The 67,797-nt window shown below is 34.8% G+C and overlaps 11 protein-coding genes and 1 long non-coding RNA gene across 23 annotated transcripts in view; 7 read left to right on the top strand and 5 right to left on the bottom strand.

Moving 5' to 3' along the window:
• The first annotated feature begins 454 nt into the window (after positions 1–454).
• LOC140863987 (uncharacterized protein At3g27210-like) lies at positions 455–2,788 on the top strand. The gene is made up of 3 exons (XM_073267835.1): positions 455–831; positions 1,779–1,859; positions 2,020–2,788. The coding sequence occupies exons 1-3, from the start codon at positions 672–674 to the stop codon at positions 2,478–2,480; spliced, it is 702 nt and encodes a 233-aa protein (XP_073123936.1). The 5' UTR covers positions 455–671; the 3' UTR covers positions 2,481–2,788.
• Positions 2,789–5,093: 2,305 nt separating this feature from the next.
• LOC140867250 (uncharacterized) lies at positions 5,094–7,519 on the top strand. Its single transcript, XR_012145086.1, has 4 exons — positions 5,094–5,252; positions 6,347–6,421; positions 6,508–6,672; positions 7,171–7,519. It is a non-coding gene; the product is annotated as an uncharacterized lncRNA (long non-coding RNA).
• A 1,850-nt stretch (positions 7,520–9,369) lies between these two features.
• LOC140865759 (F-box/kelch-repeat protein At3g27150) lies at positions 9,370–11,898 on the top strand. Of its 3 annotated transcripts, none has more exons than XM_073270516.1 (3): positions 9,370–9,796; positions 9,872–9,934; positions 10,564–11,898. In XM_073270516.1, the coding sequence occupies exons 1-3, from the start codon at positions 9,763–9,765 to the stop codon at positions 11,763–11,765; spliced, it is 1,299 nt and encodes a 432-aa protein (XP_073126617.1). In that variant the 5' UTR covers positions 9,370–9,762; the 3' UTR covers positions 11,766–11,898. The 3 variants fall into 3 exon arrangements, with proteins under 3 accessions (XP_073126617.1, XP_073126616.1, XP_073126618.1); XM_073270517.1 differs by having other exon boundaries at positions 9,770–9,796; positions 10,491–11,898; XM_073270515.1 differs by having other exon boundaries at positions 9,371–9,934.
• A 6,142-nt stretch (positions 11,899–18,040) lies between these two features.
• Positions 18,041–24,281, top strand: LOC140866277 (ATPase family AAA domain-containing protein FIGL1). Its single transcript, XM_073271238.1, has 13 exons — positions 18,041–18,361; positions 18,938–19,076; positions 19,971–20,336; positions 20,867–21,105; positions 21,280–21,407; positions 21,497–21,615; positions 21,685–21,777; positions 22,150–22,251; positions 22,965–23,067; positions 23,280–23,363; positions 23,431–23,526; positions 23,619–23,746; positions 23,843–24,281. Exons 1-13 carry the CDS (start codon positions 18,054–18,056, stop codon positions 23,942–23,944), a joined length of 2,007 nt encoding a protein of 668 aa, XP_073127339.1. The 5' UTR covers positions 18,041–18,053; the 3' UTR covers positions 23,945–24,281.
• A 5,777-nt stretch (positions 24,282–30,058) lies between these two features.
• Positions 30,059–38,231, top strand: LOC140863005 (transcriptional elongation regulator MINIYO). Its single transcript, XM_073266083.1, has 10 exons — positions 30,059–30,707; positions 30,932–31,826; positions 32,505–32,632; positions 32,734–32,918; positions 33,479–33,584; positions 33,671–33,928; positions 34,029–34,217; positions 34,337–36,553; positions 37,309–37,518; positions 37,869–38,231. Exons 1-10 carry the CDS (start codon positions 30,513–30,515, stop codon positions 38,043–38,045), a joined length of 4,560 nt encoding a protein of 1,519 aa, XP_073122184.1. The 5' UTR covers positions 30,059–30,512; the 3' UTR covers positions 38,046–38,231.
• Positions 38,232–39,705: 1,474 nt separating this feature from the next.
• Positions 39,706–42,557, bottom strand: LOC140894642 (sulfite oxidase). The gene is made up of 12 exons (XM_073303206.1): positions 42,338–42,557; positions 42,113–42,228; positions 41,974–42,036; positions 41,874–41,910; positions 41,605–41,686; positions 41,321–41,439; positions 41,110–41,205; positions 40,804–40,914; positions 40,621–40,722; positions 40,380–40,427; positions 40,059–40,274; positions 39,706–39,955 (listed from the first exon to the last, which is right to left on the bottom strand). Exons 1-12 carry the CDS (start codon positions 42,410–42,412, stop codon positions 39,839–39,841), a joined length of 1,182 nt encoding a protein of 393 aa, XP_073159307.1. The 5' UTR covers positions 42,413–42,557; the 3' UTR covers positions 39,706–39,838.
• Positions 42,558–42,905: 348 nt separating this feature from the next.
• On the top strand, positions 42,906–47,185 carry LOC140894641 (pentatricopeptide repeat-containing protein At5g56310). 4 transcript variants are annotated; one of them, XM_073303205.1, is made up of 4 exons: positions 44,375–44,658; positions 45,101–45,258; positions 45,356–45,874; positions 46,411–47,185. In XM_073303205.1, the coding sequence occupies exons 2-4, from the start codon at positions 45,174–45,176 to the stop codon at positions 46,998–47,000; spliced, it is 1,194 nt and encodes a 397-aa protein (XP_073159306.1). In that variant the 5' UTR covers positions 44,375–44,658; positions 45,101–45,173; the 3' UTR covers positions 47,001–47,185. The 4 variants fall into 4 exon arrangements, with proteins under 4 accessions (XP_073159304.1, XP_073159303.1, XP_073159306.1 ...); XM_073303203.1 differs by lacking the exon at positions 46,411–47,185 and having other exon boundaries at positions 42,906–44,658; positions 45,356–45,492; XM_073303204.1 differs by having other exon boundaries at positions 44,375–45,258.
• Positions 47,186–47,239: 54 nt separating this feature from the next.
• LOC140894643 (plastoglobule-localized metallopeptidase 48, chloroplastic) lies at positions 47,240–49,799 on the bottom strand. 2 transcript variants are annotated; one of them, XM_073303207.1, is made up of 9 exons: positions 49,473–49,799; positions 49,309–49,366; positions 49,136–49,203; positions 48,793–48,972; positions 48,544–48,640; positions 48,192–48,301; positions 47,964–48,097; positions 47,696–47,873; positions 47,240–47,583 (listed from the first exon to the last, which is right to left on the bottom strand). In XM_073303207.1, exons 1-8 carry the CDS (start codon positions 49,686–49,688, stop codon positions 47,744–47,746), a joined length of 993 nt encoding a protein of 330 aa, XP_073159308.1. In that variant the 5' UTR covers positions 49,689–49,799; the 3' UTR covers positions 47,240–47,583; positions 47,696–47,743. The 2 variants fall into 2 exon arrangements, with proteins under 2 accessions (XP_073159308.1, XP_073159309.1); XM_073303208.1 differs by lacking the exons at positions 47,240–47,583; positions 47,696–47,873 and having other exon boundaries at positions 47,963–48,099.
• A 54-nt stretch (positions 49,800–49,853) lies between these two features.
• Positions 49,854–51,539, bottom strand: LOC140866243 (ribonucleoside-diphosphate reductase small chain). Its single transcript, XM_073271190.1, has 3 exons — positions 50,292–51,539; positions 49,997–50,060; positions 49,854–49,916 (listed from the first exon to the last, which is right to left on the bottom strand). Exon 1 carries the CDS (start codon positions 51,282–51,284, stop codon positions 50,295–50,297), a length of 990 nt encoding a protein of 329 aa, XP_073127291.1. The 5' UTR covers positions 51,285–51,539; the 3' UTR covers positions 49,854–49,916; positions 49,997–50,060; positions 50,292–50,294.
• A 166-nt stretch (positions 51,540–51,705) lies between these two features.
• LOC140866435 (large ribosomal subunit protein bL27c-like) lies at positions 51,706–52,953 on the top strand. Its single transcript, XM_073271421.1, has 3 exons — positions 51,706–52,079; positions 52,442–52,543; positions 52,634–52,953. The coding sequence occupies exons 1-3, from the start codon at positions 51,783–51,785 to the stop codon at positions 52,811–52,813; spliced, it is 579 nt and encodes a 192-aa protein (XP_073127522.1). The 5' UTR covers positions 51,706–51,782; the 3' UTR covers positions 52,814–52,953.
• A 278-nt stretch (positions 52,954–53,231) lies between these two features.
• LOC140861996 (uncharacterized) lies at positions 53,232–56,006 on the bottom strand. Of its 2 annotated transcripts, XM_073265001.1 has the most exons (5): positions 55,610–56,006; positions 54,652–54,716; positions 54,002–54,086; positions 53,888–53,914; positions 53,232–53,762 (listed from the first exon to the last, which is right to left on the bottom strand). In XM_073265001.1, the coding sequence occupies exons 1-5, from the start codon at positions 55,739–55,741 to the stop codon at positions 53,394–53,396; spliced, it is 678 nt and encodes a 225-aa protein (XP_073121102.1). In that variant the 5' UTR covers positions 55,742–56,006; the 3' UTR covers positions 53,232–53,393. The 2 variants fall into 2 exon arrangements, with proteins under 2 accessions (XP_073121102.1, XP_073121101.1); XM_073265000.1 differs by having other exon boundaries at positions 53,888–54,086; positions 55,610–55,987.
• A 554-nt stretch (positions 56,007–56,560) lies between these two features.
• The window catches only part of LOC140861995 (protein NUCLEAR FUSION DEFECTIVE 4-like), a 12,897-nt gene continuing 1,660 nt past the window's right edge, over positions 56,561–67,797 (bottom strand). Inside the window, exons 2-7 of one of the 5 annotated variants that reach the window (XM_073264996.1) lie at positions 67,516–67,552; positions 66,943–66,979; positions 66,793–66,836; positions 59,164–59,558; positions 57,528–58,456; positions 56,561–57,436 (exon numbers count right to left, since the gene is read on the bottom strand). In XM_073264996.1, coding sequence (XP_073121097.1) covers positions 56,929–57,436; positions 57,528–58,456; positions 59,164–59,502 — 1,776 coding nt within the window. In that variant the 5' untranslated portion in view covers positions 59,503–59,558; positions 66,793–66,836; positions 66,943–66,979; positions 67,516–67,552 and the 3' untranslated portion in view covers positions 56,561–56,928. The remainder of the gene's footprint in view (positions 57,437–57,527; positions 58,457–59,163; positions 59,559–66,792; positions 66,837–66,942; positions 66,980–67,515; positions 67,553–67,797) is intronic. The other 4 variants (XM_073264997.1, XM_073264995.1, XM_073264999.1 and 1 more) reach the window with 4 other exon arrangements.

Genomic DNA, 67,797 nt, shown 5'->3' on the forward strand with positions numbered 1-67,797 from the left:
ATGGGTGGATGTTATGTTTTCACTTATCTATTGTGTTTCGCCAAATTCATATTTATATTTTTATATAGAGAAAAAATAGATTTGAGTGAAGATAGAATGGGATGGTATATTTAATGAGATGAGAAATAGTGAAAAGTCATTGACGGGTCACATATATATATTAATGGTTCATGATCGACCACGATGAGCCAAACAGAGAGGGTGCGCTGTACTGGGTTTATTACTTTCAATTATTTCAAAAAACAATAATAATAATAATAATAATAATAATAATAATAATAATAATAATAATTTCAAAATAATACAGGAACGTTCTGTATTCTGAAATCAATAATAATTAATAATAATCAATCAATTAATTTTGTGGAACCTTTCAACGACCTTTGTTGATATTCTTGATTGGCTGCGGCTGGCTGAGTTTTCAAAATGCACATCCTTTAGTGCATTAAGCGTAACGCTATAGGAATAGGAATAGGAATAGGAAATAGCAGCGATCGGCCCTACTATTCTATTCTTCTGCTCACTTCTACTTCAAGTACTCCATTTCTCTCTCTCTCTCTCTCCCCTCCGTCTAAATATGGCAAACTGAGCAGCACCAGAAACTTTCGAGCTTTAGCAGCTACTTCTCAACAAAATGGCAACCCTATGTTTGATTCTGTAGACTTGTGCTCATGGGTTCGTGTGTTTCGGTGCACAGGGAGCCGGAATCCGCCGTCAGGCTCCGCTTCTCCTTCGCCTCCAAGAATGACAAGGTATTCATCCCCGACACGGTCAACGCCGCCGATCGCACCGTCGCTGAGGTGCCTAGAAAGTCTCAGTGGTCTCGCTCCGGTACTGTGATCATTTTTCCCTCAATTATTTCCATCACACGCGTTTTTGTAGTTATTTGAATAAAGCTTTTTGTGATGGCCTACCTTGTCTACTGTTAATTTGTTTCTTCTTTTATTTTTAACATTTCTATATATTCGACCAAGATTTGATTTTGAGCACGGAAGGCTAGGCCGTTGCGTTTATGTATGTTTTATGAAACAATTTTATTATGTCTTATAAAAAGAATGACCACTCTTGATGGAATTTTTTTACCCTTGTAGAATGAAAGTTGTAGTTTTCCCCCCTTGAAAATCACACCTCCGATTTGTATGTCCTGGTTAGTTTTTCTTTCTTTTTTGTGTGAAGAGTTGGTGGGTGAACCTATCGAGGTCATTCAAATTCTATTTGATCTTGTGGCTTAGGCCGAGAGTTGTATGATGGATGACCTTTCAATCTTGTGTTAAATTTTGCATACCGTCACTATGCTTGGAAGGCCTGTGTCTCCTGTTCTTTGTATGGCTTCTATTTTGGCCAAGTTACTTGTTTCTTTTCATTTCCGATTGCCACCCTATGAGAAGAAGGGGCAGGATATTATGGTAATAGACAATAGTGAGCTAGTTGTTGTTCCTCTTCTGACATGTTTTAAACATTTCCTATTGATATTGTTTGTACATCCATGGAAAAAGACTCTTGTTAAACATTTCTTCCATTTGATTCCCAGGGCACTCTGTGTGTTCTTGTAATTTTGATGAAAAGTTCATAAAGGTATTTGAGAAGGTGCCGAGTTTGTTTTCTTATATTCTGGACAATGAAGCCATCTGGATGCCAATTTTACACAGTTTGAGTTCTGGCTTTAAAAAGGCCTACATTTAGAACTCATTGGCTTCTGGTTTCCGCTGCATTCTGATGTATTACTTTGCACGAATTGATTTATGATACGATGTGAAATGGTTCTGATTTTTATTCAGGTAGTAAAGAGGAAGCCTTCTTTGATTCTCAACCTTGGTTAGATTCAGATTGTGAAGATGACTTTCTCAGTGTTAATGGTGGTAAGAAAAAAAAAAAAAAAAAACCAACAGCATTGTATTATGTCAACAAAATTTGACCTTCGGTTTCCACCATCCTCCCCCAAGGCCCCAACTAGAATTAAGATCCTAAATTTTCTGTCTTCATGAAACAAACCCTGCATAATGTTACCTCGTTTTGCAGATTTCACCCCTTCTCGGGGGAATACTCCAGTTCATCCCAGCTTCTCAGCTGGTAACCCACGAGTAAATGATTCCCTCGTCGTGGTAGGAACTCTTGACCCCGTACCTTCGACATCTAGTCCGGATAAGAAAAAGAGACTTTCTGATCTGTTTAAAGAGAGCATACGTGCTGACCAGTACGTTGATCAAGAAAATAAGGCAGGGGGCGAAAATGCGGTTCCTGCAAACATCGAAACCAGGGAGACAAATGTAGTCCTCCAATATCCAAAATCTACGAATGGGACCCCTTATCTCTCTGGAGCAAACTCTAGGGGCAGTAGTGAAAGAACTCCCAATGGATTGTTCGAAGCAGACGAAAACTCAGTGAAGTCTGCACAATGTTGCCTTCCTCGGTTGCTTTCAAGTCGTAGCTTCAATGAAAGGAGAAAGAGGATGAGCCCTGCCCGGAATCTTGGCTCATAGACATTGGCTTCCATCTATAATTTGGCACCGTGTTTATTATGGTGAGACAGATTCCGTTCACTTTTGAGAATGCATGTAAATGTAGAAATGAGGATATAAAAATGAGGAATACATTCAACGATGCTAGAACCTGGCAAAACTAAAGTCTTGTGTAACCTGGGGAATTCAATATAGGCACAAGAGAAGCTTGTCAAAGTTCCCGAATATATCTCGTTGTCTGCCTATTTTGTTTGGCTGGCCAAAGGACATCAAGTGTGTATGCACATTATTAATTTGTTGTCAAGTCTTTATCATCCGGGCCAGTTAAATTTGGTGGGTATTTTGAGTGTGCACATTCTTGGTTACAATATGAACCAAGTCCAACAGTTTGTTTTTGTCCCATTTTTCAATAAGAAATACAGAAAGGTCACTTGGGTCATGGAGCCCAAATGAAAAATAAATGTGTATAAAGAGCCAGCGCCATGCAAGTTGTGATATTTTTGAGTTCCAACAATGAAACAGGTATCACTGAAGTTAAAATGGTTCAGACAGAAAAAAATTGTATGAAATTGGTTTCGAAATGGATTTGTATACTCGGTGAAATATATGTTGCAATCAGATAATCATATCATTTTTAGTTTTTTTCAATCCACATATGAAATATGAGGTGAATGTGAGATGCAATTTACGTAAGATAACGGTTAAATTGATTAACATTAAAGAACTTGCTGAATTTCATTATACTGATGGTCATCTCCATGTCGTTGAATCTCGTCAAAGCGGGGCAGGAGAAGCTTGTTTAATTTCTTGTAGTTGTCTGAAATGGTCTGTAAACTGTATTTGAAAAGTTATTGGTATTGCCAGCTCGTGTGGCGCATAAATGTGCATGTCGTTGTTTCGGGGATATGCTTCCAGTTCCAACTAAAAGTTGGTATTTTGTTTGTATGATTTGAGTATTATCGCAGGCCTTTTTTCATGGGTTTTAGATTCGGGAGTGTCTAATGATGCTTTCCATCATTTTATGTGTGTTGGTTTACTAAATTAAAGCTCCTTTTTTTTTTTTAACCTGACTCACTCATTACATCTAATTGATTCCATAAGTGTTGATATGAAACATTCCTTTGCAGGTGACCTTTCATCTTTAGAACCAATATTTTCCAATTCCACCATCCATTTAGTAATATTTCTTTCTTATTTCGGGGGGAAAAAACCCATCTTATTCCATCTTTTTTTCTGTTTTTCAATGCTGTTTTCCACCATCCAATGGCTTGTGAACTTGTTTGGCCATCATGTGCTATGTTGCTCGAAGATTGTGAGAGAGACGTCTTCATTTGTTGGGGTAACCTGCATTAAAAACATTGTCATAGCCGTGTGTAAAATCAGGAGCAATGAAGGTTTTAATATTTTACTTCTGTGTTTAGATTTTTCGACATGTCAAATTGTCAATCCTAGTTTGGAAATTATGAGAGTTGGCTTTTGAGGACTTTGAATAAAACTTGAGCTGGTTTGAGAGGAAACATTAATTCTTCCTCTAAAATGATATGTCATGATATTTAAACTCGTTTTTATTCTTAAGCAGCAATATTCTTTGTGTATAAGACTATATTCAATTGCACAAAAAATCAATTTTGTGAAATGAATATCTTATTCCGCGTGCAGTCAAGATGGTGGGGCCCCGCAGACACCTCCCCGCGATCTAGTCCCACCAATCTTGTTTTTCTTTTTTTTTTTTTAATTTTTTTTCCATGCGGGCCCACGAATCATTTGTTTTTCTTTTTTTTTTAAATAAAAAAACGGGATCTCAACTATTATTTTAATTTATAAAAATGATTTTAAATAAATTAAATAAATTGTTAAAAAAATCAAAAAATTTAAGAATAATTAATAAAAATATTTAAAAAGGTCAATGACTATATTTTTCAAAATCAATGAAATTTTATTTTTATTTATTTGTGTCAAATTTAATTTATGTGTCTTTTTTTTCATGTTTGTTTTTATTTTGGAATATTATGTATGCTTTTAAAATTATTTTTTTTATGTTTTAAAAAAATATTATTTTTTATTTCTTATATTTATGTGCATTTTTTAATTTAGTTTTTAATTTAATTATGTTTATTTTTAATTTGTTATATTTATGTGTATTTTTACTATATTTTAAAAGCATTATTTAATTGATTAAAAATTTATTATTACAACATCACCACTACAACATCAACACACCATTGTAGGAACACACAATGAAGTTATCAACGTTGACATTATCACGCGATCAAGTTATCAACTTGACCACACCAACTTTCTCACATCTTTTTACATGCTCTTAGAGATGGATAGCAATCGCACAAAAATCCTATCCCCTAGTGTCCCTTCAAAGACAAATTGAGAATAAAATTATCTTTAAGACTTTAATTGCAAAATAAATTCATCTCTTCGAATCCCCAGTGTCCTAATTATTTACAATTCTATATTCTAAAAAATTTGAAAACTTCAGAAATAAAATTTAAAAAGTCAGTTTTATAAAAAAAAAAAAAAAGGTTGCACACCCCCTATAAAATTAGTGCAAAGGAGAAATAAAAAAATAAAAAAAATAAAATGGAAACTGGGTCTTTGCTTAAAATCATATTGAGGCCCCCACCCAATTTGAGCAGAAACCCAAATAGTATCTACCTAAAGCGGCTCCAATCGATGTTGTTCGGCTTTGGAGAAGGTTCATTTCGGCTCGGCGCAAGTGCTTAGACGACGCCTTCATTCGCCGCGAAGCCCCTTCTAAATTTGGATCCCTGATTCTAAATGGTACAAAATATGCATGCCAATTTAGCATAATGTTAGAAACTATAAGCTTGTTTGAAGAATTTTTGAGTCCTTTCTGTTGTTGTGGATGTAAATTTGATTTGAATCAATCTTGATATCTATTGAGCTGTAAATGGAGATATATTTTGATTGTTCAATTTCTTTGCAGTTGCTTTTATCGATTTTTGTTCCTTTGCATTTGGAAATTTGGGAAGAAACAACCATGAAAATGTTTGGTTCTGAAGGAAAAAAAAAACCAAGTAAATGCTTGGAAATATTTTGTAGTTTTTACTTTTCCACTTGCTAAAATTCGATGCAATTTAGTCTGAAGCAATGGATATCATCCAACAGAATATGAATGTACAAACTTAGCACAATTAAAATTTGTCGATTCAATTCATTTTGCTGCTACACACAATATACCAAATGGTCCAAAATCAAATTCAAGTAGTATACTCGTAATTTCTATTGGGGATGGTACAAAGGACTTGTCCTCATACCCCGGAACTGTAAGTTTTGCCGCTATACCAAAAGGTCCAAAATCAAGTTCATCAACCGAAATAATCTACCACAAACAGATGGCATTATAACAAATATTTGAGATATGCAAACTAAATATATGATATCAACTCAAACAAAACAAAGTCAAACCGATGTATAGTAGTGTAAAGCATGAAGAGCTAGGTGGTTCGATTGCCAAATTTTGCTAGAAAAGAATAAAGATTCCTCCTTTCCAAAAGTGGTGTGCATGATAAGGGAGAAAAACTTTAAAAAAAATTTATTTTTATTTTGAGTTTTAGTTGATTTAATTAAGGTTTTATGATTATAAGTAGTTTATGCTTTCAACTTGATTTAGAATTCTTTCCTGGATAGATAACTGAATATACTCCCAAAACATATTTAATACCAATCAAAGGCCAGAAAAGTGAATTTAAATTATTTCATGACTACTGCAATGAGCTCGTTATTACGGTGTTCATATAATTAATTCAAGAGAAACATGGTCGGGCTCACCCACACTGCTAGGTTAAGTTTCGTACTCGTTGGTTAGGACTTAGGACATAGCTAAACCTTGTATGGTGCCTAATCTTCTGTAGAATTGTTGGAGGAAGAAAAATAAATATAAAAAGAAAGAAGAGAGGAAGGCAAATTATCGTCATTTTCAGTTTAAGGTAAGGTTTGTGTTCCGGATATTGCTTGTTGCAGAGAGCTTTTTTCTGCATCTCATTCGCAGCAAATTTATTGTTCTTTATTTCAGGACGGTTCAAAATAGATGGCACTTCCATACATTAACTGTTTTCAACTTCCAAAAATTTCTACGAAATGCCATCTTTCTGTTTCTCCTATTGGAGCACAAAGGCCGGCCTCCTGCTTATACGCTTGCCTTAAAACTTCGGATCCGGTCTTTCACGGAGAAGCAAAGGTGAAGTGATGTTGATATTTGGTTTAGATTGTTATCTGTGAAAGTACATTGAGCTTATGCTTGTGATTTGTTGGCTTGATCTTGACTTGAGGTAGTTTTTGTGCTTGCATTTAGCTTAAGAAAGATGAAAGATTGAGCATATCTCCAGAGTTTGCTTACTTTGATTTTAAACAGATCATCATTTTGCAAACATTATATGTGGTTTGGATACGAACCAGAAGTAGTTTTAGTTATCTTGAAGCTGGTGATCACTTGACATTTTCTGAGTTATAACGTTCTCAACAATTTCCACATGATCATCATTTTTCTGGTTAATAATATTGCAATTACTTCCATCACCAGTAAGAAGATCTATATGCCTGTGGGACAGGAATTCTGCAATTGTTCCAGTGTGGTATTTTGCTATGAAAGCTAGCATAATGCAACATCTAAATCATATCATATATATCTATATATATGACGCTCTTCAAGTAATCAGATTGCGATTTGCACAATCAGGCATTGAAGAGAAGAGCAGTCGCAAGTCATAGTGCTTAATGATAGTAGAGATTTTGCCACTCCTGATTAACTCAAGATGCTGAACATCGAAGGAAGAGAAATACATTGCTGTTGCTTCTTGGTTGAAGATGGCTGAGTTGAAGTGAAGGTATGTTGATACTGTGAATTTTGTGCTCATGTGTAACTTGGTAAGTTGCGTCCTTATGAATGAATTATCCACTTGGGAGTAACTAGTAAGCATGCGAACTTTTGGGATATCAGTATAATTTTCCTGGTTTGATGCCCACGAATTTTATTGCATTATCAAGATATTCCAATTTAACATAAAATATTTCCTATCCTGCTAAATAGAGTCAAATTACCACTCTTTTTCGATTTACATACATGCATGATATTTTTTTAAAAAATCTCGCTTAAATTCGAAAGTACTTATTTATTAGTCATAACTCAAAATGTATAACTACAATTAAATAAATCTCAAAAGGCGCCACTGGTTTCTCGAGGCTGATGGAGTAGACGAGAGCGACTAGCGAGGTCAAATGATCGCGATCGCGAGTTTGATTTCTCCTAGACTCTTACCAAGATTTTGTCGGTCGAGTTTGTCACAAGATACTTGCCTAATGATAATTACCATATTGGCATAGTTTACGCACCCGAAAAATAGCCGAGGTAGAGATTCTCTGGTAAAAAATTAAAAAAGTAAATAAAAAATCTTAAAACATAAGACAAAACAAGTTGCTAATACAAAACAATATTCCAACAACTATAATAAACCATCACACTTCATGATTTCCCACGAAAGAAAAAGCACCAAAGGAAATGAACGACCCCGTCAGAATAAGTAAAGCATTAACTCTCTTCCTCTCCAATTAGGATTAGTGCTACAAAACGTAATCCAATCAGCTTTCGAATTAGTGGAATGCCCCTCAGCTTGTCTAACATTAATAACAATAATATGTATATAATAATACTAATTATTGAGCCTTTTTCATTACTATAATCTTTCCAAATCTGTGGGTTTAAAGCTGCCAAATTTGGCCCAATCCCAGGTTCCTTTTCTTTATGTATTTTAACATCTCGATTTAGGATTACCAAATGCTATGCCAACACCTTCATGACAATGAAACTTCCAAATAATTACTCACTTTCAAGCCTTAACTAATATTTCAAATTAATCTTTATATATATTGACCACATTCTTAAATGAGTTTTGAAAAACGACAAAAAAAACACCCTTCTCAAATTTGAAATCAAATGTTTACTCACATGTTTTTTTTTTATAAAAAAATATGGATATAAATATTTATTTATAAACCAATTAATTAGTTATTAGTTTTAAAAAATTCGAAAAGGAGAGACAAAAAATCCACCAACTAATCAGTGGACAGACAGCACATAACATTTGGAATAAAGAATTGTTGAATGCGGTGATGCAACGAATGACACGTCTAATTTCATTCCACTATATAGGGTTTGTGCTAAACAATTTTATCTTCACTTGGTCCACATTACATTAAACTAAATAGGTTTCGTTATAATAATCATAATACAACGCTCCCTCGGAAAATTAAAGTTTTCGATTGTATTATATGCAAATGTTGTTTCATGCTAATAATACGATTCAATATCTTTGTCTTTCAATTTATTATTTTAATTTTTTATCACCTCATTAACGAGTCAAACGATGTCTTGATCTATTCGAGAACAAAAATATAACATTTTAAATTTTTTATTGAACTTCAAGTAAAAGTTAATTGATTAAATAACCAATAATTCGGTTGATGATCATTTGCGAAAAGAAAAAAATCAGTGTTCAAAGTTGGTAGAGTGTTCAAAGCTTGCTCCCAAACCAATGCTTAAAAATCCTAAATTCACTGCCAAGAAGACAATAATCCCAAACAAAACCCATCTTTAATCGCCCATCTTGGCCTTGAAATTTTGTCTTAGCCCAAATAAAAAATCATATGGCCTGTCGATGCTGGCCGTTGGCGCGTGGAAGTTTATATAGTTGCGAGATTATTGTATTTTCAAGGGGGGGAAAAAAAGGAGCTTTTGATGTATTCTGCCCACTGATATACATGTATATACTGCCACTGTCCAATTGAAAATTCCATGATTAATGCTTGAAAATATATATATATATATATATATATATATATATATATATATATATATTCAATCATACAGCATCAAACACCAGCAAGTCAGCTGCTGCACAGCCCGCTTTTTTTTTTTCCATATCACAGAAATGGCCTTTTTAAACATAAGAAAATATAAAATAGAGAAAAACCCCACCTGCTTTCCGAAATCGACGATGCAATTGTTGGTTTTGCCATTTTTTAATAATTTTCTCAAGTTTTTTAATCCTCTCAGCAAATGGAAGGGTCCCATTCTCTCAAGAATCCAGTCCCGGTTCTTGGAGTACTTGAACCTCTCCTCGCCTCAATGCCCCCTTTTCTTTTTGCAATATATATATATATATACGCACACACACACACACACACCTTCGCCTCCTCTATTTAATAATTAAATCTGTAGGGTTTAGCAAAGTCATTGTGTGCTTCGGTTTCTCTTTTTACTCTCGAGGGTTGAATGTGTGTGTTCTTGTCTTGTGGGTGGTTCGCTGGTACGTTTATTTCTTGTATTTGTCTTAAAGTTCTTATTACTGTTTCTGTATTTGAAAAGTTATTTGTATTGCCAGCTCTTGTATGTCATAAGTGGTGCATAAATGTACATATCTTTTGCTTCAGGGATATGCCTCCAAGTAAGTTCAGATTTTGGTATTTTGTTTGTATTGTTTGAATGTCATTTTGTGGCTTTTTTCATGGGTTTTAGGTTTGGGAGTATCTAATGATGCTTTTCCATCATTCAAGTGTGTTTGGTCGAATAAAGCTCTTTTTTTTTTTTTAACGTGACCCACTCATTGCATCTAATCGATTCCATAAATGTTGATATGAAATATACCTTTCTGGTGAAATCTTTGATCTTGAGAACAAAGGTTTTGCACCATCCATTTAGCTAAATTTCTTTCTTATTTTAATTGAAAAAGGGAACCATCCTATGTATAGGTAATGAAAAAAGGTTCCATCTTGCATTTTTTTCCCCCTGTTTTTGGATGCTAACAGTAATGTTTGGTTCAAAATGAAATCTTTACAGGATCATGTGTGTTGAAATTTGGACATTTAGGTGCTATAAAGAAAGCTTTTCTTGATTCTATCTTTTACATATTGAATCCGATGTGGAATGTGATACATAGTTAGGTGGTATTGTATTTGATGATAATTTCTTATATTTTACAAACGATAAACAAATGTCTGAAGGAAACATTGTAGCTAAAGAAGAAGATAGATTTACAAGAACCTGCTAATTCTCTGCTCCAACTTCATGGGCCAGATTTGAATCTTAGTAAAAGTGATTGGATTGATACTTCTTACCCCAAAAGGAACAGGATGTCCGAAGATGATGACAGGTCAGATCAGAGAGGATTTATTCCATCTGGGGATGATAATATGGTTGATTTGTCCAACGTACCTCAGGATGCAGATTATTCACGCATGTCTCTTAGCTACGAGTTAGAGAATCTTATTTTCGCCAGGTTCCCAAGATCAGAATATTGGAAATTATGCTTTGTGAATAAGAGGTGCTTGAATCTTGTAAGAAGCGGTGAGCTTTACAAGATCAGGAACGAGATTGGGTTCAAAGAGCCTTCTGTTTTCATGTTTACTAGTGGGGAGAGCAGTTGGTGGGTATTTGATCGTGAATTCAGGTCCCATAGGCGGCTCCCGGTTCTGCCATCCGACCCTTGTTTTGCTTCTGGAGACAAGGAATCGCTCTGTGCTGGAACTCATCTGCTTGTTTCTGGCAGAGAGATAGATGGCCTAGTTATTTGGAGGTACGAATTGGCTAAGAACATCTGGTATAAGGGTCCATCGATGATATGCCCAAGATGCTTGTTCGCTTCTGCTACATGTGGTAGCCGTGCTTATGTTGCTGGTGGGATGGGAACAGCATTGAGAAGTGAAGTCTACGACACCGCAGAGAAATATAACCCCGACAGTGGTTTGTGGGAACCTCTCCCGAAAATGAAGAAGAAAAGGAAGTTTTGCTCTGGTTGCTACATGGACAATAGGTTTTACGTGATTGGAGGGAGAAACGACGATGGGGAACTCACATGTGGTGAATTCTTCGACGAAACTAGAAACAGATGGGAACTTTTACCAGACATGTTAAAAGATTTTCCTACGCAATCATCACATTCACCACCACTTCTTGCTGTTGTAAAGAATGAGCTCTACTCACTGGAGGCTTCTTCCAACCAGGTTAAGTTGTACTTGAAGCATACAAACACGTGGAAACAATTGGGGACGGTTCCAGTGAGAGCTGATTACAACAGAGGGTGGGGAATCGCGTTCAAGTCTTTGGGCAACGAGCTACTTGTGATAGGATCGTCATCTGTTTCTCCTGCTGGGAATCACATGGCTATTTATACTTGTATCCCGGACTCTGATTCAGATGAGTTGCGGTGGAAACCTCTGCACTGCGGAAGCAATGGGCTTAGCCACTTCATCTTAAACTGTTCTGTTATGGTAGCCTGAAGAGTGGGATACAAATTAAAGAGTGTGTGTTCTGGGAATCTTAACACTGTAGTATGCATGTATCCAACTGTTTTTTCTTGTGATGTATATTTTGTACTTTATTGTCTTGTGAGAAGTCGACGGTTCCATGGAATTTGTTCATTCCATGTTACAATGTAACAGCAAGTCTCTGTCTCCTGAGAAGGAACATAATTTAAATCAAACAAAACACAGAATATATATAGATAGACTGTTCCTTTCAAACTAAATAAATGAAAACTATTATTTTTATAGAAAAAAACATTAATTATGTCACGTGTCAATTGCTGTGGCCAATCAAATACACCATTAAACGCACTGATAATTATAAAAAAAAATTAATTGTTTGTTTCTTGAAATTAAAAAAGAGTAATGGCATAATAAATCCATGTTTTCAAAGTCCCTATAGCGTTCTAATTAATTTTAGAATAACTAGTAAAAATGCACGCACATAAAATCACTTATTTTATGATCAATTAGTTATATAATTAAATTAAAGATAATATTAATAATGAAATATATAGTGACATTTGTTATATATATATATATATATATATATATTCTAAAGCATATCACATATTTTTAATATTCATCTACTTCATTATCTAATTTAAAAAAAGTATTGACTCATAAATCTATATATAACTTAGAAACATGAATATATCATAATTAAAAAATAAGATACCATGGAAAAATATTTAGCACATTGAGCACAAAATTATATATAGATGGAAGTATAAAGTGATGAAAAAAATACTCAAAACATAGACTCAAAATATTAAATGACAAAAAATAATAATAAATCAAAGCATATGATATAATTGTAACAATTAGTATTTATATAAAACAATATACGAAATTAGTATTCATATAAAATCACTTATTTTATGATCAATTAGTTATATAATTAAATTAAAGATAATATTAATAATGAAATATATAGTGGCATTTATATATATATATATATATATATATATTCTAAAGCATATCACATATGAATATAAGCATATCACATATTTTTAATATTCATCTACTTCACTATCTAATTTTAAAAAAGTATTGACTCATAAATCTATATATAACTTAGAAACATGAATATATCATAATTAAAAAATAAGATAAAATTATATATAGATGCAAGTATAAAGTGATGAAAAAATACTCAAAACATAGACTCAAAATATTAAATGACCAAAAACAATAATAAATAAAAGCATATGATATAATTGTAACAATTAGTATTTACATAAAACAATATATGAAATTAGTGTTCATAAATAACAAATAACATAATAACTAAAATTGTTAAGCTGCTGAGTTTTTTTTTGTCATATTAATTCATTACTTTATGACCTTTTATTTGAAATTTCTAACTTTTTTTAATATATATATATATATATATATATATACACTCTTTTTGTTTATTTATTAAATTATAATATGATCTATTTAACATAGAAATATAACAATTAATACAAAACTTATAAAAAAGTTTTTAAAAACACTTAAATAATATGATTATCACCTCATCGTTTTCTATAAGAATTAGTATAAGTTTTAAACACTTAAATAATATTTAATATGTTGACTATTAATTTATCACTCCATTTATTTGTACTAAAACCTTCAAAATTAAATCAAATTAAATTTTCATAATAAATGTTATATTTTTGTATTAGTTGAAAAATAATTTTAAAAATAATTATCAATTCAATATATTAATAATATGATATTGATATCTATGATGATAAAAAAAAACATTCTTCTACAAAAGCTTTTGATGACAAATTAATGATATATTAAAACATTTCAATAAACTCAATATTATTATTATAATTATATTATTATCATCATCATTATTATCATTATTATGTTTTAAAATAAATAAATGATTTTTATGATAAAGTAATTAATTAATAAAAAAAATACTAAATCCACTCACTTTTTTATTACTACTATTATTATTATTTATTAATTTAAATTAGTCTTTTATATTAGTTAATAGTTTATATCATCATCTAATCATCTTAAATAATTTTTTTCTTAAATATTATTATATATAAAAAGATAGTTTTACTAAGTATTATTTCATATTAATTAATAACTTAATTCTCATCCTAAATTTATCATATTTAGTTAGGGTTTTGTTTTCTTTTGTTTCATCAACTAAAAACTAAACATATCAAGTATAATGATAGATAATTTATAAAAATTTTAATTAATAAACTTTTTATTAATTATTTAACAAAATAATTTTTTATTCAAAAAGTAAAAAATATAACAAAATAAATTAATCTCCTTACCAAACATTTTTTAATAAATAATAACGATTTTAATTACATCGTAAAAAAATAGTTTAGTATACATAATAATTTACATATATCAAAGTATTCTAATTTACTACGTTTTTATTAATATTTGATTTTTGTATCAATTCATATATAATGTTTTTTTGTCAAAGTGATCACTCAAATACATGATATTTTATTTATATTAAAGTGTATATTTCGTAAGGAATTATTACTAATTATTGATTTATAAGTTATATGATAATAAATTTACATAACCAATTTTTTTCTTTGAAATTATGTAACCATTTTTTTAGAATCAAACAAACTAATACCATAATCTTGAGCCAAATAGTATAAGTATAGAATTACTAAAAACATAGATCTTTGAATAAATCATCATAATATATAATTGAAATAAATATTGGATATTTGAATTTTTGTCTATTTACTTTAACTATTTTATGAGAATATGTCAAAATGCTTTATATTTGTACTATAAGCAATTATTATTTTGAAATTTTGAATTTCTGTCTATTTAATAACTTTAAATATTTTTTTGGAATTTGTCAAAATTCTATATAATTTTACTAAATGCATTTTTTTAAAAAAATTTGCAAGAATTTTTTATATATTATTTATCGATAACAATAATATATTCTTTTATTGAATTGTATTAATATGTTATTTCCAAATTTATACTGGAATATTACAACTACATGGACAAAAAGAAAAAAAAATCATATAATTACATATAAAACTTATGTATAAAAATTTGACACAATTAATAGTAAGAAGGAAATAAAGTGGAAAAACATATAAACTTATTTGTGACTAATATATCATGACATAATTAATAGTATGATAGAGCTAAAGACTTAAGTAGAAGTCATAGTTAGATCAAATTAAATAGAGTCCATCAAAATGAAAATTATATTTGAAATTATTGTGTTGTACATTTTACTTTTTGTCCCTTTTTTTGTAATTTACAATATAACTCTTATTATTGTCTCATTAATATAGAATAAAAAAGGTAAAAATATATATACACAATGAAAAAACTTTACCTATACATTTTTGTCTATTTACTTTAAATATTTGAAATTTTTTAAAACATCATATAAATTTTATTATAATCATTTATTTATTCTCGAATACTTTTTATTAATATACTGTTTGAATTATCATTATAATAGATCTTTGAAATAAATCATCCTACTAAATAATTGAAACAAATCTTGAATTTTTGAATTTTTGTCTATTTACTTTAAATATTTTATGAAAATATGTCAAAATACTATATATTTTTACTATAAGCATTTATTATTTTGGAATTTTGAATTTCTTTCTTTTTAATTAGTTTAAATATTTTTTTAATAATTTGTCAAAATGCTATATAATTTTACTATATGCATTTACAATATAACTTTTATTATTTTTTTATTAATATAGAATAAAATGGTAAATATATATATATACACAATGAAAAAACTTTACCTATACATTTTTGTCTATTTACTTTAAATATTTGAATTTTTTTAAAACATCATATACTTTTTATTATAACCATTTATTTATTTTCGAAGATTTTTTATTAATATACTTTTTGAATTATCATTATAATAGATATTTGAAATAAATCATCCTAATAAATAATTGAAACAAATCTTGGATTTTTGAATTTTTGTTTATTTATTTTAATGTTTTATGAGAATTTGTCAAAATGCTATATATTTTTATTATGCGCATTTATTAGTTTGGAAATTTTAATTTCATTCTTTTTAATTACTTTAAATATTTTTTTAAGAAATATTTGTCAAAATGCTGTATAATTTTACCATATGCATTTGTTTATTTTTTAGAAGCAAACAAACTAATACCATAATCTTGAACCAAATAGTATAAGTATAAAATTACTAAAAATATATATCTTTGAATAAATTATCATAATAAATAATTGAAATAAATCTTGGATATTTAAATTTTTGTCTATTTACGTTTAAATATTTTACGAGAATCTGTCAAAATGCTTTATATTTTTACTATAAGCAATTATTAGTTTGAAATTTTAAATTTCTGTCTATTTAATTATTTTAAATAATTGTTGAGAATTTGTCAAAATTCTATATAATTTTACTAAATGCATATAATTTTACTATATGCATTTTTTTAAAAAAAATTTGCAAAAATTTTTAATATACTATTTATTGATGACAATAATATATCATTTGATTGAATAGTATTAATATGTTATTTCAAAATTTATACTGAATATTACAAATACAAGGACGAAAAGAAAAAAATCATATAATAACATATAAAATTTATGTACAAAATTTTGACACAATTATTAGTAAGAAGGAAATAAAGTGAAAGAACATATAAATTTTATGTGTGAATATTTGACATAATTAATAGTATGATAGAGCTAAAGTACAAGTCATAGCTAGATCAAATTAAATAGATTTCATCAAAATGAAAGTTATATGTAAAATTATTGTGTTGTGTATTTTACATTTTTGTTTCTTTATTTTTTGTAATTTTACAAATATAACCCTCATTATTTTTTGATTTATATAGAATAAAAGGGTAAATATGTATATACACAATGAAAAAAGTTTACCTATACATTTTTGTCTATCTACTTTAAATATTTGAAATTTTTTAAAACATAATATAATTTTTATTGCAATCATTTATTTATTTTTGAAGACTTTTTATTAATATACTATTTGAATTATCTTTATAATAGATCTTTGAAATAAAGCATCATAATAAATAATTAAAACAAATCTTGAAGTCTTGAATTTCTGTTTATTTATTTTAAATATTTTATGAGAATCTGTCAAAATATTATATATTTTTACTATAAGCATTTATTATTTTGCAATTTTGAATTTCTTTCTATTTAATTACTTTAAATATTTTTTAAGAATTTGTCAAAATGCTATATAATTTTACTATATGCATTTTTGCAAAAAAATTTAATATGCTATTTTTCGATAACAATAATCTATTTCTCAATTAAATAATAATATATTATTAAAAAATTTGTATTAGAATATGACAAATAATGGACAAAAGAAAAGAAATATAAATTATATGACTCATACATATTTGACACAGTTAATAGTATGATAAAACTAAAGTGAAAGTTATAGAATTAAATAGAAGTCATTAAAATAAAATTTATATGTGAAATTATTGTGGTATGCATTTTACATCTTTGTTCCTATCATTTTTGTAATTTTACAAATATAACTCTCATTATTATCTCATTTATATAGAATAAAAGGGTAAACATGTATATACACATTGCAAAAATTTTACCCCTACATTCATGCTTTTATAGTAGAAATATATATAACCCTCATTATTATCTCATTTATATAGAATAAAAGGGTAAACATGTATATACGCATTGCAAAAATTTTACCTCTACATTCATGCTTTTATAGTAGAAATAGAAAATAGATACAACCCTCATTATTATCTCATTTATATAGAATAAAAGACTAAACATGTATATACGTATTGCAAAAATTTTACCCCTACATTCATGCTTTTATAATAGAAATAGAAAATAGATACAACCCTCATTATTATCTCATTTATATAGAATAAAAGAGTAAACATATATATACACATTGCAAAAATTTTACCCCCACATTCATGCTTTTATAGTAGAAGAAATAGATATAGCTCAAAATTTCAAGTAATAAAAAAAAGGTCTCTTTATTTGAAATTATTAATAAAAATAATAGTCGATGCATTCATGATTTATGGTATCATTTTATTTTCATTAGCAAAAAATTGAAAGAAGGTCTAGATCCAATCATAAAAAACCATTTCCACAAACTCCAAAAGAAAAAAAAATCAAAATAAAATTGGGCCTTAGCTTAATGATAATAATAGTATTTGAGCCCAGGCCTAAGAAGCTCAAATCTCTTGCAACTCTATTTGCTGGAAACGGTGGCTGAAAATGGCGGGAAAGGAGCTTCCTGCTGAAATCGCGAAACCGAAGCTGAAATCCGATGGAGATTCGACGCCTTGCTGGAGAAAAGAAGTAGATGATAACCTCAAGAGGCTCCAATCGCTGCTATTCGGCGCCGATGCGGCTTTGGAGAAGGGTGATTTCTGCTCCGCGCAAGTGCTAGCTCTCGGACTTATCGGATTCCTCCATTCTCGTACTCATTCCCCCGTAGACGAGGCCTTCGCTCGCCCCATTCTCCGTGAAGCCTCTTCTAAACTTGGATTGGCTAGGCGATCCCTCATCCCTGATTCTGATCGGTACAAAATATGCTTCTCATATTAACGTCATTTTTGAGGAATTATAAGCTTTCAAGAATTACTGTGGATTTAAACTTATTTCGAGAGTGCGCGTTGAAGAAATCCTGGATGTCTGTTGAGCTGTAAATGGATATCTATTTTTTGAATTTTGATTGTTCAATTTCTTTTGCAGTTGCTTTACTCGATTTTTCTGGTTTTGCATTATACAGCGTTTTGAAACTATACAAATGTTTGATTCTGAAGGAAAAAACGAAGTATATGCTTGGAAAGATGAAGTAGTTTGTACTTTTCCACTTGCTAAAATTTGATGCAATTAGTTTATGAAGAAATAAATATCATCCAACAGAATGAATATCCAAATATGCTTGTTCATCGTATGCCGGAATATTAGGACAAACTCGATTTCTCTTTTTGTTATGCCCTTCGTCGTCCTCTTTGGCAACATTCATCATGCTATGATTATTCATTATCTACAGGCATCAGACATTCTTTCTTAATCGTACCTATCTGGCTTTGATTTATAAATCTGTGTTCCTTACTGATAAATGATGTTGATATGCATATTGTATACATCAGTCAAGCATTTGAACAGGCAGGAAAAAGTCCAGACTATATATTCAGTAAGAGTTGTGATATTGACATAGAGAAAGTCAAGCACTCCAAGTATTTTCGTGCTCTTTTCCAACAGTCATGTCAAAGTCCCGCAGAAGGATTGGTATGTTTAACTTAATCATATATATATATATATATATTTCCTCTCCCTATCTTATTATTATTGGCGTCCCCAAGAACCAGAAACTAAAACTTCGCAGAATTAAAAAATTTCGATTCATTTGTTTCAATTCATACAAATTATCCATATGTAGAAAAATGTACGAGTAGAAATATAACTCGAGAGGTCTATCGTGGATGGTTTGTAGGGCTTGCCCTTAATGTGGCCACGACTATAGACTTTGATGCTACACACGATCTGCCAAAATCAAGTTCATCATCCAAAATAATCTTATGACATTATACAAATGTTTGAATTATAAGACATGTTTGACGTCAACTCAAATGACGTCAAAACTGATGTATAGTATGTGTATGAACCACTTAAAGAATTTAGAATGAGGGACATTCCGTGAACTAATGCTATGGGGATCTATCTGGGTGTGCAGATGTTCATATATTTGTACCGATAAAATGCATCAATGACACACCATGAATATTGATCTTTCGCATGCAAGTCAATACACTTCTTATTAAACGGTTTACCAACCTGGAATATTTAGAGATACTAGGGAAGCGTTTTATAATTGCCAACCATTCTGTGACAACATTTCAAATGGACTAAAATCTTCTTGAGGGTATTTATCTATGCAATAGAATGAGCGCATACAAATAGATTTACCAAAACAAAATGATTACTGAATAAATAATGTTCCACAAAATAACGTTACAAATCACACAATTGTAAGTACCTTGATGGTCATCTAGTCTTGCAATTATTTCCCAACTTAAACTCCAACTTGTGTTGAGCCGTTCTCTTTTAATTAACTTTTGCTTAGGCAAATCTTTGCGGTGTTGATATTTATCTGTAACTCATGAAGTCTACCATCTCTGTCAGCGAAATCCATTTGACAACCAGGAAAATCTAAAGACCTCAAAGGCTTTTGTCCAGACAAAACTGACATCCTTGTATGGGAATACCTCCAGAGAAAATCATGGAAATTTAATTAAAGATAACAGGTCTGAAGATTGTGTTATCATTGGAAAAAGTTCTCGAAGTTTGAGCTCTCCCAAAAATTATTTGGTGCCTAACTTTTCTAAAGCGGATGAGGACGAAAGAGCTCGTGGATTTAGTTTTGGAACTAAAAGATTACACAAGCAAACCATTAGTCCTAGAACTGAAAATGTTAAAACTCCATCATGCAATGAAGAAGCAGAGCCTGATGGCTCTAGCAATGGGTTTGTTACTGCTAGAGCAAAACTCGTAAGTATTTAATTTACGAAAAAATTCTTGCAATCTTTACTTCGGAGTCTGCTCTTGTAATTACAGTGAATGTGACAGCTTAAATAATAGGCTGACTTTGTTTTACTAATAAAGGCTCTACATTTTGAGAAGGAGATTACAATACATGTTATATCAAATTTCTTGTAAATTTTCACAGCCATTATGCAGTGCAATTACCTGCACGACTAGTGCCAATGATTTTGGGAAAAGAACTGTGTTATAGCATCAGAATTTTTCTGAAACCCTTTGCATTGACGTGGAGAAACATAGGACTTAAAAAGGATGAAATGATCTTTACAAGGAGAAGTAGAAAGAAATTTCGTCAATGACTTCACATCATCTTGTATCAACATCATTCTGTTTTAAAATGGAGACATTTATTTCTTGTAATGCACATTGTATAAAGTCAAAATAGAAGCATCACAATCAATCTAAAATTATTTAAAGTAGGAAAGCCTTGATCTGTGATTTATAATAAATCAATGTGATGGATCTGCATCATGCCCCAGGAAATGGATGCTAAGCAAAAGCGAGCAGGCTTAAATGATTCACCAAGTGCTCCTGTATCACCGCAAATTGATGCTGGAAGTTACAAGAGTAATGGAACCAGATGTTATGGTATTTCTCGTCGTGGAATCAGGAGTAATTTTGTTCCTCCTGTCAAATCCAATGGAAATAGTATGGGCAATGTGTCTTCCCGCATTGCTGGGAGGGGTGAAGATGCAATAGACGATTCGACAAAGAGATGGTATAGCTCACCTGTCTCAATAACTTCATTTGTCTTTCTAGATGTCAAAGCTCACCTTATCTATTTATTTTAGAATACTTAGCGTGCTTGCCCTCTTCCCTCTCAAGATGAGGTGAAAACAGGAAGAATAATGTTATGCACTCACGAGCAATGTTTAATACTTCATTGCTGCAGTTTGGAATTACTCTGTGGCCCCGATGGCGAGCTTCCTGAAAAGTTGAGAAATTTAGAACCACGGCTTATCGAGCATGTGAGCAATGAAATTATGGACAGGGATCCCAATGTTCGCTGGAATGATATTGGTATGCAGATACAGGCTTCCGACTTCAAATGCCAATTGTATTCTTTTGTTGATCTGGATCTTTGTTCCTCAAATTTTCCCATACTGTAGCTGGCTTGGAGCATGCAAAAAAATGTGTCACCGAGATGGTTATATGGCCTTTGCTGCGCCCTGACATTTTTAAGGGCTGCCGATCTCCAGGCCGTGGTCTTCTTCTATTTGGACCTCCTGTAAGTAATAGTACTCAATTTAAGAGGTAAATCAACAGACTCACTCCTCTCTGTTTGTTCTTGCCGAAGGGAACTGGTAAAACTATGATAGGAAAAGCCATAGCTGGAGAGGCTAGAGCAACGTTTTTTTACATATCAGCCAGTTCGTTGACTAGCAAATGGGTATGTATCTCTACCAAAACACCTAAATTATGTTCTGATGTGAGAAAGATTATCGTCCATGAAAGTCTGGATATTTATGTTTGGTCTTAATCAAAGCCATAAGCATCAATCCTGTTCCTATATTGTAACAGAATCTCCTAATATTCAAAGCCATAAGCATCAACCCTGATATACAGCTATTACCACACTTTCCAATACACAACCAGATCAATCAAGACAAAGCGCAAAATGGGAATCCTTTTTCCATTTATTCTGCTTGCTACAGAGACACATAGCTTAGACCAATATGAAAATCTAGTTATTGTTTTCATGCACATGTCCAAGTGTGAAGTTGACGAAGTTATTTGACCAATTTTCCGTCATCATTTGCAGATAGGCGAGGGTGAAAAGCTTGTAAGGGCACTTTTTGGTGTTGCTAGCTGTCGTCAGCCTGCCGTGATATTTGTGGATGAAATAGACTCTCTTCTATCTCAGGTGAAATGTTGATTATTTTATCAACATAATCTTCATTTGATCAATTTGCAAACCTTGTCCCAAGATTCTCAATCACTTTGCTCTGGTAATTGTTTGCTCTCTCAAGTTCTTTTTTACAGGACAAAAATTTGGATTATTTAAAAATCACGGTAGCAGTTAACTTCTAGTGCAGGCTTATTCGATATTATCTAGTTTGGTACACACAACTAACTAAGCAATCACATGTGTTGACTCCAAATATCTTTTAACTATGGTGTTCCTATGACCAGTAGGACTAGGAGACTTTTAATATACTCCCTCCGTCCCAAATATATTGTCCTATTTTGTTTTTCACACAGATTAAGAAAAATTTATTGGAAAAGCAAATTTTATATAAACTTCCTATTTTATTCCTATTTAATGTATTAAAAAATGATTGCACAATTTTAAGGTGTAGATAATAGGGGAATATAGGAAAAAAGTGTAAAAACATTACTAAATGTGATATATGACTATATATTTGGGACAAACAAAAAAGGAAACATGAACAATATAATTGGGACGGAGGGAGTATGAATCATTGAAAATTAATGAATAACCGTCTTCATCTACCATAGAAGGAGACTCCTTATCATTATTATGTCGCACTGCCTGTCTTCTGCTTATTCTTTTGCAATCATGCCATTTGTCACTTGCAAATTAAGAAACAATTATAGCATCCATATTTTTTGTAGCGCAAGTCAGATGGAGAACATGAATCCAGTAGGCGTCTGAAGACACAATTCTTGATTGAAATGGAAGGCTTTGACAGCGGGAGTGAGCAAATTCTTTTAATAGGTGATGCGAAACAAATTATCTGCAAGGATATTGGACTATGTTTAAGGCAGAAACAATCTTAGTTGCTGAAATATATTCATCTTTTTATTGGTTGATATCACCAAATTCTTCAGACCCCTCTCATGAAATCAGTGATTCCCCGATCTTGTAAAACTTCCTCTTGTTGTTTAACAATTTTGTTTTGTTTGTTTGTTTTTTTTGAACCAAAACAGGTGCAACTAATAGACCTCAAGAACTTGATGAAGCTGCTAGGAGGCGTCTCACGAAAAGACTTTATATTCCACTTCCCACTACAGGTCCAAATTAGAACCATCTGTAGTAAGTTCACCTAGCTCCATCTTATATCATTTGTCTGATACGCAGAAGCAAGGGCCTGGATCATAAAAAACCTGTTGGAAAAAGATAAATTGTTTAATCTGTTGAAGGAGGAGATTGATACTATCTGTAAATTAACGGAAGGTATCTTCTTTACAAAATTGATTGCTAAACAATTAGCAACCCTATACCATACAAAACCTGTCTTCATAAGCCTTATCATATTTTTTTTATAGGGTACTCGGGATCTGACATGAAGAACTTGGTGAAAGATGCCTCCATGGGTCCTCTTAGAGAGGCTCTCAGAGAGGGTATTGAAATTACAAATCTGAAAAAGGAGGATATGAGACCAGTAAATCTTCTGGTAATCCTCGTTATGATACTCGATTCAGACTTGTCATTCTAAGTGATTAATCTGCTTTATCTAACTCTTGGTTAATCCAAATTCTAAATCGTCCAGGACTTCGAGAAAGCATTACAAGAAGTGAGGCCTTCAGTCTCATTGAATGAACTCGGTACGTACGAGAAGTGGAACATGCAATTTGGTAGCTTGTCCCTGTAAAAGCCTCAGATACAAGCAGGAAAAAAATTCAATGAGCGAGTTTATCACCTCTTGAGCTCAGAAAATTGCATGCTTAATTTCCTTCTTGTTGAAGCAGTTTTAGCTGGGTTGAGTTTAAAATTTCACTGAGGAGCTAAGTAAATTGGTGTTGGTTCATCTTAAATATCTTGTAACTCAAATGTGTTTGGCCTCTTAGCACTTAGCAGGCTCGTGAGTTTGCCATCTTTATCGAATAGATAAACGAATGCCAAGCAAGCTGCGTACAGTCTCCCCACAGGGGCTGAAAGCCTGAACCTTCCAAATCTCTCTCCCCATAGCACAAAACCGAAAAAAACAATATATGTACTAGTGTCCTTTTGCATGCAATGAGTGTTGGAATAATTATTGATAAATAAATAAATTACTGAATTTTAAACTCCAGATAAATAGGATTGCAAAATTTATGTATTTTTTTTTTTAAAAAAAACTTCTTAAATAATATATATGCTAGTGTCCTTTTGCATGCAATATCTTCTTGCTAAATTTAATTGTCATATTATTGTTGATATATGTTTCACTATTCAAGCTATAAAATATATCTATAGATATATTTATAAAGGACACGACAAAATTTTGTATACATTGATTTCAAATGAAAAAGACTTCATTAAAAAGTTGAATAGTATAAATATGTGAAATCATTTCATTTGTATCAGCACGAGTTTGAATTAAAAAATAAAAAAAATCCTTCTCAAGTAATCAATATATAAATGAATACATTTACAGATAGGAAAAGCCATAGCTGGAGATGACAAGGTGATGATTCTCAAATCAATCAAAACACTCAGAAATCAATAAAACAATAACAGAAATAAATATCCTCAAAAAACATTAATAAAAAACGAATCATCTAATTATCACTCAAAGACGATAGATGAATTTCGGCCAATTCTTTCTCCAGGATTCCAACTCCTTCATATTCATCTCTTTCATAGTCCTCACCTCACTCAAATCAATCAAAACAGTCAAAATCAATAAAACAGTAACAAAAATCAATATCATGCATCAACAAAAATTAATAAAAATAAATAAATCATTTCATTATTACTCACTTCAGACGATAGATGAATTTGGCCAATTCTCTACCCAAACTTCCATCTCCTTCGTATTCATCCCTTTCATAGTGCTCACCTCACTCAAATCAATCAAAACAGTCAGAAATCAATATCTTCAACAAACATTAATAAAAAAACGAATCATCTCATTATCACTCACTTCAGAGAAGAATTTAGACGATAGATAAATTTTGGCCAATTCTCTATCCAAGCTTTCATCTCCTTCGTATTCATCTCTTTCATAGTCCTTACCTCATCCAAGTCAATCAAAACAGTCAGAAATCAATAAAACAGTAACATAAATCAATATCCTCAACAAACATTAATAAAAAAGCGAATCATCTCATTATCACTCACTACTTCGGATAATTTAGATGATAGATGAATTTCATTCAGTTTTCTATCCAGGTTTCCATCTCTTTCGTATTCTTCTCTTTCATAGTCCTCACCTCATTCAAAGCAATCAAAATAGTCAAAAATCAATAAAACAGTAACAAAAATCAATATCCTCAACAAACATTAATTAAAAAATCGAATCATCTCATTATCACTCACTTCGAAGAATTTAGACGATAGATGAATTTCGACCAATTCTCTATCCAGGCTTCCTCTTTCGTAGTCCTCACCTCACTCAAATCAATCAGAACTAGGGGTGTAAACGAGCCGAGCTACTCGTGAGCAACTCGCGAGTCGCTCGGTCAAAGCTCGACTCGAGCTCGAGCTCGAGTAGCTCGAGCATACAATCGAGCTTGAGTCGAGCTTTGAAACTATGTGATCGAGTAGCTTGCGAGCTACTCGATAAGCCACATATATATATATATATATATATTAAAAAATAATATAAATATATATAAATATAATATATATAATATAATATTATATTTATATATTAATTTATTTATAATATTTATATATTTATTTATAATATTTAATTAATTTTATTATATTTATATATTTTATAATATATAATATAATATTTATTTATTTATTAATATATTTTTAATTTATATATATATATATATATATATATATATATATATATATATATATATATATATATATAATATAAAAGCTCGAGCTCGAGCTCGAGTACTCGAACTACAACCGAGCTCGAGCTCGAGCTCATATTTTACTATTCGATCGAGCTCGAGTATGAGCTCGAGCTCGAGTAGTGTGCTTCTCGAGCTCGGCTCGGCTCTATAACACCCCTAATCAGAACAGTCAGAATCAATAGAACAGTAACAAAAATCAATATTCTCAACAAACATAAATTAAAAAAAAACGAATCATCTCATTATCACCACTTAGGAGAATTTAGACTATAGATGAATTTCGGCCAATCCTCGAATCATCTCACTTCGGAGAATTTAAACGATAGATGAATTTCGGCCAATTCTCTATCAAGGCTTCCATCTCCTTAGTATTCATCTCTTTCATAGTCACTCACCTCACTCAAATCATTCAAAACAATCAGAAATCAATAAAACAGTAACAGAAATTAATATCCTCAACAAAACATTAATGAAAAACGAATCATCTCATTATCACTCACTTCGAAGAATTTAGACGACAGATGAATTTCGATCAATTCTCTATCACGTGCATATATATTGGCGTTCATACATTCGTCCACATCCAAGTATTGTAAGCAGCCAATTTTTTCTAAAATGAATAAGTGTTTGAACTAATTTCTGAAAATGGAGAAAAATAAGATGACGACTTTTGACGTGGTCTCTACAAAACATATTCACTACCTTTATAATTGAAGGATACAAGATTATGTTTCAAAATTCAATCTATGTGAAATGTAGAGGCTTTGAAACAATGTTAGACTGATTATAGGAAATTCCTGTTGATACATTCACAAATTAATGATGTCATTGGAAATTGAAGAAGGCCGAGCACAGGCCTTGTCTAAGTAAGTTGAAATTTTATATTTCGAAAACCTTTTCCAGGTGTATACTCTTGATAGTCTATCTCATAAAAAAATTGTAATCTAATTGGCCAATGACTTTTTTTGTTATGCACATTTACCTGTATTCATATATATATATACATATATATATATATATATATTAATGATAAATATATAACTCATTTTTATTCTACAATCTATATATATATATTTTAATGATAAATATATAACTCATTTTTATTCTACAATCTAACTGGACAACTCAATTTTTTTAATCGATGAGATAGTTCTCTTGATTTGTTATGATCAGTTTGATCTTGAATGTATTATAAAGGTAGTTTTCTTAATCTGATATGATCAATGAACCCAATATATCGAGTTGACATCACGAATATAATCATGAAACATACAAATGCCAACCACAATAGATATATCGAGTTGACATCAATAACGTAATCGTGAAACATACAATATTTCAAATATATATATATACACAAGTGCCAACCTTATGGGTGCTAAACTCTCATGAACTAGGACCGATGGACATGTAATTTAAAACCGCCCATCTGAGCATTATCATCGTCTCATCGAACATTTTGTATTCATTCATATAATGTTAAAAGCGACTTGAAGGCTAACCTACTTGAAAATCATCGTGCAGTGATCTCAGAAAACCTTGCACAAATAATAAGAAAAAAAAATCATTCTTGGAAGCATATAAAGAAGCACTTGGACAATCACACGTGTTCAACGAGAAAAAACTGCTTTAATGAATTTATGGATAACAACAATACACTCATCTACATCGACATCAAATCTCTAAGGTTAAAGCAGCAAAGTCGTCATGAAATTATCAAAATACTAGAAAAAAGACCACCTACCTCCATAACAAAAATAACCAAACAATGCAATAACTTATTTCAAAATTCATCTGAAAATATTTGAAAGTATACAAAGTATCGTATATTATTCACCGAGATCCTTAGAATATATGTTATATCTTTTGATACAAGGTTAACTAATGTTTATCCATTTGAGCATTGGTCAATGACTTCATTTATCTAACTGTCACGCCCCGGGTCCAGGCCCGCGCCTGCTCGATTGTACAATGGGCCCCTATAGCAACTACTTCGTATTTGTCCTCGCTTTACGAAAATGATTAACTCAAGTTGCTATAGAAGTCCATTGTAGCTCATTTTAAATCTATTTTAAATCCTTGATTTTTTCCATGTGGGATAGGGGTTTCACAATCACCCCTCCTTCAGAACGCGACGTCCTCGTCCGACCTGACCTCTCGATCCACCAGCACCGGGAATTTAGAGGTGGCTCCTATGGGTTCAAGAGGTGGCTCTCGTCATGTAGCACTTTGCCCTGCAGGTTTAAGAGGTGGCTCCCACGCACGTAGCACTTTGTCCCGCATATCACTTATTTTTCGGGGTCTGCCGGCTGGTGACCGTCTCTGATACCATTCTGTCACGCCCCGGGCCCAGGCCCGTGCCTTCTCGACTGTACAATGGGCCCCTATAGCAACTACTTCGTATTCGTCCTCGCTTTACGAAAATGATTAACTCAAGTTGCTATAGAAGTCCATTGTAGCTCGTTTTAAATCAATTTTTAAATCCATAATTTTTTCCATGTGGGATAGGGGTTTCACAATCATGTGACGCCCGGGGCTGAAGAGGCAGGGAGTGATCGCCGGTGCCAAGAGGTTGCACGGACAATGAGCGGCTCCTGGTAGGCTTCTAGGCGGAGGAAGACATGAATGAACCGATTCCGTTCTGGAATGAGAGGGATTCTGAGACTGTGTAGGTATGAGACTACATGGTTGAGGAGGGCTTAAAAGATTTTATATGTACTATTCATATCAAGAAGATGCATCTTCTTTTCGGAAGCTCATCACATAAGAACTCCAAAGTTAAGCGTGCTTGACTTGGGCCAATTATAGGATGGGTGACCCCCTGGAAAGTTTTCCAGGGTACGTGTGAGTGAGGACATAAGCACGCTGAAAAAACCCGTCTTGATACAGTTGGGCGTTACAAATGGTATCAGAGCCGACCTCTCTTAGTACGGTATGGTTCGGGGACAAACCAAGCTGAAGCTGGTGGGCATGTGACGCCCGGGGCTGAAGAGGCAGGGAGTGATCGCCGGTACCAAGAGGTTGCACGGACAATGAGCGGCTCCTGGTAGGCTTCTAGGCGGAGGGAGACATGAATGAACCGATCCCGTGCTGGAATGAGAGGGATTCTGAGACTGTGTAGGTATGTGACTACATGGTTGAGGAGGACTTAAAAGATTTCATATGTACTATTCATATCAAAAAGGTGCATTTTTTTTTTTCGAAAGCTCATCACATAAGAACTCCAAAATTAAGCGTGCTTGACTTGGGCCAATTATAGGATGGGTGACCCCCTGGGAAGTTTTCCAGGGTGCGTGTGAGTAAGGATATAAGCACGCTGAAAAGATCCGTCTTGATACAGTGGAGCGTTACACTAACAACATACACATAATAAACATCAATATAGCTAATCGTCAAACAAATCAAGAACTTATAGGCCTTCACGGACCTGAGAGGCATTGGCTATTGACTTCATTTTATCTAACAAACACATAATAAATATCAACATAGTCGGTCGTTAAACAATTCAAGAACCTATACATCTTCACAGAGCTGAGAGTAGAAAAGTTTAGGCTTCATTTGAGAGTTTAAATTTGGATGGAGTAGATAAGAAAATAAAGGAAATTTTAAAAAGTGGGTAGTTTTAGAGATTTTAAGGGGGAGGAAGGGAAAATTTTTTAAAATTGAAGAGAAAATGGAAGGGAAGACAAATATTTTCTCTTCTTTTCTGCTCTCTTATTTTCACTTGTCCCATTTCTTTTCTTTCCTCACTTCCAAACTAAGCCTACTAAGCCTAAGAATGGTCCGGAAAAATGTTTAAAAGATGGAGTGGATTTTTTTTTTTTTTTAATCAGAGAACAAGTCTTTTATGAAATTGTTTCACAAAACGAAATGAATCGATCCGATTTTTATCTATAATGAAAAATAATATTTTTTCACGACTTGAGTTTGATCAAATATTCGTGTTAAAAATGCGACCTGCATATATCTCATTTAAGAGAAAGCAAAATCACTGTGGCTACCTAAGAGAAAGCTTTAGAAGACATATCACAAAAAAAATATTCTTTATCGTAAAATCACCAATCGATGACGAATTTCAGATGATCGGAATCGATTTTTTTATTCAATAAAAAAAAGAAAAAGCTACTTAAAAAAATATAATGATTAAGTAAAAAAGGAAAAAAGAAAAAAGAAATAGTTTGTTTTGGGAGGGTTTTTACTTTTTAGCAAGGATATAGGGGGAACAATAGGAAATTAACCCAAATTCCTCTTAATCTTTTGCACCCGTCGGCTGCATCGGCGGAAGGGATTTACGTTGAATTGGACGTGATCACACTGGTTCCGGCGTACCATCGATAGTAAAACTTGGGAGTACCTCAGCTGCTCATTCACTGCTTGCTGTCGGGCAATACACAAACTTAACTCACAGTGAAGAAAGGGGAAATGGAAGGAACAAAAAACCGAAAATCCAATATATTAGGAGCAACCCCACTCCATGTTACTGAACAAGACGCCGCGCCGCTGGTCGGTGGCATTGTTGAAAAGGGCTTCTCAGACAACCAGCAAACTTGGCCATCTTCCACTCCTAGGCCCAGTGTTCTATCTTTTCCCGTGGCCCGTCATCGCTCTCACGGCCCGGTATGCCTGCCTATTTCTGTTCCTAACTCCTTTACTGCTACTATGGCTTTTCCGTTTGTGTCATCACTGACCAAGTTATTCTTGAGCTGTGGATGCTGGAATTCGCCTTGTCCACTTATGACGGGAGAGAATTTATCTTTGTGTGTTCATTGTTAACACAGTTTCTGTTTCAACGTTTTACCTTTAATCAAAATCAATAATTTGGCTTCTTTTTTTTTTAACAGCATTGGGCTCCAAAAGTTGGGAACTTTAAGGCTAACAATGATGATGATTTTGATTCGTGTATGGACGTCGAGGAAGATTTCAATGGGAGTGACCTGGCTGCTGATGTGGCCAATCCAATACAAAGAAAGGAAAAGAGAAGTTTAGATTTTGGACGGTGGCAAGGTATTCTAAAAAATGATGGCAGCTCTCTGCGTGGGAAATTAGAAAGTAATTTGAATCCTTTGAGAGTTAGCAATAAAGTGAATGAAGTATCTTGTCACAACATAGGGGCACAAATTTATGATATGGAGGAAAAGCTATGCCATACTTCTTACAATAGTTGTGAAGGAGAGCAGTTTATTGGGAATGACATTTCTCCATCTCTCTTGAATGACATGCCCGGGAATATTAAAGATCCATTGCGGATGGCGACTGATAATGAATTCCTCGACGCAACCCAGATTGATGGGAACAGTCTTGAGAGTCAGATTGATGCAGAGAATCGTGCTCGGTTGCTAAAGATGTCTGCTGATGAGATTGCTGAGGCACAAGGTGAAATAATGGCAAAATTGAGTCCAGATTTGATCAAAGCCCTTAAAAGAAGGAGTCAAGAGAAAGCAAAGAAACTGAAGTTTTCTTTGTCAGACACAGCCACGGGTGTTGAAGCTGTTAGTGGTCAACAAGGGGAGAACTCGTGTAGCTTATCTGTAAACTTTGATTGCAGCAACTCTCATAAGCCTGAGAAATTAGATCCTGGAGACAAACCTACTTCCAAAGAAAATAAAGTTACCCAGGATATGGATAAAAAAGATCATAGCTTGTGGAATGCTTGGAGTAAAAGAGTGGAGCGTGTCCAGAAATTGAGATTTTCTTTGGATGGGAATATTATTGACAGTAATATCACTGATGACACTGGTAAGCTGTAAGCCAGCAGAACAAAACTTAACCCACCTTTTTGGTTATAATATAATATAATATGAATAAGTTAATGCATATTATGGTTGATTCTAAGTTAATCTCTGTTTATAAATAATTGAGTTTATTTATTGCCACTCAAAAGAACATCCTTTTGGCATTGCAGAATTCTCTTCCATCTCGAGATTAGTAATTTAGTATCAACGAAACGCCTCACATTGCATGGCTAAGAAAATTCAAAGATGGACCATATGAACAACTAACTGCCAAGTAAATACAACATGGATTATGTTAAACCAGTCAGATAATTTTCTAGTTTATTCTGTGCTGTATATTAGAATTAATTTGTAGCATCACATCCTTAAGTTAGAAGCGCAAGGTACCTATGGTTGTAGGTAACAGAGTTCTGTAAAATCAGCATTCTTAGACAAGAACAACAGGTGCTTGTTGAAGTTGGTAGGTCAAGTGAGATACGAGATGTGACAGTGTGATGATGATGATGACAACATGTGTGGTGCGCTTTAATTGAAGTCTTCTTCAAATTTTCCTATCGGAACTCCCTTTGTATGATGAAGCTCCTCCCAGACCCTCCCAAGTTTATGCAATTATATATGACAATCACTAAATTTAGAGTATTATTATTATTTTTGTGATGGTTATAATTTTATCTTATCGTAGGTAACTTCTTGTCTCAAAGTGGATACAGTGCAGATACTGTCTCTGAGCGCGATTTCCTTCGGACTGAAGGTGACCCCAGTGCTGCTGGTTACACTATAGCAGAAGCAGTTGCTCTAACTAGAAGTGTGGTTAGCAAAATCTAATCTTGGCACCTCACTTTTACTTACTTACTTTTGAAAAAACAACCATTCCCTGTTATGTTGTCATGCTTTTCATGCATGTGTTTCAGGTCCCTGGGCAACGCACTTTGGCTTTACATTTGATTGCAGGTGTGCTTGATCGGGCAATTTGCAGCATCTGTCAGAATCAATTTAAATTTACTTCTAACTCAGCCGGTGCTTATTTTTTGGATGACTGGGAGGCTATATGGGCTTTTGCTCTTGGTCCCGAACCAGAGCTAGCTTTATCTCTAAGGTGGACCTTCAGTGCATCATTCATACATGCTTAGTTTTATTAACTTAATTTCTTCCATTTAATCAGCGTATAGTGAACTATTGGCTTTGTGTGTTTTTTTTTGGTGTCTGGTTCATTCGATGATTTGAAAGCTTGCAGTTTTCTTTCACTGAACTGATTTTATCAGCCCAAGCTTCAAGTGGATGACTTTGTAACACTTATCCTATAGTTTGGTATCTGCACTGCTCTTAGTTTACTGGGGATGAGCCAGCTATTTCACTAGCGTGTCATCTTTATAATGTTATTCAGAGTTGGTCCTGCTTCAGTGTCTAAAAGAACAAGTTCATTCGATTATTATGAAAATATTTATTTCAATCATAACTTTTAATTTTGTTAATGGCCTCCTAAGTTGTATTATGTGTTGGAATTGTGATATTTAGAAAGAGGTGAAACATTCATGCGTCTCTGTCTTTGTCTAAACGTCAAGTTCCTTTATCTTTCTTTCTTTCTTTTTTTTTTTTTTTAATAAAAATATGGTTGAGTTATTTTGACGATGCTTTCTTATGTATGCCAATTTGTAGAATGTCTCTTGATGATAATCACAACTCGGTAATCCTTGCTTGTGCCAAAGCGATTCAGTGTGCACTGAGCTATGACATGAACGAAATCATATTTGATATCTCAGAGGTGGAGTGCATTTCTGGAAAAGTGGATTTCCCTCCCTGTATATTGAATTTTTTCTCCATAAACTGATGATATCCATTTTATTTCAGAACGCTTCAACTCATTCAAATGATGTTTTTACTGCTCCTGTATTTAGAAGTAGGCCAGATATTATATCTGGGTTTCTTCGTGGTGGCTTTTGGAAGTATAGTGCCAAGCCTTCTAATATTGATTTTATCGGTGAAGAATCGGGTGATGAATCCGGAGATGAGCGCACTATTCAGGATGATATTGTTGTTGCAGGGCAAGATATCGCTGCTGGTCTAATTAGGATGGGAATTCTTCCACGGATATGCTATCTCATGGAGGTAAACTTTTAAGTTTGGACTTCCCATCAGGTGATTTTGTTGGGCGACATGCATGATAAATACTGTCTTAAAATTGAATCATCAACTCTTATGATGTCAGACAGATCCTTCCGCCCCGTTGGAAGAATGCTTAATTTCTATATTGATTGCAATGGCAAGACACTCCCCAACATGTGCTGCTGCAATAATGAACTGTGAAAGGCTTGTTCAGACAGTTGCCAACAGATTTACCCTGAAAGAACATATGGAAATTAACCCTTGCAAGATAAAAAGTGTTAAGCTTATAAAGGTTCGAACTGGCCGTTTAATGTTTTAACCTTGTTTTCTTCTTCTCAATGAATTGTGTTAATTTTTTCAATGTTTGATCTCACAAAAACCCTTTCTAATTCCTCCCTTGGTGCTTTGAAGGTATTGGCTTGTTTTGAGAAGAAGACTTGCTTAACATTCATAAAGAATGGAATTTTTCGCCAGGTGACTTGGCACTTGTACAGATATCCATTTTCTCTTGACCAATTGATTAAATCTGGCAAAGAGGCAGGCAAATATTTGTCTGCTTTGCTGGTTGAGCAGTTGCGTTTTTGGAAGGTTTGCATTAGATATGGATATTGCATTTCTGACTTTTCCGACCTATTTGCATCACTATGTATATGGTTGAGCGTACCTAATATTGAGCTACTAATTCAAAATGATGCGATATGTGAATATTTTGCCATCACAAAGGAAGTATACCTTCTTCTCGATGTTTTAGCTGGTAGACTTCCAAATTTCTACTCTGTCATGCATGAAACAGTGGAGAATGCTACTCAAGATACAGAGTCTTTGTCTTGGAGTCACGTTGGCCCTATCATTGATCATGCCCTTGAGTGGATACATGTGAAAACCATTCCATGTGTATCCGGATTCTTTGGGCTCCAAGCTAAAGATGAATGTTATCGCAGTTTGCAGGATCCAGAAGTATATTCTTTGCTACAGGTCATTTCATCTGTTTTGAGTATGCTTTCAAGTGTGCTTAAAGCTGTGATCCCAGTGGATACTACTGGTTTGACAAATGGAAATTTGCCATGGATTCCAGAGTTTGTACCGAAGATTGGGCTTGAAATTATCAGAAATGGATACATGGGTGCTTTTGGAGAAAGTAATGTAAATGGTTCTGTTTTGGAGCATTTATTTCATTTGAGACTCAAAAACAAACAATTGATAGCAATATATTCTACATGTTGCCTTCAAGGATTGATCCAAGTAGTCGCTTCTATTGATAAATTGATCAAGCATGCCAACCTTAAAAGTCATGAGGCACTATCTAATTATCCGATCCTGTCGAGGGACGATAAAGTTCTTGCTGATGGGATACTCAAGTCATCTATGGTTGAAGTGAGTGGTACACTGACAACTTTGATGACATTAATCATCAACGAATGTCACAGTATGCATCACATTGAGGTATTTGGCAGAGGTGGCCCTGCTCCTGGAGTGGGTGTGGGCTGGGGTGCTTCTGGTGGAGGATATTGGTCCTTGAAAACTCTGTTGGCTCAGCAAGATGCAAGATTGCTCACTTACTTACTTGAAGTTTCTGAAATTTCTACCGCAAGAGACTCATTAGATGCTGATGAGATTTGCTGTTTAATGCAAAGGATAAATTGTGCCCTTGCGGCTAGTTTGATTGTGGGTCCAGGGAATAGCTCTGTTTTTGATAAGCTACTGAATTTCATGTTCCAGATTCCTGTACTGAAGCATCTCGATTTCAGTATCCGCCAGTTCCTGTGTCTTAGAAAAGGATTTAGGCCCTTTGGGTGGAATTATGAAGAAGAGGATTACCTATTATTTGCAAATGTTTTGGCTGCTCACTTCAAAAACAGGTGGCTCAGTGTAAAGAAGAAATTAAAAGCCAAGAAAGAAACCAATCATTTTAGCCACAAAACAAAGAGAGGTGGCCATTGTTTGGAGACCATTCATGAAGATGTTGATCCACCAAACATGGTCATTCAAGAGTCAACTTCCTTGATAGTGGAGTGGGCTTACCAGAGATTGCATCTTCCAGCACATTGGTTTCTCAGTGCAATGTCCAGTAACCTTGAGAAAAATGCAAGTCCTAATGCATCTCACAACTCGATTGAAGTTACCAAAGGTGGACTCTTTTTTCTTTTATGTATCGAAGCAATCCCTAATTTCTGTACCTATGAGGCCTTCTCCCCTGTTAAATCCGTCCCAATTCTTTGGAAACTGCACGCATTGTCTGTAGTATTATTACATTTTGGAATGAATGTTCTTCAAGATGAAAAGAGCAGGGATATTTATGAGAGTTTACAGAAAGTGTATGGTGAACTCCTTGATGAGAAGATTTTTGCTAATTTGGGTGACAACTTGGTTGTGGAGCCCCTTAAATTTGAGTCAGACATACATGAGAATTACTCTACTTTTATCGAAACTTTGGTAGAGCAATTTGCTGCCGAATCTTATGGCGACATCATATTTGTTCGACAAGTTGCGATATATTTAAATCGGTCTGTTGAAACTTCTGTAAGACTTACCACTTGGAATGCGCTGTCTAATGCTCATGTTCTTGAACTTTTACCTCCTTTGGATCTATGCTTAACAAAGTCTGAGAGCTATCTTGAACCAGTTGAGGTATTACCTGCAAACTCCTTTGTCCTATCTATTATATTGTAAGCATGTTATATGAACTATTATCTAGGGAAATCAGAGGCAGCATGCAAAAAATCGGAGACAGCATGGAATTCGTAAAAGCTTCCTCTACTTACCATTTCCTAAGGTTTTTGATAATCATTTGGTTATCAAGAGATATTTTTGGATTTGTATGGCCATTAGTGGAAACTAGTAGCATTTTTAATTCATAGTTTTTCAAGAATTGTTAATTTTTTCTCATTAATCAGAGGCAGCATGCGAAAAATCGGAGACAGCATGGAATTCATAAAAGCTTCCTCTACTTACCATTTCCTAAGGTTTTTGATAATCATCTGGTTATCAAGAGATATTTTTGGATTTGTATGGCCATTAGTGGAAACCAGTAGCCTTTTTAATTCATTGTTTTTCAAGAATTGTTAATTTCTTCTCATTAATTGCGGCTTAAAAGCATTTTCTTTCTACAAAGCACAACCAACATCTAGACAAGGGCACCTTGCCTGCCATTAAATCAAAGGGCTAGTGTTGAAAGGAGTCCTGAAAATTTCTGTTGATTGTTGATTTTCCAAATAAAGCTTCATGAGTTGCTTGTAAGAGACGTTACAAAGTTAAATTGCATTTCTGTCTGCCATAGTCTCAGTTCTTTAAACCAGTTGGATTTTGTTCCTGCTTCGAATCGTTGTTTGGCGATTGGGTTGTCTCTTACACAAGTAAAACTCATGCAGTTCACTTGTGCGCAGGATGATGAGAGGATTTTGGAAGCTTATGTTAAATCATGGGTCTCTGGTGCTCTCGACAAAGCTGCAACCCGGAATTCAGTGGCATTTTCGCTGGTTCTGCACCATCTTTCATGTTTCATTTTTCAGAATCTTTCTGGTGATATGCTCTCACTGCGCAATAAGCTTGTAAAATTTCTGTTGCGAGATTATTCTCGCAAACAGCAACATGAGGTATGCTAACTGCTTGGCACCTAATGGAAGTTTACATCACTCGGATAAAATTTTCAATTCTGCATGCCGGATGTCCACGGCATATGTTAATCTGTTAGAATTTTTATCTGTGCAATATTTTTAAACAGGATTCATGTTTGAATCCTTTTCTATTAGGGAGCAGTTTCAATGCTCCCCCTAACCATGTCGTGGAGTGGTATTGTCATTTCTGTCTTTTGTTTCATTGAAACTGATAATGAGACGAGGAAAGAAGGCACTGCCACCTTCCACATGGGAAAAATAGGAATATGCTGTGTGTCTTTTGGGTGTTCTTGCTATGTGATTTCATATCCGTTTCAATTTGTTGACAGGGTATGCTGGTGAAACTAATACAGTACAAGAAACAGGCCTTGACCATGTCAGAGTTAGACTCACCCCTTTGTATCTCTGGGGTAGAGAAAAGACTGCAGCTACTGAGAGAAATTTGCCAAGGAGATCCCTCACTCATGGTCTTAGTAAAAAAGCTCGAGTCCTGCCTGCTCCATTAGGGAATTCTCATTTCTTGTACAGTGGACTTTTATTTTTATTGAAAGTTTTAGTCTATCTTAAACTTTAGACATTAGAAATTAAGGTTAGGAAGGGTATTTAAATTTTGAATTCGAGGGTCCGAAGTAACAAGTTTTTGGGGACGACTTCAAGGTGGCTTTTGAGAATGCATTTGTATATATACTTGATCTTCTTTTGCACCATATGTGAATCTTCATAGACATTACCGGCGAATGAGCATGATATTAACCTTTAAGTTGAATGGAGGCAATCTACCACAAAGAAACAGAGTTGAGGAACGATTATATGATACAGATAAACTGGAAGCCGAAGCAGGCGAGTGAAATGAATGTCGATGGTGAAGTTGAAGTAAATAATGTTGTAGAATATGATGTGTATTGATTGGAAATAGAAAACATGTTCAGAAACAAATTTTAAAGCACCAACTATGTGTGAAGAAACATGTTCAAAATATTGAATGGTAAATTGAAGGATTTTCTTAGCTTTCGTGATAAAAATCGTCAAACATGTTCCTTTTTCAGAGAAACTTTTGATTTGCTTCAATCAATCTCTTGCATAGTGAGCTGAATGTATTCTTCCATAAGCTTGATATGAGTTGCTTGAAGCTGGAGTAGTTGATCAACGGGTTCAGGCATCAACTGGTTCAGCCTTGTTATGATGATGCTTGTCATAATAAGTAGCAGTGGTAACCGCAAGTTTACCCACAAGAGCAGCAACTAGTACAACCTTCATAGCGGTGGGTATAGAGTTAAACATGGAGTCAGTCAGTCAATCACCTACAAAACAAGATGATGATGTTTTGATTTTTTTATTTTTTTTTAAATGATTTGATTTAATAACACATATACACAATACAATACTGAAATAAGTAAGAATTGGAAAAGTGGAAGCAAATCCAAAACAAAATCACGAAATGTAACCGGCAAACAATAACACGTTGAGAAGAAGCGATTATGAAAAGAAGAGATTCCATTTGCAAATAAAACACAAACACAAATTTCATTTCTGACCTCGATCGATCAGTGAGTGAACGCCCTGCCTAGCTACCTAGCTTCATGGTGTTGTGCGGTATCAATCGGGTGGAGTTATAGAGTAATTGTAATTGGGCCCGCCGCCCTATTCTATTAACGAATCAATACTTGGGCTGATAAAGAGTCTTTTTTTTTTTTTGGACAGAAGAGTCATTTATTATCATTACTAAATAGTAAATTCGTTACTAAATAAAAGTGTTTTTTGTATGCTCAAGTTGTCTGTCACACTTGGCATTGTTGCCCACGTTATTGAATCTTGCGCATGAAACTAAATATAAACTTTGACTTCCCTAAAACAATATATTTAGGATCGAAGATCAAAATATAGCTTGCATATATTAATCTCCATTTCAATATTTATCACAACAAAAATAGCATCAAACTTCCTTTGCTTCTCAACTCTTAAACACGTGAGCCCTAAAATGAATGTTAAACAGATTGAATTAATCATATAACATTTGATCAGTTGATTTTTTTTTTTTTTGAGAGAGCAGAAGAAAATAGCGAAGCAATGTAAAATTGTTTTTCGTTGTGTTTGCTTAATTTTAAGCAAATAAATTGCAATCACGCAATTGTGTAAACAAGGCAAACAAAGAACAGAGCAAAAGGATTATATATGAAGGAGAAAATACACTTCATGCATAGTGAATAGTGATAAAATATATTTACAACAGAAAATACCAGACAAACACCCTACATCATTTCTGTTGTAACTATAAGAGATATGTTGTCATTTAATTAGCCTACAGATTTGAGTGACCAATTCGAACATTAATCCGATGCCATGAGGTGTTGAGTATCCCTCTCAAATTCCAAATCACTGCAACATTTTCAGGTTGCACATTTGCTGCTGAATCCACCTGGACACAGAGCAGCATTCATATTCGTTGGACATACGCAAACTCACAAATAAAATGAAACCTTTTATAAATACCAAGTATTTAGAGATTATTTGTAACATACTGCTTTTGCAACTATCTCGGTTCCCTGAGAGATTTCGGCCTCGGCCTGAAAAAGCACCCATGCCCATTTGTCGCTGTTCGCATCATCAGAAATGTATGGAACACCAGGTTTCTGGAATTTCAAAGCTTCAAACCAGGTTTTGCCACCATCTACAGATACATCGATCCTCTCTATGCCACGACCACCTCCAGAAGCTGCATAACCCTTGATCTTTATCTGACAATTGGCACGCAGTATTTCTAATAATTAGCAACCAAGATTCAAATTATAACCATACATAATATCATAGACATCTCTGATATAACCATATACCATACTGACCTTTCCAGGCTTTACCATGTGCACGTCCTCCAGAGAACATATTGCACACTGCAAGCAGCACATAATTGAACTTACTGGAAAATCATGGAGTTCAATGCAACAATAGATGGCGAGTTTGTACGTGATGATAATTTGTAGCATTAACCAAGAGTTCCACGCCTCATCTTGGCTAAAAGCTCTACTCCAGTGATCACTAAAACATGGAAAATGATTACGGGTTTCAGGTCAAGTGGAGCGATACCTGAACAGGAAAGTCCATTTGAGGCCGCCTTGTAGACCAGTTGATATTATCCCAATCCACTGAAGGTGGAAACATTTTGTAATCTCTTTGCACAAAGAATCCCTGTAAAGGACCACAATAAACTTCAAAACATAAAGGTGAGATTATTCATCAGAAAAAAGAAAAGAAAAGAAAGTTTCTGACCTGGCATTCCACTGCATCAATGTTGATGCAATCCAGCCATTTGACAGAGCGAGCACCAATGACACCAGGGACAATAACACGCAATGGATACCCATGATCCCTGTTAAGAGCCTTACATAACAAAACCATCACATACAGGTTAGATAGAGAAATAAATGATTTGATGAGTGACCTACACACTATGCAACTCTGATCAAACTTCTAAATGATAAAATATTTGGATAACAAAAGTCAAAGCAATGACAAAATTTAGTGAATAGTATGATAAACTGTGCTTGTTTTAAGGGCCAACAAAGTATAGAGTACCTCTCCATTCATCTCATAAGCTAGTAAAACATCAGCTTCAGGGTTTGTGGCTTGAGCTAATGGAATTGATGCCTTATAAGGACCTCCATTCTCTTCCTGTATGAAAGTATAGGTCACATTAACACTCTTCGTGCTGGTTCATTACAATTGACATTCTCCCACCAAGAAAACTGATAAGATGATAAGTTATAGAATGTGTACTATTTATTACCTTACACTTGTCAACGCTTACAAATTCTACATGTTTTCCTCCAAATGGTGTAACATGAGAGTTCTTAGGAATTCCAATAAGTTCAAGCACATCTGCTAATTTGGCCCCACCCCAAACAGCTGCATTTAACATTATTTAACACATTAAATTAAGGGAAATGAGATCAGTTCACAATCATTTACAAATTAAAATATTATAAACATAGTACTCTCTCAAATTCCAAGCGTAGAAGATAAACAAACTTGTAACAGAATCAAAACTCCATCATCTCAACGTACACTAACCATTTCCTATGGCAGCAACATCCCACCCAACACCTTTCACCTTTCGAGTTTTGCTCATAGCAGTCCTCCTGTTTCCAGCACACTGAGCGACAAGCAACAAAGAAAGATAACATTTAGGGGAAAGTAGAAGTAAAGTGAAGCAAAATAAGAGATGGCGGTTGTTCGTTCACTTCCCCCAAATACATGGTTACAAGAATATGTTTTGTCAAGTAATGATAATAGAAATCTAAAACAAAGTTGAAGGAGAAGAGGAAAAAAAGAGCACCTACCTGTAAAGTGGCTGTGACAGAATATTTCGGAAGGTTCCTGGCATTCAAAGGTGCATATATCAAGCACTGTCAACATAGTTGATGAGAAGGAGTGACTCACCAGATATGTTTCATGTAGAGATGTTTTGTATTTTGTATGAGACCAGTGACACTAACACTATATCTGCTCCAAAGAAAGAAGAGAATCCGTAAAATCTGAAAAAGAAAAGAAAGTAATAGAGGAGTTCCTTGATACATACTTGTCAATGTCATCCACAACTGGAATAGGTCCATGGTTGCGCTTGTAGAACAACTCCACAGGCGTCACATAAGACGATACTAAATCAAAACGTCGTGGCTCCGCATTGAAGGGTTCCTAAGCCAATTACATTCAGATGTTTTTTCAAGCTCCACTCAATTCAATCAACAATCTGATTCTTTAAAATAATTTTTTTTTTAAAAAAAAAAAGAAAGAAAGAAAACACCTTGGAATTAATAACAAGAGCAGGGTGGCGAGGCGGGTCGTTTGTATAATCAGATGGTGCCCTCAGTCCCGGCATCTTTCTCTCTCTCTCTCTCTCACAGATGAGCTTGCAGTGCCGGCCTGTTCAGAATCATAAAATAAAATAAAATTCTCGGCTATATCTATCTCTCTCGATCGGATACAATTACATATACATGTAAATAAATAAATAAATATTTAGTGCACACTCTCGAGGTTTTTTTTTTCTAAAAACAGGTGGTGGAATTCAAAGGTCACTACCACTACCGGATTTGTCATAATAAACAAAAATTGCATCACGCACCTACTTCTTTCTTTCAATCTAAAAATTATTATAACAACATATTTCAATAATTTTTTTTTTATCCAGTAGTAACCATTATCTTTCATAATTATTTTTTCTAATCTAATTCTAGAAAAAAAAAGTATAATATTTTTTTGGAGACATTATTCTGAAATGCAAAAAATGCACATGCGTGATTATAAATTGGTGATTGGGCTTTATAACTCATCACAATTCCTTTTCATCTTTTTGGGCCCAATCCATTAAGACAAAGGGAGGGGACTGGTTATGCTCCGGCGCAAACCGGCTTTCATTGATGTCGCCGGCCGCCGTAACATCGGTGACCTGCCTCTGCATCAACCGCCGCCTCCTCCACCGGTAAAATCTTCGTCTCTCTCTATTCTCTCGGACCAATGCAAATCAATGGACCAACTCAAGCAAATCCAATGTCAAATGGTCACCAGAGCACGGATACAAGATACCTACGCTGCAAGTCGCTTGCTCAACTTCTGCGCTCTATCTGCTTCCGGAGACATTCATTATGCTATCAAACTTTTGGACCACACTTCCGAACCGAATTTGTTCATGTGGAACACTATAATCAGAGCTCTAGCTGGTAGCTCCAACCCAGATAAAGGTTTGCTTTTTTATAAGAAAATGCGAGAGCATCGCATTAAACCCGGGAAACACACCTTTCCTTTTGTTCTCAAGGCTTGTTCGAACATGAATTCGATCAAATGTTGTGAACAGGTGCATGCCCATCTTTTGATATTTGGTTTGGACGTTGATTTGCACGTTGTGAATGGTTTGATACGGGCGTATTCGGTTTCGGGCGGGCTTGCCGATGCACGAAAGGTGTTTGATGACATTCCTTGCAGGAACTTGAGTACTTGGACGACTATGATTTGTGGGTATGCTCAGAATAGTTCTGCCGAGGAAGCCATCAGGCTCTTCTATGCTATGCTTTCAGATGCGTTTGAACCTAATGAAATCGTGCTTTCCTCTGTCTTGTCAGCATGTGCACATTCGGGGTGCCTGGATTTGGGAGAGCAGATTCACGTTTATATCGAGGAGAAAGGTATTGAATTGGGAGTGATTCTTGGGACTGCATTAGTGAACATGTATGTGAAAAATGGAGCTTTGTTGAAAGCAAAACAATGCTTTGATCGTTTGAAGGAAAAAAATGTTGCTACTTGGAATGCAATAATTTGTGGTCTGGCAGTCCACGGTCATGCAGAAGAAGCCATCAGGATGTTCAAAATGCTGGAGCAAGAAAGAGTAAGGCCAAATGACATCACATTTGTTGGTGTTTTATCTGCTTGCTGCCATGCTGGGTTGTTGTCCTTAGGTCGCGAAATTTTCAATTCCATGAAAATTGTTTATGGTGTTGAACCCAAAATAGAGCATTATGGATGCATGGTGGACCTTCTTGGGCGAGGAGGGCAGGTTTTGGAGGCCGAAGAGTTAATAAAGGGAATGGTTTGGCAAGCTGACGTTGTGATTTGGGGAGCGCTGTTGAGTGCCTGTAAGAATTGTGGAAATATTGAGGTTGCTGAACGAGCAGTGGAGAAAATTCTTGAACTGGATCCACAAAATCATGGGGTTTTTGTTATTTTGTCTAATATGTATGCAGAGTGTGGACGATGGGACGATGTAACGAAGCGAAGAAAGATGATGAAGGAAGAAAGTTTGAGGAAAACAGCAGGATGGAGCCTTGTGGGTGCTGATTGATACTTGATCGCATGGGTTTAGAAAATGTGGATTCAAAACTTGGTTAGAAACTGTAACACCACACCATAAACCTAGAACTGAACGTTGAACCAAAAAAGGTTTGATTTGAACTTGGCAAAGACTGATGGAATACCAGTCCCTAGAACTGAATGTTGAACTAAACAGAGATCGGTTTCAAGTACGGCAAGTCGGATTGCTTAGGACTGGAGTTGTAGAATTGGTTTCCTAAGCTTCAGCTCATTCTTGCCCGTTGTTCTGATCCAGATCTTTACGGCTGAAGAATTGTGCAGGTTTTAACGGAGCTATGCATATTATTTATCTAGAAATGACCATGGACTCGTCATAATACATAGAAATTTGAATTATTCTTGGAAATTATCTTTGTTCTCTATCAGTCTATCTTATAACTTCATTTTAGTGTTAAAAATAGCAATTTTTGTGCAACGAGGTTGCAAGAAAATTCGAGGTTCAAAAGTTGAAGAATTATTTGTTTTAAGTTTGCTGCTTGGTCATTATTTTCGCATTAAAATAGCTCGATGCATTTGGTATATTTTCCATCGGCTAAAGTTCAATTAAATTGTCAATAAGAACTCTCGTGATGACATCTCATATATCAGTTTTATGAAACACGCCTATTTGATTGAAAAAGTATTTTTTTTATGCCAAAATAAAACTTAATCATTGGATTATTGATTCCGGACTTTGACCCGACTCTGATTTCTGTACCAAAAGATCTGGTATATATATGGAGGCTACATTTTAACCATTGGGGTGTTCAGAGACTGATACATTATCCATCTGCAACATGAATAAATCTTGGGTCCTCTCTTATCAGATGAAGTTAACAGCAGTATTCTTCACATCCATCTTCGTGGCCGTTGCTTCTGCAGGTAAATCAAACGAACTTTTATTCGCCTTGTCTGAAATGCATTCTGCCCCACCTAGTAACAAACATCAAGATTCTAACTTTTTCTTATTATATTTCAGATAATTTGCAGAATCCAGATTTCGAGCTCCCACCTTCCAACTGGAAGGAAGACCCCACTTCCCCATTATTTCCATTAGACGCAAACAACACCATTCCCGGATGGACATTCGAAGGTGCCGTTGAGTACGCTACCGTTGGGGCAGATCTATCTCCTCCCCGGAAGGGCCATGCTATATTGTTGGGTCAGGATGGCAAAATCAACCAAACGTTTACTGCAAAAGGTGATACACTACAGTACCTGCTGACATTCACGTTGACTATTGTTGGCCAGAACTGCAAGTCAAATGCCAGCCTCGTGGTTTCAGCTCCTGACAGTTCCGCACAGTTCTCTTTTTCTGGGAAATACGGGAAAGAATCATGGGAAGTTTATGGTCAACAGATAGGGAGCTGGGGAGATGGAGATTCCATAAATTTAGTTCTCCAAAGTCAAGCTATTGATGCGGATACCAATTCTACATGTTGGCCGGTGGTTGATAATCTCTTACTCAACACCATTGGAACACTAAATCAAGATAAAGGTACTACTTTTCGTATCTTTAGATCTTGTTCGTTTTCTTTTGTCTTGGATCCGTTACTGAGAGGACCGCAAAGGCCGTGATTGGTTCAGCCTGACTCTAGGCCAGCGTAGTCAACTTGTATGAAAGCTAGCTGTCCATTATTTTTTTACTGTGTCCAAATGCGTCGTGGGAAGACTTCATGTCTGGCCCGAAATATGTTGTGGTTTTGTCGGCCAGAAGGATGTGTTTGACATACTTCTTGTTAAAGTAATTTCAAAGGCCATATAAATATATTTTATGGAAATTGAAAAAATATACTCACGCCTAGATCAAGTCATTCTAGTGTGAGTTTTGAGAGGTGCTGTTTCACAAAATTCAGTTGTTTTGAATCTAATCATAACTTTCTTAAAGTTATTTTTGATACAGAAGAACAGTAGTAAAGTAGATGCACATTCAAGTTATGTGCTAATGCTTCCACTTTTTCATATTTCTCACTGAACACAAAAGCTTCTCACCTCGACTTTAACTTATGATTTGTTAATTGTTATCCACAACAGTTAATCTTCTGCCCAACGGTGGTTTTGAATTTGGGCCATCTTTCCTGGAGGGAACTAATGAGGGAGTTCTCCTAGATTCAGAACCAAGCCTGATTGAATCTGCTCTACAGCAATGGACAATAATGGGAACCGTGAAGTACATAGACTCTAAAAGCTACTACGTCCCAGAAGGCAAGTCCGCCATTGAGTTGGTCTCAGGAGTCTCTGCTGGTGTACAAACTTCAAAAGAACTTTCAAAAGAGTCCAGTTATGACTTGGAATTCATGCTTGGAGATGCGAATGACTCGTGCACCGGAGATTTTACGGTTGGGGTCTTAGCAGGATCTACAGGCCAGAATTTCACAATCCAAAGTGATGGAACTGGATCGGCCAAGAAATTCTCATTGACCTTCAAGGTATCCGAGCCAAATCCAACAATCATAAGCTTTCAAAGCTATACGACTAAACAAAGAGAAGATGGTGTCTTTTGTGGCCCTGTCATCGATGCTGTCATTTTACACAGTTCACGCGGGCACATATCACGTCTGAACGGTGCTTCTCTGATTGCCTTGCTACTTATTGCCCTTCTGAAAACGAGGGAGCTACTATGAGTTTTTTTTTTAAAAAAATTATTTTTATTATTTTTTTTTGGAAGAAATACTATGATTTTTCAATGACGTTTGGATGGGCAAATAGCTTTTTCCACATTTTCTTTTGGCAGGACAAGTAAATCTTTACCGTCCGATGTACACAAGACTATGTCAATGCTACTTCATTTTCAGTATAATAAATACACCCACTATGATTAGGTAATTAACACTTGGTAGATGCATGTTGTATGATTAAGTGGTTGATTTTCAAAACATGGTTTAAAATTAATATGTTAAATTATAAGGAATAATGAAATAAGTTCGCTAGAATAGTGATAATCCTAGATATGCCACAAATGGGTACTCTTTTAAGACTTCCAAATTCAAAATAGTTGACAATATAATGGGTTTTTCTGGCACTGTGTGTATAAGTTGCCAAGAACCGGTGATAACTTATCTAGTACCGACTGTTTGAGCTGCACTGGCAAATACGGATACCCACTGAAACTGTCTTTACTTGAAATACAAATACACCAGCCACAAATGAAGCGAGCACCACAAATCATGGGCCTTCGTTCTTATCTATCTTGTTGTGTTCAAGTATCTGCATGAAGAATAGAAGAAACCAGGGGAATTAATTTGCTCCGACAGCATCGCAATGTCGAAACAGAATGAATCTCATTAGCCATCAAATGATCAAACTTTATAATACTTACCTGTACAAAACTCAAGAATTTTTCTCCATTCCATGTCACAGTAAGATGCTAAACGACAGAGTTCACCCACTTCAAACGCTGAAGAAGTAATTTATACTCTTGACTCCTAGACCATTCATCAATCTCCCGAGCACGCAGAACAGGAAGCGGATGGGAAAGTTGCCGTGTTTGAGCATTCCTGTACAATGTTGACGCTGAATAATTTAATTTTACAGCCATACACAGACAAATAAAATTCACACAAAGCCACAAAGGTAAGTAGTGTGACCTTATATACCACCCAACCGGGCTGGAAGAAGCCTTTTCGTAAGAACGAGCCTGCTCCAGAAACGCATCAACGTTTAATTGGTCTGCCAGGGAGGGGGAGCCACCGGCTAATTTCATCAGAACAGAGATGATCACCTCTTGTAGGGGACATTGGAAGAAAAAGATAGCGAAAAATAAGTTTATCAAGTCACAAATGTAAAGTATAAGTCAGACTAATATATCTACCTACCTTTGGGTCTCGAGCAACAAGAAGGGCTGCACGATCACAAGTGAGCTCTGCTGCCCGAAGCCAGCGGAAAAGTTGTTCCTCAAGTCTCTGAGCAATCAGATTGCCAAGGCCTGTAACCAAAACAATGGAACTCGTCAAATGGTAAGGATGATTTTGGTTTCCAGATTGGCAATCGAAAAATAGTTCACTGAAAATCAAATATACTCTGTACAGAGCTCCATCATATGGAAAATCTAACTTTTAATCAGATGACTCAATGGAAAACCACACTTAATCAAGATTCAAGACGCTAAATAAGACCTTGAAAATTTGAATTCGAATCAAGTTGACAGCTTGAAAGGCAAATTCTTACCAGGCAGGGTATAGGCTCCAAGAGTAAGAATATTAGCAAATGTTAACCACACACCATGGTCGCACTTCAGATGGCCTAATTCATGAGCCAAAACAGCCTATATATGACAAAAACAATATAAATAAGTGGAATACTTTTCTTTCTCCACAATCATAAATCTACACGACTAAGCTCAAAATCTTGACATTTCGATAATTACAAGAAAATTGATAGAATCAGACAACTATAAATTAAACGAGAAAAAATGACCTGCAACTCCTTCCTATTCAGAAGCTCCACTAAGCTCGTGTGAATAACAACAAATGGTTTTTTCCCGCTAATAGCTAGAGTGTAAGCGTTGGGTACAGGACTTTGTCGCACATATAAATCAGGTGGCTCAATGTTGAGTATACCGGAGGCTTCCAACATCAACTGATGAAGTTCAGGGAGCTGTTAAAACAAGTAAAACCCAATAAAGTCAGTAAATGAAGGTGAAAAATGAATGCGTATGAACAACTATAGCAAGCCAATCAATATCCTAATTTTCAGAATTCAAACATGTCATAACTGCCGTGTATATATGTTAAAACTGCTATTTACTAAATTTGATAACCTGATTTTCAGATACAAGAACAGATGTCCCTATATTCTCAAGAAGCATGACTTGCTCCGCAACAGTACCTGCAATTAAAAAGAATAAATCATCGGAAAGAAACGGTCAGTCTCCAATTTACACTAGAAACAAACTGTAAAACAAAGAATCACAGCCGAAAGGAATTACTTTACCCAACAAAGCTTTTCCAATTTCGTTTAACCCTGGAATCGCTCTCAAAAGCAACGTATTCTGAATCAAAATCCACACACAAAACACAGACAGCACAATAAAATCTCAAAACACGAATTGAAACATATTCTCAAAAAGAAAAGAGACGACCAAATTCCTGAATTACTTGTCTATCAAGAGGATGCCTGAAGTCATCCGCATCAAGATCGCGAATAACAACAGACGAAGCAGCTCGACAAACAAAACGCTTACTCTTCCTCAACCGTTTAAACTGAAAACCACCAGAAATCTTGATTGAACGTTTGTTCGTCGCACGAGAAAAGAAACTAATCGGGGATAAATTCTCGGTGTAATGAAGCGTCGGAAGAGGAATCGCGGCCATGGATGGAACGGAAGAAGATATAATTTAGCGGCCGCGTCTGAGCTGAAGCTTCTGGTCGTTTTGTGGTGTTGGATTGGATTCTGTCCACAGCCCAACTCTTGGTGGTGATCGTTTGCCGCCATTTCCTTTTCCGTTGACTTATGAAGCCGGAGGGCATTTTGGTAATTTGAACTTCTTCCACCAGCAAATTTATATTTTTTTTCAATCTTTCCTTGTAAACATGTTATGCTAAGTAAAATGTATTACTCTTATATTACATTTAAACTTTTTAATTATATATAATTTAATTTGAAATAGAACTCACATACCCAAATAAATTCGTGCATCTCGTATTTTGATTTAAAATGCTAACCAAGTCATTGAAGATGCCAGCTGTTAACAAGAATCAAAACAGATAAAACTTGTGTCCATCCATTTGTTAATCCATTTGTTAAATTAAGCCTCACACCAATATTTTAACATTAATTTTGTGCCATACAACAAGAGCATTAACAATGTAGGGAAAAACATAGAAATTTTAAATGAATGCAAAAGCATATTTACATCAAACTTGAAAGATTTAGCATAAAAGTTGAATCAAAGAGTTAAGTAAAGAGTTGGTACAAGTTAGAAATCCTCGTCCAGTTTGAAAACATGGGTAACCCCATTTGCGTTCAAACTAGACATAACCGAAGCCTTCTGATACTCCCCAACTCTCTTCTCGAAGAAATTGGTCTTCCCCTGAAGGCTAATGAGCTCCATCCAGTCGAATGGATTCGGAACATGGTAAAGCTTTCCATATCCCAGAGCATTCAGCAATCTGTCTGCCACAAACTCTATGTACTGCCCCATCAGATTCCCGTTCATCCCCACCAGTGCACAGGGAAGGGCGTCGCACACGAATTCCCGCTCGATATCCACCGCGTCTGCGATTATCCCTTTCACTCTCTCCTCGCTCAGCTTCATCTTCAGCAAACTGTATAGCAAACAGGCGAAGTCGCAGTGCAACCCTTCGTCTCTCGAGATTAGCTCGTTTGAGAATGTCAGTCCCGGCATTAGCCCGCGCTTTTTCAGCCAGAAGATGGCGCAGAAGCTTCCGGAAAAGAATATACCTTCAACACAAGCGAAGGCCACTATTCGCTCCGCGAATGATTCTGACCCGTCGATCCAGCGGAGGGCCCACTTGGCCTTTGTTTCGACGCAGGGGATGGTTTCGATTGCGCGGAAGAGCAGGCTTTTCTCGGCGGAATCTTTTATGTAAGTTTCGAGCAGAAGGCTGTACATCTCGGAGTGGATGTTCTCGATGGCGATTTGGAAGCCATAAAAGGCTCGAGCCTCCGAGATCTGGACCTCCTTCATGAATCGGCCCGCGAGGTTCTCCAAGACGATGCCGTCGGAGGCGGCGAAGAAAGCGAGCACGTGTTTGATGAAATGCTTCTCATCAGCAGTAAGAGCGTCCCAGTGGCGGAGATCCTGGGACAAATCAACTTCCTCAGCCGTCCAAAAGGAGGCTTCGGCTTTCTTGTACATTTCCCAGATTTGAGGGTACTGAATTGGAAACATGCAGAATCGATCTGGGTTGGGGGCGAGGAGGGGTTCTTCAGGCATGGAAGGCATCTCGGATGAATAATATACAGCTAAAATAACCAGAGAAGATGATGAAGTTTGAATCGTGAATCAGAGAGGGAAGAGCGTAGGGTTTAAATAAAGATTTTGAAATTTGGGGAAAGATTCAGAGGCGGGATTTTCAATATTTTGGAGCGTACAGAGGAAGGTACTTGCGAGGGAAGTTTTGCGGGGTTCGATCGAGTACTATTATCAACGCTCATTCTATTTCAAACATGTTGGTTAGGTCCTTCCCAAAAAAATGGGCTAGATTAATAATTTCTTGACCCACCAGAATGGACCAGCCCATTTGTTAGTTTTGAATTATTAAAAAACCGAAATCTGATTTTATATTTTATTACATTTATGGGCAATAATCTGCTGCGACGAGTTCATGTACAAGCTATTTGTTTGTACACTAGTGTACCATTGCCCGTTAACTGTCTCTCTGTGGGGATAAGAAAGGTAAGCAGCAGCCACAAACCCAACATTCTCAAAATTTTCGCAGCAATGGCGGTTGCGAGCTTAAGTTTCAATCTGGTGGGGGCGTTCAATGGCCTATCCATTGGTTCCAGCTCTTCCTCTGCTTTTTTGAGAGGAGAATTTGGTTCGATTCAAAGCGTAGGGCGAAATTTCTCTGTTTCTTTTCCGATTAGAGCTCCTTTGACGATTGAGTCCGCACATAAGAAGGGAGCTGGAAGCACAAAGAACGGACGGGACTCTCCCGGCCAGAGGCTTGGAGTCAAAATTTACGGCGACCAAGCGGCTAAGCCAGGTGCCATCATCGTTCGCCAGCGCGGCACCAAGGTTTGAACCTCACCCCTGGAAAATCTTGTATGGTAGCATGAATGGGATATGGAAAGGGCCTTAGTTTTGCTTGCTTGAAGCCACAACCAGCTACGTGAATTCTATCTAATGAATGAAGCATGCGATGTCTCATGTTTGAACAACAGATATACTTGTATTCAAGTTCATAAATCCATATTTAGATCTCATTCTGTGAATGGACTGCGTTTTTTATTTGGTTTAGCTGATAACATAACTGTGGCATTAACATTTCCCTGCCAATATTCTAAACTTCATCTGTATTATCTGAATTTAGCTTTCTTTGGTACCTCATTCTTTAGCTTTCTTGTAGTTGTTGAGTTCAATTTTCTTGACTTTGGCAGTTTCATCCAGGAAAAAATGTTGGAATTGGCAAGGATCACACTATCTTCTCATTGATTGATGGGCTGGTCAAATTTGAGAAGTTTGGACCTGATAAGAAGAAGGTTCATCTATATCAACTTTTGCATGTGAATATGTTATTTTTCTTCTGATTGAATAGATTGCGATGGCCATCTTTTTCGTGAAATCCACAGATCAGTGTTTATCCACGCATTGTTCAACCCGAAAACCCATTGAGCTACAGAGCAAGGAAGAGGGAGTCCTTTAGGTTGCAACGCGAACGCAGAAAAGCGAGAAAGGAAGGTGTAGTGGTTGAGCCACAGCTGGTGCTTGCTTCTGCTCCGGAATCCCTGGAAGATAGTCCTGCTTGTTAGCCTGCTGGCAATTGCCGTTTCTTTGTGTTTGACAATTGAGATTATGAGCATAACTTGTAATTAATGCTCGGATTCCAACTCCTGCTGATGCTGTTTGATTATTTATTTTACTGATTTTGTCAAGAAATGATTGTTCAACACGTTAAAACAAGTTGATTTTAAAATAATTACAATAAAGAAATATATGTGAAGGCTGTTAGCCTATACGGGTCCATATATTTTGATGAGACTACAAAAACTTTAAACTTAGTGATTTTTCAAAGATAGAAGTTTTTAAACATAAAATAAATGTCGTAGGTTCAATCTTTAGCTAAATGTATAGCGTTTTGGGACAAGTAAAAGGCTTGTAAGACGTTTTGAAACATAAATAACCTGAACGTGTGATCCCAGCCTGCACCAAATAGGTTGACTTTTGACTGTCGAGATTGAATAAAACCAAGGATATTCTGAATTTCTGATATGGCATTTTATACATTGCACAAAGATCTTTTAACTTCCGTTTGTTGAATTTCATTACAAAACACAGCGGCATCAAGAATTTCACGAACCAAGATAATAATCCTTTCGAAGCAAAAAAGTCCTAGTCTTGCTTTGTCTGAGCAGGTGAACGGCTAGGTTGTCTTCTTTCTTTTGCAACAGCTCGAGGAACAAAAGCAAAACCTCGAGTGTGGCGGCGGCCAAAACTTATTGAGGAAGGAGAATCAGAGGTGCTTAGTCTTGAGACTGCTGAAACGAGAGTGTCCATGCTATCTTCGTCTACTTGCATATTTGCAGCCGAGGAAGCCTCTACTGATCCTTTCTTGTGAACGAATTTCTGCCTGTGTTTCTTTGATGGATTGGCTTTCTTAAACTCAAATGAAGCAGGGAATTGATGCTTGTCTATCAGATGCTGCTGCCGGCTCTTATAGTTCATCAGCTTGGCACCACAGCCTTCAACAAGGCATTCATACTATGCACATAAATTATATAAGGATTTTTTCACAAGAGACATTTTAATTTTATTTTAAAAAAAATAAAAAATAGAAGAATCCAAAAGGCGTTTGGGAAGAACTGTATTTAAGTCGAGCAAATTACCATCGCAAATCCACGGGCAACTTTGGCCTGAAAGAAAGAATCGTGAGATTCAGAAACATGTATGCTAAGTAGGCGTGATGTTGGGAACACTTTTGAACAGACTGAACAAGATGCCTGGTGTCGAGCATTATAGTGATCTTCAAATTCCTCCAACGATTTAAGATGTGCACCACAACCAACAATTGGGCAGAACACTTCACTGACTTAAAAAAGTTTCAATGAGGTCCGACGAACTAGATAGACACCTTTGAAAACATTAAAAAAGTGAACCAAAAACTTTTCTAAGTCCCATTTTGACTAGACTGGAGATCATATTTAAAGAAACGATAAAGAGCATATTAAGAATTCACAAAAATTCAAGGTAGTAAACAAATTCATTTACTACCAGCCATGAACGAGTAGATAAAAAACTTAATGCTGCAAGAATAATGACATTAAGAAACTACTGAGACACTATGCTACAATCCTACATCAACTCGATCACAAAGATCATGCACAATCTTTTTTCCCCCAAATTCAGATATTAGAATAGACAGCAAGCCACTGGTTCTTTGCATCATTAGTTTGACAGTACTTCGCACAGGTATGAAATGATTTGCAAAAAGCAGAAAATGCAATGCATATAATTATATTTTGGATGAGAAAACATTTATATTTACATCTTGTAGCATAATATACGCTAAGACAAAAACCAAGTTTGTTTTTACCATCCGGTATGTGCTTTAAACAATTCATGTATGCTAAACCAGCTATTGCAACCATACCTGCTCCCCCCGTCTTCCAAATTTCGAATCTGCTGCTTTTCCGCATCTGTCAACTCCAATGCAACCTATAGAAGAAATAATTTCAACTTGATAGACTTTTGCTCACTTTATGAGAAAACAGACAAAAAGAACATTCTCTCCATAAGATGTCTAGAGAAGAAAATTTCAAGAAATTTTTCATGCTTTTAAAATATTTGGTTCACAAATAAATGACAATTTCAAATGACATGTGTAGGGGAAACAGGTGCAGGTAAACAATATCAAACAATTTCAAAGAAGTTCACTACTGTGGTATATGACAGGTATAACCTAGTCCAGCTTAGCAATCTATCCACCAAATTCAGGAAGATCACACTGGGAGGAACCCAAGTAAAAAAAATCAACTGATTCTACATGCGGAAACTTCGTGGAGTTTCATACAAATGCAAAAGAAATTTTTATGTGTAAGTTACAACATGTGTAGCACAAAAGAAGGAAAAATAACTTATGACCTTATTAAGCAATATAGCTTAAATTTGAACATTGTAATATGATACAAAGAAGATCAAGATGACGGTACAGTACAAGATGATTGATACCGCCGTTGAAAAAGCATTGCAGACCTCAAATAACATATTTCCCTTATTTACATTTCAGAAGCTCAGAAATATGCTGCTTTCATATATTTTGTTTCAAGATTTGATTTATACGAAACTAAATCCATCATGCTGAATTTACAGATATACTCATTGTATTTCCAATTACCAAAAAACGTCAGAAGCAAAAAAAAAAAAAAAACTGTCTCCAACCTCGATACTTTACACCGATAAATCAACCAGTGAGTTATTACGCTCAGGTACATTTTAACAGCAACAAAGTCCATACATCTAACTGAGAAGAAAAATAAGAACCAAAATCACATCCGGCAAAATCAACAATACCTGAATATCAACTCAAATTGTGTATAGAGTGTGCGTACCTGTTTGGCGAGAAGTTCTCTTTCCAAGTTTCCGGCCTCGAAGAGAGGAAAATCGGGTCCATAACTTCGTCTCAGTGGATTCCAATATGGGAATTGGAATCCAGCTCTACTCCCTTCAACCTCCGTTTCCATTTCCCCTTTCGTCGAGGATTTTGAATTTCACTGGATTCTTCTCAGATCATATTCCGAATTTTATTTTATTAATGTTTGAATTTGGGCTGGGCAATAGCCCACTTTCGATTTCAGTTCAGGTTTTTTGGGCTTCCAATACGAGGTCAAGCGCTTAAGCCCGATAATTTTATTATACTTATATATCAATTTTGGGCCTAACTGAAACAAAGCAATGTCACGGTGAACTTTTTCTTTTTTCCTTTTTTTTTTAAAGCCAAAATTTTGTACTATCACGCGGGCTTTTGAAAAAATAAGGGTTATTTGCATATTTTGGTCTGAATGAGTGGAATCTTCACTATGAGGATCTAGTGATCGTGAGAAAGTCAACTGTTGAATGGCTGAAAAGAATAAGATTGCAGCCATACACTCCAATTAAGATAAATCCCCACGGATTTAATACACATTGTTGCAAAGAGGAGCTAATTATTTCGGCAAGATTAATGGGTGAAAAGGCGTTTGTACTAGTGAAATCAAATAATTAAAACCATCCAAAAAAAATTAAAAAGATCAAACATAGATGGGTCCTATTTTTGTTTCTTGGTTCTTCAAATTGAGGCAATCTCTAACACTGTTTGTAGTTAATGATTCTTGAAGGGGGAAGAAACAAAATAAAGTTCATTTTATCGAATCGAGTGTAAGTTTATGATTCATAGTTGTCTTATAAAGCCAAAATTTGTGAGCGCTCTCCTGATCGGCAAATTATTTCAATTGATTCGAGAAAACGTAGGAAAGAGGCAACAGTCTAAAGAAATTTTACAGTAGCAATTTTACAGAGAATCATAATGCATCAAGCCCAAGCAATATAAAATCAAAACCATAGCGTGTGAGGATACATCACAGAAGCTCAAGATTTAGCCAAATAATTTCGATATTACAAACAAAAGAATAGAAAACATGCAGACGCAACACCAAGCATACTACGCATCCCACGCCAACCATAAGTTGGTGGCGATAAAGAATATGAAGCAAATACGTGCATATATATAAAGATAATAGCGATAAAAACAGCTATATCCCTTCAAATTAATATGCTCTTTTCTCGTTCCAAGCATTCTACCATAGAGAAGTTTTTTATTACTCAACCTTGGGCATCTCCATATCCAGAAACCGACCTTTTATCCCAGTTTAAAACAGAAATCGCAGCTAGTTTAACGTAGAGATCTTCCATAAAGATTAGCATACACTATCTTTGTTCGATACACGAGCACCATACTTAAAACAGCAGCAATGATGCAAAATCCAGACATGATCAAGAAAGTTACGAAGAAGCAAATGGAACCATGGCACTTTGGTTGTTCCGCGAGATATAAGAATCTTGAAAATGAAGTCATCATACTGTGATATACATGAGGACTGTTGTGAGCTTGTTTTTCTGCCTCTCTGTCATATATGCTACTGGCAATAACACCTGAGAATATTAATGAACCTGCCGGGTTTGCTAAAGTGAGAAAATTGTACAAAGCACCGAACTTTTTCAGCCCAAAAAGCTCCGAGGCAGCTGCAGGCACTATTGCCCAGTGTGCTCCGTATCCGACACCGACAAGGAGAGTTCCGACATACATTGCCCCGGGCCAGCCCATTGCGAAGAAGAAATGTCCGAATGCCATTACCACTTGGGCACCGGCCATGGCAGCATGCCTTGGATATGCATAGTCCCTGTTTTGCAGTATACAATAATTGTAGTGAGAAAAAAATACATAGCAATTTGTAAACATACACGTTGAGATAAAAATATAGAACTTCATACGTAACAATTTTCTCAGAGATGTAGCCACCACCTACACGACCAAGAAAGTTCCAAATGCTGATCATCGAAACAAATACATGGGTGTTTTCATAACCCAAGGATTGGCTCATCTGACCCAAATTGTCGATAACAGTCAAGCCAGAACCCGAGCCCAGTAGAAGAGAGAAAAATATAAGCCAAAAATCTGCCTTTATCAATGCCTCCAATAATGTGAAATCCTCCCCTCTATGTGGTCTTCGTTTCTTGATTCTCACAGCTCCTTCTGCAGCTGCTTGGGCTAGCTTTGCCTGCAGTTGGGCAATCCTCCTTTGCCTCTCTAAAGCAGGAAGTAAGTCAACCTCTTTTGGCTTTTCATCTTCAATTTCACTAAATATGACTTCTTGACCATCATCTTCAGATTTGCCAGCCTCTTGTTTTTGAGATTCAGGTAGAAGTGCCTCTTCGACAGGTAATTTTGGCTCCCGATAAAAACTCAGAGTCACCGGAATAGTAATGGGAATAAACAAAATAACTAGTAGAATGATAGTGAAAATTGTAATTATGGTTTGGTTTAAATCAACTATATCTTGCACCAGCATTACCCCCATCAAATAAGCAGCCAAAACAACGCATATGCCATAGATAACTGAGAAATTAAACCCATCGGATGACCGTATTTGCTTGTGACCTCCAACAGGCCTGACAATGAACATAAGAGCAATGATCACTATTGTTGGCCCAACCGCAACCATAAATATGAGCGATGCGTGGTCTGGAGTATGCATCAGTGCGTATATTTGAGTCAAGATTGCACCACTTAATCCCGCAAAACCCTTAAGTATTCCCACAACAGGACCACGGCTTTTAGGGAAGTTTTGCACGCAAGAAACCAATGCTGTTGTGTTGAAGTAGGTCTCGCCATTGGTTCCCACAAATATAAGAATGCACATCTACACATGAACAGATGATAAAGATTAAACTTGTTCAATACTAAACAAAAAATTTCTAACTACTAAAGTTGTGCTTTGCCTTCATTTTGTAAAGAAAAAGGACTTGAGTCAACAGTCAATTACAAACGACAGTAAGCAACAGAGCTTATCTCTACTTTAAGATACCACATGAACAAATTAACTCTGTTCTCTTCCATATGTATGAAGTCTTTCTAAAGCAAGACTCTGCACTTATGAAAAATATAAAACCGCCTGAAGATAATTATCAAATTAAAAGAAAATGGAAATCAGTAATCCGTCTGTAAAGATAAATCCACAGTTCACTATCAAGTTAATTTTTTTAAATATAAAAATGATATCTTTGTGAATTAACGAAGAAACGTGAGATCCAGAGGTGGACTCATCCGAGTATCATCAGGAAAAAAAACATGTGGAAAACAAATGGATTCAAAAGGTTGAATCAATAATAGTATTGAACGACTCCGGTCACAATAGAACCACAGAAAACAGCATGATCCACAAAACACTCAGATGAATCGAATAAATCTCGCGAAAAGACAACAAATCAAAAAGTCAAAGGACTTGAACAGTTAAGATAAAAACACAAGACCTTGAACTCAACTCAACATCTAAAACAGATCCATGATCCAAATACTTAAAATAAAATCATGGATCAAACAACATAAGAAGAGAAAATCTGTACTCACAGCCCATAATGGCAGAACAGGAGCTCTCCCAGACACAATGAGCCAAACCCAACCATACCCAACAAAATTCATCATCACACCAATAATTAGAGCAGCCCATAACGGCAAAATCTCACATAAAGCCCCAGTCAAGAATCCGACGCTGTCCCCCAAATCCTTCGCCACCCCTAATCTCGCCACCTGCCTTTGATTGTAGTTCAAAGAACGCTTGATCACCGGCGATATGCTGCCAAACAAATACCCGATCCCCGCACATGATTGTATCCACATTGCAGCCACGAACACCAACCATCTGTTATTGACAAAAGAACGGATCCCTTCACTGAAGTAACCCATCATCGATTCCCAAACTTCTTATGCGCCAATCAAAAGCCAAGTGCTTCCAGTTGGGAATTCTGAAATGGGTGTATATAGCAAATTTAGAGGCCGTTCTGTTAACCCTTATCAAATAAACTAGGTAGGGTTCAATTTTTTAGTTTTTACCCAGATTTTCAATATTATAACAGAGGGAATTAAAGAGAAATTAATGAAGATATGTACAAATATGTAAGATTGATAAGAGATTCATTTGTTATTCTACAGCTAAGTGGAAATGGAATACATTAATTTAAAAGTAATGAAAGTACTGTTTATAATTAATGACATAGCGAGAAAGAAGAAATAGGAAAATAAATAACTAAAAAATGGAGGTGCCTCTACATCTCCATAAAAAAATACCAGTAATTTTAATCGTGGTTGAACACCATAATGCTTCAACCATAATGCTATAACATGTATGTATCAAAGACACAGTAAGAGGATAGTATTTTGTTTGCAACTGTGGCCGCACAAAACAGACTCGACCTCGACTAAGCTAAGATTGGATCTCAATCAGTCAACAAAATTGTCCGACGTCAATGACCATGCGAGTTCTGGGTCATATTTGTGAAGATCTGGGAAGCTGATCTGTTAAAAGATATTAATGATTAATGTTCATACAACAATGAAGTTTTTTAGACGGATGAGGCAAAGGGGATAATTGGAATTGATCATGAAAAGAGGAAGATAAAACTTGAAGGAGTCAATTAAAGCGATATTATGTGTATTGCTATCCTTAAAAGGAGAAGCACAACTATACGACGATAGCATATCTAAGTTGGATCGAAAAAAGATCGTCGTTTGAGCATGTTTTTGAATTATGAAATGATATTCGAAATTCTGAAATTTTTAGCTATGGGATTTCGAAATTGTGTTGAAGAATTGATGTTTATTCATTAATTACCCCTTAAGATGAGATTAGCACCCGAGGTCCTCACAACAAATAATAAGATAAGAACTTACTTGAGTTAATAAGTATTAGCAGCGTCCAGAACGTCGTGGTATACAACATTTTTTGTATAATCAGTACTTTGTATTAATGGTGTTGCTGGTCTTATAAGCACTCTCAATTGCTTGATAGTTTTTGCTCTTGACATTGCAACATAAAGTTGACCATGTGAGAAGACAGGTTCTTTTAGATAAACACCAACAAAATCTAGCGTTTGACCTTGTGCTTTATTGATTGTCATTGCATAACATAAACGTATTGGAAATTGTTTTCGTTTGAATGGAATAGATGAGAAATTATCATGTGGAGCTTCTAGCGTTACACGAGGAATAAATACAGGTTTTTTTGCATGGACACGGACTGAGATTTTAGCGTAAATAATATTTGTAGTGAAACCTTCGCAAAGAAGCCTTGTACCATTACAAAGTCCTTCGTTTGGATTAATATTTCTTAACAATATAATAGGTGCATTTATTTTTAAATTTAGTTTATGAGGAGGAAGTCCTTGAGGAGTTAAACTGTGGAACAATTCTTCTTGGTCTGGTATGACACAAGTACTCGTGTTTTCATCACAACTAAAATATGTAGTCTCTTCGCCAGGAAATATATTAATTAGAACATCATTTATTTCGTGGACAAAGTCATTTCTTGTGGTAAGTATGGCCCGATTAAAAAATAAGAGAAATCCAGATTTTCATCGTTAATATTTGGAAATACCATGTCTATTAATGTATTTAATGACTTGTATCATCTGTAAATGGAACGTTTGCTTGAGGAGGTATTTGAATTTCATCGTTCTCATTAGTATCCTCAATTCCATCACCAATTTTAAGCAAATAAGAAGAAAAGTAAAGATCAAGGGATGCTCGCATATTTTGCTTAAGATTCAATTTATGAAATTGGTTCCACAAAGGGGACATGACAATTGAAGAATCTATAATATAATCTTTGCTACCTTTAAGAACTACTGGTAGTGTTTGTCGAAAATCTTCGCCGAATACAATGGTTTTACCACCGAATATTGTATTTGAATCCATTATATCTCTTAACATTTCGTCAAAATTTTCAATAATACAACGCTTGGCCATGGTAGCTTCATCCCAAATAATGAGCTTTGCTGATTTAATTAGGTAAGCTAAAGTGCCTTGTTTACTAATGTTACAAGGTTTGGAGTCATTCCCATCAAGATGAATTTTAAATCTTGAATATGATGTACGTCCTCTGGGAAGTAATGATGTTGCTACTGTGACACCCGGAGCCAAAAAGTCCTAGGGCGGTACATGGTCCGCAATATGGGTGGTTAATACCTGAAAGATGGAAACCCCACCAAAGAATGGGCGACGGGTGACATGAATGAACTGATCCCACACCGGAATGAGAGGTACAAAAGATTTGATATGTACAACTCATATCAAGAAGGTGCATCTTCTTTTCGGGAGCTCATCACATAAGAACTCCAAAGTTAAGCGTGCTTGACTTGGGGCAATTATAGGATGGGTGACCCCCTGGGAAGTTTCTCAGGGTGCGTGTGAGTGAGGACATAAGCACGCTGAAAAGACCCGTCTTGATACAGTGGGTCGTTACAAATGGTATCAAAGCCTGGCCTCTCCCAGTACGGTGTGGTTCGGGGACGAACCAAGCGGAAGCTGGTGGGCATGTGACACCCGGAGCCAAAAAGTCCTAGGGCGGTACATGGTCCGCAATATGGGTGGTTAATACCTGAAAGATGGAAACCCCACCAAAGAATGGGCGACGGGTGACATGAATGAACTGATCCCACACCGGAATGAGAGGTACAAAAGATTTGATATGTACAACTCATATCAAGAAGGTGCATCTTCTTTTCGGGAGCTCATCACATAAGAACTCCAAAGTTAAGCGTGCTTGACTTGGGGCAATTATAGGATGGGTGACCCCCTGGGAAGTTTCTCAGGGTGCGTGTGAGTGAGGACATAAGCACGCTGAAAAGACCCGTCTTGATACAGTGGGTCGTTACAGCTACGCCCGAAGTAGCTGTAGCAAGCGCTATATGACCAGCTGAACGAATTGTAGCAAGAAGTGCTCTGTATAAAAAAGTTTTACCAGTACCACCAGGACCGTCGACGAAAAATACATTTGGTAAATTGTTGTTAACATGATATAAAATTTTCTCGTAAGCAAATTTTTGTTCTTCGTTAAGTTGTTTTACAGCTAATAGATCTTCAGTAGGTATTATTATGTTTCGTTCAGTTTGTATTTCTTTAGTTAGACTGTCGTTAGAGCTTATCATAATGTCATCATTAACAAATAAGAAGTCCTTCAATTTTTTCCCCATGAAGTCAAGATAATAAGCAAAAATGTCTAAAACTTTGTGTTTAATTACATATGGAGTTAAAATTTTGTTCTGTTCAAAATCTTGTGATAAAAAATGCTCAAATTTTAACCATTGTTGTTTGGGATTCTTAGGGTTACAATACACAAGAATGGTGGAAAATAATTGTCGTAAAGCAGCAGACATTAAGTAAGCAGCAGTCTCTTCAATACACATTTCAGCAGTGTTGTCGTCTTCCATTAATCCTAATATTTGTGCAGCTTCTCTAAATGTAGTGAAATATTTACCTTTGATAGTTCGTAGATCCCTAAAGGAAGTTGGTTTTATAACATGCATTAGTAATAACTTTAGATAAAATTTCTCGCCATCTGATGGATGACAACTATAGATTCGACCAATGACCTCATGTTTTTTACGTGGTTCCCATTCTTTTGAATCATTGTGCCAAACGAAATATTCAGGAAATTCAACATATAAACAATTCATTTTTTTAGCATGGTCATTGTTTTTGTTCATGTAAAAAAATTGTGTTAACATTGTTTTCTTATTTGCAGGGTTATTGGCAATGCTGGTTATTGATTGATTGGTAGGGAAAATTACTACTTGTTCGTTCTCTAAATTAATTGGCAAGCATATTACAGACGAATTTATTTGGTTCAGATCAAATTTGTAAATTCGCCAAATTGCCTCAGGAGGTGAAATCCATCTTGCACACTGGAAATTTTTAATTTCATCAATTGTGAAATCTTTTTCATTTGAAATCAATGTATACAGAATTTTGTCGTGTTCTTTGTAAATATATTTATATATATATTTTATAGCTTGAATAGTGGAACATACTTCAACATTAATGTGACAATTAAATTTAGCAAGAAGGTATTGATTATAAGGAACAAACGATTGTCAAGCTTTGAACCCCTAATAGTAATAGCATTGTTGTTGTTCCTACGTCGATATATTGGGTATGAATTGGTTCCGTATTTAGTTTCCTCTGAGAAATCTTTAGGATAATTAAATTTGCAGGTTTCTTTTCTCATACAAGGGCAAGTTGGATTGAGTAAACCACAAGGTCCATGCATCATATGTTTAATTACCAATGAGAATAAATATGGTTGAGTATGTGGATCAGGTAATTCTGCGGTTACAATTCTGTCAAATGCTTCTGGGTGAAACATTTTTGATGCTTTGTTCAAAATAAGTAAAAAGTGACCATGTGGTAAACCTATTTTTTGGAATTCTATTACGTAAGTGTAAGCAACGACATGGCCAAATATTTTATTCTTCAATAATTTGTTTTTCAAAACATGGAGCTTTGAACGAAAAATTCTTGCAATTAAATCAGGTCTATTTTGTATCTCATCATAAGGTAAGCACAAGGCTTTTATTTCTGGCCAATTTGGATTTGCAGTTATTGTTAAGAAGATATCAGGTTTTCCATAATGTTGCACTAAAGTTATAGCATCCATATACCTTCTACACATATTTTTAGGTCCTCCGATAAATGATGCGGGTAATATGATACGTTTTCCAATGTCTTTGCCCATTTGACACCCTTCTGTAATAATGTCTAGTAAACCACTATATGTTTCATTTTGCAAACGATTTTGCATGTCTTTAGTTCTAAGAAATTCTAATCTTGATATCTCGGTTTAATATACATATCTACTATGTACTGTTGCAAAAGTCTGCCAATATGTAGCAATAATAATTTGTCATTTTCTCTTATTTGTAACTTATAATAATAATATTCACAACATGATACCTTTGACCTTTGGTTTTTTTCCTTTTCGTTATCTTGGTTTCGAGGGTTTATAAAATCATTTGCGTTCGTGGTATTCTGGATGTTATTGATGATTTTACCATCACATGTTGGTTTGAGAATCATTTTTTTTTTGTTTTCGGTTTAATCTTTCAATTTTTGGATGCCATCCAAATTCTCCATTTGAAAATATAAGAGGATATTGCATAGAATCATAACAAGCAAAATAATGTTTTATAATTTGAGGTTGACTGCCTTTTGGATATACTTGAATGTGTTGACTTGTACAATGTTCAGATTCAACAAATCTAACCAGGGGCGGACCCACCATAGGGCGAAGGTGGGCCACGGCCCCCCAAAAAAAATTTTGAAATTTTTTGTATTATATATGTATATATTTCTTGAAACAATAGTATATAAATATTTGTCCCACTCATATGCTCAACTGCCGTGTAGCATATTGGTAAATGATTTGCCACCCTTGAATGAAGGGCGTGTTCGAGTCTCTGCAATAAATTTTTTTAAAATTTTCTATTAAAATATCTGATAATAATAATAATAATACTAATAAAAATTTGCAAACTAATAAAAATAAAAAGAAAATAGTCTACTCATTCAAACTAATAAAAATGAAACTCCATGTTTTTCTAATTTTCTTCTTCTAAATTTTCTCTAAAATTATTTAAAATAAGAAATTTCAAAAAATAAAAAATAAAATAGATATTCGTCGTGAAAGTAAAAATACATATGTTTTTCTCTAAGTTTATATATATAAAATAAAAAATTTCAAACTAATAAAAATAAAAAAGTTGTTCATCTTGAAACTAGCTAGGCTTTGGAGTAAAATAAATTATGATTTTCTCTCTAATAATAATAATAATAATAATAATAATAATAATAATAATAAATTTCAAACTAATAAAAAAAAAAGGGTATATTCATTCAAACTAATAAAAATAAAAAATGAAACTCCATGTTCTTCTAATTTTCTTCTTCTAAATTTCCTAGCATTACATAAAATAAGAAATTTCTAAAAAAAAAATAAAATAAAATGGGTATTCGTCGTGAAAGTAAAGCTACATATGTTTTCCTTTAAGTTTATATATATATATATAATAAAAAGTTATAATAAAAATAAAAACAAAAAGGTTATTCATTTTGAAACTAGCTATGCTTGGAAGTAAAATAAATTATTATTTGTTTAAGAGTAGCTAAAAATATATTTGTTAAGAGTAGTGCAATATTATCTTTTAATATTTTGTCAATATTTTGTAAATGGCCCCCCAAAAGCTAAAGTCCTAGATCCGCCCTTGGATCTAACCATATGGCAGCAATTTGAGACACATTAGGCTTGTTAAAAACATGTTGGTCAATGGCAAGATCAGCTTGTAAAATGAATTTAAATTCGTTCAGATTATGAATACTATTTAGACTACGAAAGAAATTTGCGTATGGATTTACTGCCAAGATTTGAATTAATTTTTGTACAATAGTTTCTTTAAATTTTGAGATAATGCACATTCGATTCAAGATCTCATGTTCAGTATCGAAAAAATATAGTTGTAGATTTTTTGGTTTCTCGTTATTTGATGGTATTAAGTGATCCAATAAGTGATACATTTGACCTTGCACACAAAATGTATAAATTTCAGCATTTCTTGTAGCCAAAGATTTGTCACAATGTATGCCCATCGATGTGAAAGCAAACATGTTGTTATAACTACGAACACAATTATTGAATTCTCTAGCATATTCATTGTCCCCAAGATATAAGTGGACTAATTCAGAAGGCATTTCTGTTGATGCAAGATTTATTTCTCCTAAAGAACAACAAAAAGTTGGTGGTTCTAAATAATACGTTTTGCATTACAAAATTGACAATTTTCCATGTTAGGTAGTACATCTGGACTATCTACGATACATCTTAATGGATCAGGACCCTTCACATTGTTAATGTCGGTGTTATTTGAACTTGAAAATTCCCTTTGTTGTCTCCGGTGAAAGTTTTTCGCTAATCTGTGATCTTCTAAAGAAATATATTTTCTTTTATGACTTTTTTTAATCTTATTAACTTGTGAGACAACTTCTTCTTCTGTTTGTAACATTATAGCTGATTTTCTTTACAAGATAAAATTGTTTTACCTAAATATTTGTAAGTGTAATATTTTTTGAAACTACTTAATCAAAAACTATGTTAAAAAGAACTAAATTTAATAATTCAGAAGTTATTTAAGTAAAATTAACTTAGCTTACAGCATGAAATCCTCCAGCAATCTTTGGAAAGAGCAGCAGTTGGCCTAAAATATTAAAATGACCTCTGTGAGTTAACATATTTTAAAATTAACTGGGTCGTTAAAAAATAAAATTAGAACACCGAGTATTGCATAAATATATTCAACATACAGTTTATATGCAAGCACAAGCTGTTGTTAGAAGCAACCTATCAAAGCAAAGGAAAATAAAAATTCAAATCATGAATTTTCAAGATTGTTGTTCTCTTTTAATTTTTTCCTTATGGTTAGCTTAAAACGATTTAAAGATTTTCTCTATCAATTGGTTGGTCTTCTCAAGGGAAAAAACTCCATGTCAATGAGAGGTTTCATTACAATCGCTTCCCAACTTAACGAGTTTGTAAAATAAAACAATTTAACGTAAGTCACCAGTTTTGACCAAGAAACCCCTCATGTATCATTGTGTACCTATAGTTTAAATGGACACAGATAACGTTGTAACATGTTGAATCGAAGAATAGGAAAAGAAGGCAGAAGATGAAACACGTACGTACAAAATTTTTTAGTGTAAACAAAACAAAACAAAACACATAGATTTAATAACATAAATGCATTGCATAGAGAGAAAAAAGGTGAGGCATAGAAATGCCTAGTTACTATCTTCTTTTTTAAGTTTTTTTAATTGTATTAAAAGACTTTAGGCAGCACATATAAAGGAAAATGGGAATAGAGAAAGTAAATGTACCTACTCAAAGCTTTGTTATCCCTTTCAGAAACGACACCTGAGAAAACAGTGAAGATATTATTAAAATATAAAATTACAAAACAAAGAAAATATTATAACATTATATTAATGTGTGTATACATATATAAAGTTGTATATGTATGGGTGTGGAAACAGAAGTATGACCTGTGCAAGCAGAATGATAATGAATGTGATTGAGAAAAGAAAGAAAGGTAGGAAGAAAAGATAGGCCGAATAAAGTACACATTTTTTCATTTTAGAAAATTAAATACTAAATTGGCA

The sequence above is a fragment of the Henckelia pumila genome, chromosome 4 (genome assembly GCF_033568475.1).
Source record: "Henckelia pumila isolate YLH828 chromosome 4, ASM3356847v2, whole genome shotgun sequence".
Classification (NCBI taxonomy): domain Eukaryota; kingdom Viridiplantae; phylum Streptophyta; class Magnoliopsida; order Lamiales; family Gesneriaceae; genus Henckelia; species Henckelia pumila.

Coding starts and splice junctions, on each gene's coding strand:
- LOC140894641 (XM_073303202.1), top strand. CDS start 42,926: ATGCTCCGGCGCAAACCGGCTTTCATTGATGTCGCCGGCCGCCGTAAC.
- LOC140894643 (XM_073303207.1), bottom strand. CDS start 49,688: ATGGCCGCGATTCCTCTTCCGACGCTTCATTACACCGAGAATTTATCC. Junction 48,973..49,135: donor TTCTTGTATCTGAAAATCAG/GTTATCAAATTT, acceptor TTGTTTTAACAG/CTCCCTGAACTTCATCAGTT. Junction 47,874..47,963: donor CCGGTTGGGTGGTATATAAG/GTCACACTACTT, acceptor AACATTGTACAG/GAATGCTCAAACACGGCAAC.
- LOC140863987 (XM_073267835.1), top strand. CDS start 672: ATGGGTTCGTGTGTTTCGGTGCACAGGGAGCCGGAATCCGCCGTCAGG. Junction 832..1,778: donor GTCTCAGTGGTCTCGCTCCG/GTACTGTGATCA, acceptor ATTTTTATTCAG/GTAGTAAAGAGGAAGCCTTC. Junction 1,860..2,019: donor CTTTCTCAGTGTTAATGGTG/GTAAGAAAAAAA, acceptor CTCGTTTTGCAG/ATTTCACCCCTTCTCGGGGG.
- LOC140865759 (XM_073270515.1), top strand. CDS start 9,763: ATGTGTGTGTTCTTGTCTTGTGGGTGGTTCGCTGGTACGTTTATTTCT. Junction 9,935..10,563: donor CTTCAGGGATATGCCTCCAA/GTAAGTTCAGAT, acceptor TTCATGGGCCAG/ATTTGAATCTTAGTAAAAGT.
- LOC140866243 (XM_073271190.1), bottom strand. CDS start 51,284: ATGCCTTCCATGCCTGAAGAACCCCTCCTCGCCCCCAACCCAGATCGA.
- LOC140894642 (XM_073303206.1), bottom strand. CDS start 42,412: ATGCCGGGACTGAGGGCACCATCTGATTATACAAACGACCCGCCTCGC. Junction 40,915..41,109: donor CTTATGAGATGAATGGAGAG/GTACTCTATACT, acceptor TTGTTATGTAAG/GCTCTTAACAGGGATCATGG. Junction 40,428..40,620: donor AAATGGACTTTCCTGTTCAG/GTATCGCTCCAC, acceptor TGCTGCTTGCAG/TGTGCAATATGTTCTCTGGA.
- LOC140866277 (XM_073271238.1), top strand. CDS start 18,054: ATGGCGGGAAAGGAGCTTCCTGCTGAAATCGCGAAACCGAAGCTGAAA. Junction 19,077..19,970: donor AAAGTCCCGCAGAAGGATTG/GTATGTTTAACT, acceptor CATCTCTGTCAG/CGAAATCCATTTGACAACCA. Junction 23,068..23,279: donor TGAGCAAATTCTTTTAATAG/GTGATGCGAAAC, acceptor GAACCAAAACAG/GTGCAACTAATAGACCTCAA.
- LOC140866435 (XM_073271421.1), top strand. CDS start 51,783: ATGGCGGTTGCGAGCTTAAGTTTCAATCTGGTGGGGGCGTTCAATGGC. Junction 52,080..52,441: donor TTCGCCAGCGCGGCACCAAG/GTTTGAACCTCA, acceptor TGACTTTGGCAG/TTTCATCCAGGAAAAAATGT. Junction 52,544..52,633: donor TTGGACCTGATAAGAAGAAG/GTTCATCTATAT, acceptor TGAAATCCACAG/ATCAGTGTTTATCCACGCAT.
- LOC140861996 (XM_073265000.1), bottom strand. CDS start 55,741: ATGGAAACGGAGGTTGAAGGGAGTAGAGCTGGATTCCAATTCCCATAT. Junction 54,087..54,651: donor TTGGAAGACGGGGGGAGCAG/GTATGGTTGCAA, acceptor TTTTTAAGTCAG/TGAAGTGTTCTGCCCAATTG. Junction 53,763..53,887: donor TTGCCCGTGGATTTGCGATG/GTAATTTGCTCG, acceptor TTATGTGCATAG/TATGAATGCCTTGTTGAAGG.
- LOC140863005 (XM_073266083.1), top strand. CDS start 30,513: ATGGAAGGAACAAAAAACCGAAAATCCAATATATTAGGAGCAACCCCA. Junction 32,633..32,733: donor TTGCTCTAACTAGAAGTGTG/GTTAGCAAAATC, acceptor CATGTGTTTCAG/GTCCCTGGGCAACGCACTTT. Junction 37,519..37,868: donor CTCGCAAACAGCAACATGAG/GTATGCTAACTG, acceptor ATTTGTTGACAG/GGTATGCTGGTGAAACTAAT.